At 45.6% G+C, this 63,478-nt stretch overlaps 5 protein-coding genes and 1 pseudogene across 9 annotated transcripts in view; 5 read left to right on the forward strand and 1 right to left on the reverse strand.

The window, feature by feature from the left end:
• LOC117856450 (putative ubiquitin-conjugating enzyme E2 38) overlaps positions 1-4,125 on the forward strand; it is a gene marked incomplete at its 5' end in the record, with an annotated part of 4,363 nt that extends 238 nt beyond the window's left edge. Inside the window, 8 exons of the mRNA XM_072294011.1 lie at positions 1-8; positions 1,088-1,222; positions 1,314-1,485; positions 1,747-1,919; positions 1,998-2,061; positions 2,321-2,460; positions 2,532-2,843; positions 3,058-4,125. The exon at positions 1-8 is cut by the window's left edge and continues 238 nt beyond it. Of these exons, the coding sequence (XP_072150112.1) occupies positions 1-8; positions 1,088-1,222; positions 1,314-1,485; positions 1,747-1,919; positions 1,998-2,061; positions 2,321-2,460; positions 2,532-2,843; positions 3,058-3,375 (1,322 nt within the window). The remainder of the gene's footprint in view (positions 9-1,087; positions 1,223-1,313; positions 1,486-1,746; positions 1,920-1,997; positions 2,062-2,320; positions 2,461-2,531; positions 2,844-3,057) is intronic.
• Positions 4,126-22,785: 18,660 nt separating this feature from the next.
• LOC117857970 (protein indeterminate-domain 7) lies at positions 22,786-29,860 on the forward strand. 5 transcript variants are annotated; one of them, XR_004640895.2, is made up of 5 exons: positions 22,786-24,109; positions 24,292-24,694; positions 24,926-25,947; positions 26,563-26,615; positions 29,662-29,860. XR_004640895.2 is itself a non-coding variant. In XM_034740914.2 (3 exons), exons 1-3 carry the CDS (start codon positions 23,950-23,952, stop codon positions 25,785-25,787), a joined length of 1,425 nt encoding a protein of 474 aa, XP_034596805.1. In that variant the 5' UTR covers positions 22,786-23,949; the 3' UTR covers positions 25,788-26,454. The 5 variants fall into 5 exon arrangements, 1 of the variants encoding a protein (XP_034596805.1); XR_004640892.2 differs by lacking the exon at positions 26,563-26,615 and adding an exon at positions 28,675-28,868; XR_004640891.2 differs by lacking the exon at positions 26,563-26,615.
• A 3,795-nt stretch (positions 29,861-33,655) lies between these two features.
• On the forward strand, positions 33,656-34,075 carry LOC140222726 (uncharacterized). The gene has a single exon (XM_072293650.1). It carries the CDS (start codon positions 33,656-33,658, stop codon positions 34,073-34,075), a length of 420 nt encoding a protein of 139 aa, XP_072149751.1.
• Positions 34,076-34,107: 32 nt separating this feature from the next.
• Positions 34,108-36,136, forward strand: LOC117856451 (uncharacterized). The gene has a single exon (XM_072293649.1). It carries the CDS (start codon positions 34,115-34,117, stop codon positions 35,939-35,941), a length of 1,827 nt encoding a protein of 608 aa, XP_072149750.1. The 5' UTR covers positions 34,108-34,114; the 3' UTR covers positions 35,942-36,136.
• Positions 36,137-48,581: 12,445 nt separating this feature from the next.
• On the reverse strand, positions 48,582-49,701 carry LOC140223004 (uncharacterized; annotated as a pseudogene).
• Positions 49,702-51,289: 1,588 nt separating this feature from the next.
• Positions 51,290-54,380, forward strand: LOC140222727 (uncharacterized). Its single transcript, XM_072293651.1, has one exon. The coding sequence runs from the start codon at positions 51,372-51,374 to the stop codon at positions 54,138-54,140; it is 2,769 nt and encodes a 922-aa protein (XP_072149752.1). The 5' UTR covers positions 51,290-51,371; the 3' UTR covers positions 54,141-54,380.
• The last annotated feature ends 9,098 nt before the right edge of the window (positions 54,381-63,478 follow it).

The following is a 63,478-nucleotide window of genomic DNA, read 5'->3' on the forward strand; positions in this document are numbered from 1 at the left end:
ATTCAATGGTTGTTGTCTGTTCGAGTTCTCAGTAGGGATGTTGTAATGCACGACTGAGGTGTGGTGATTAGTGCCACAATTTTTTTGGGTCGTTTATGATCATCGGATTATTATTATCCTTTGGTTTGGTGATGCCCATGTCAGTGTAGTGTGGAGGAAAGGATTTTGTTTGGAAATCGTTTAGTATTGGGTGTCTTCTTTTCTTTTTCTTTTTTTCATTTTTGGTGCTGGATTGTGACTCACTTTTGTGCTACACCCTGAAATGTTTGTTATCTAAATCATGAATGCTTCCATGGGCAATAGAAGCTGAAATTGTGTTTGGCCATGGTTGATTGCCCGATTGGATGTTGTAGTGTTAAGGATTTTGTTGTGGTGATTTGTTGCGTTGTCGGTCTTTTCTAGTCAGTGTTTGGGCAATCACTAAAAAGCTATGGTATATAGTCTCTAAACTGATAAGATACATATATGCATATATATTAAGGGATATCACTTGCTATCGGATCAGAATATACCTTAGCCTCATTAGAATCTAGGTTAATTTGCGTATGCAACTCTTTTCATAAGCAGTGACCAGCTATATTTTTGGCATTATGTTTCTCATATTTTACTTATTGCGGAATATTTTTCGTGGCTGCATGTTAACATGAGTATTTTATATACATCTTCACCTGTAGCAGCAAAATTTTCTTCATAGCTAACATAGCATGTTTTTATTACCTTCAGTCATTGGATATGGTATGCAATTATTGAATTTGCCTTCTTCTATCCATTGCGAACAATGGAATTAATTTGTTTATAGTGATTGATTTATGGAATATTTTGGGGTGCCTCATAATTTCATTTATTAGAATTCATGTGATTCTCCTACGTAGTAACAGATTCTGCGACTTTTTTGTGTGAATCCTTTCTTACAGTATGCGAATTGCAATGATTCTTAACTATGATTATGTTTCTCTTATTTTACTTTTTGGATGGTAAATGGTAATAAATTGTGTTCTATCTTCATCCAGGCTTATGTCTTGGTAGATTAATATTCATTAGTTAAGTTTGGTTTTGTTGTTAAATATGTTACATGTCCAATCTATAGGTTGTTCATTCTGAAATAATTGAACTTGATGCCGATGATAATGATCGTGATGGAGTTATAGTAATTGACGAGAAGATAGAAAATGACAAGAATAAGCAAGCTGCTCTTCATATGGATTGGCCAGAGCATCCAAAGGTGAAGTATTTTGCGGACTTTCTTTCTTTTTGATACCCTTGGTTATTATTATACTATTTTAGTGGCTGATTTTTCCTTTTATGTTGGGCAGCTTCTGAGTGGCATGTCTGCAGATTTTACTGGTCCAACTGCGATCCCTGTCACAAAGGTTGGTCCATGGGCTGGTCTGAGAGGTTATCATAATAATTTTACCAGCCCAAGTGCTATTCCTGTCACAAAGATTGGCCCTGTCACAAAGATTGGCCCATGGGATGGCCTGGGAGGTAATCATAATAATGTTGCCGGCCCAAAAACTGCTACTCCTGTCACAAACGTGGGCCCATTGGTTGGCTTGGGAGGTTATCATAATAATGTTGCCGCCTCAAGTACTATCCCTCCTACAGATTTGCTTGCTCATTATTATCATCAGTTTGTGGTGGCACTTGGAGGGGAGCACAATAAATACAATATTAATAGCACCCCTGGGATGGGAAGTGGTAGCAGCTTTAACTCTGGTGCGAATAATTACGTGGGCATTCCACCAGGTGTGGAAGCAGTTTCACCGCAGGGAACTTCTTCTGAGATGCCACATCAGCCCAGTCAAACTGAGATAGTCAATGGTGAAGTTCATGAGAAGTACATGGCATTTAAAAAATTTGATACAGTTAATGACCACGGTGATCATTTCTACTCAACAAAAGTTCGTGCTGTTAGAAAGGTAGCTATTTTTAAACTTTGGTCATGCTCTATCTTCACTTTATTTCCTCAATTCAATATTAACTTGGTTTTTAAACAGCCAACGAAGGCTTGGGTGAAGCGGATTCAACATGAATGGAAAGTCCTAGAAAATGATTTGCCAGGTAAGTGTCTACTATTTTTTTTTCATGGTACAATATTCTAAAGATATTACAGGTTTGTTAAATGCAGATTGTTTCATAATACTGGTCCTTTACCTTTTCCATACTACATGCTCAGCAGATACGAGGACTTGTTGATCTTTACCAATTCGCATGTGTGCCTAAAATGAATTTGCGTTCAGTTTAACCAGGCAATAACATGGGATGCAATTGTTTTCATGTATTTTCATGTACTTACTGGTATTTTGTGCAAATTGAACAGACACAATATATGTAAGAGCTTACGAGGATAGGATGGACCTGCTTAGAGCTGTCATTGTTGGATCAGCAGGCACTCCTTACCATGATGGGCTTTTCTTCTTTGATGTCTATTTCCCTTATCGATATCCAACTAAACCTCCGGTAAGGAATATTCTGATGCCACGTTCCATTTTTAAGAATATGCATGCCAATATATTCGACTGTTCTTTCAGGAAGTGAGTTACCGCTCTGGAGGATTGCGGCTTAACCCAAATCTCTATGAATGTGGGAAAGTCTGTCTCAGTCTCTTAAACACCTGGACTGGTACTGGATGTGAGAGGTGGATCCCATCTGATTCAACCATGCTGCAAGTCTTGGTCTCTATTCAGGCCTTGGTTTTGAATGCCAAACCTTATTTCAACGAACCTGGGTATGCTATGTATGCTAACACTCCTCAAGGCGCGAAGGCATCTATGACGTATAATGAACAAGTTTTTCTGCTATCCTGCAGAACAATGCAGTATTCTATTCACAATCCACCAAAGGTGCGAAGATATATGCTCTGTGGATATATTTATCTCTGTTTTTAAAGGAACCATGGTCTTTAATCTTCGTTTGCATTGGCGAAGAATGTTTTTGTGTAAGAAAAAACATGACTAGAAACCTATCGATAAACCATTTTTTGATTTTTTAAAAGAAAATCGAACCCTTCTCACAATCTTGATGCTTCTAAATTTGATGTATGCTCACTTGTTACAGCATTTCGAGGACTTCGTTGTTGGCCATTTCTGCAACTACGGGCGCAAAATCCTGAGAGGATGCAAGTCCTACATGGCCGGTGCCCAAGTTGGCTGCCTCGTCGGAGACGGAGTGCAGGATGTCAACGAGGGTTACAGAAGCTGCTCCACCTCCACCAACTTCAAGGCCTCGCTGAAAGTGCAATTCGCGGATCTACTGAAGGACTTCGCCAAGATAGGTGTCAGCTGCGACGAGTTCCAGAATCCTGGAGCTGCCAAAGCTGCAGCAGACATCCCATTGAACCAGAAGCTAGAAGAGCAGCAAGTGATCAAGACTTAAGAGTAGGGAGGTTGACAGATTTTGCTTCGCGACAGGAGAATTGACATATTTTGCTTCTGCTGGGACCCAAGAGTAGGCGGCATAGTTGCTGGGTTCTCTCCCCAGAAGAATATCTGGGGCACATGTCTGGACCTCTCAGTTTAGTCGTTAATTAGTTTCTGCAAATTTGCCCCCTTTTTCTTCCAGTAATTTTTAGAGACAAGTTTCACATGTGGTGTGATCTATCGTTTTTTTTGATGAAAGTGATCTATCGTTAAACAGTAGTACTTTTGACATCCGTCTGGCGTTATCCCTGTGCGATATTTTGGTGTGTGCCGGCCGGTTTTATGTGCGCGTTTCTCTTGTCGTTTACACCTTCAACGATTTTAGCAACGACAATGCTGTTTGTCAGGTTGTTTTGTTATATGCCTCTGGTTTTCTTCTTGGTGATCTCAGTCAGCCGTGTCAGGTTATGCTTGTCATGCATGCTGCTCTGTCTTCTGCAGCCAAGACATTGATGGTTAAGGTGGTGCCGGGCCGGCGTATAGCCGGCAGGGCTGGATGTCGCCGGCCAGTGGAGCTCGGCTACGAGCCGACGCGCTAGCTTGTGTGTAATAGAGTGGTTCTTCTGCCCCACCAGCCCTTCGACGCGCAGGCAACACAGCACACAGGTATTCTCTGAAATTTTGTGGAGATGGATAACGGTGAAGCCGTTCTCATCCTGGCACTTTCCGACAGCCAGGACTCGAGTCCCCCGCAGCCCGTGCTGACCACGGCATCTTTCTGCCTCACAAAGTCACAAGTCGTGCATCTTTGGTCTGCACTCTGCAGTGGAGCAATGTTACCGTGTCAAGAGGCCACTAATGGTTGACGTTTACTTGTCTTACACCTCAGGTCTTGGTCTCCCTCTGAATTCTGAACCACATAATCGTAGCTTAGACGAAGATGATGCATGGAGCAATCCACTCACCAATTCGTCGCCAGCTACAAATTCCCCCGAAGTCATCACCATCATGATCGACGGCTCGGACGTAGTACAGGAGACAAAGACTTTTTTTTGAGACAGGTACTATGCCAGCTGGGGTGAATGATACTTGCATAGTTCTTATTCCAAAGGTGCCGTATCCTGAATCTTTAATACATTTCAGGCCTATAAGTCTCTGTAATGTGATCTACAAGGTGGTCTCAAAGTGTTTGGTAAATAGGTTAATGCCTATTTTGCAGGATGTGATATCGCCAAATCAGAGTGCCTTCATCCCTAGACGGTTAATTACTGATAATGCTATTATTGTGTTTGAATGCTTACATGCTATCAACTCAAATGCAGATGAGAGGAGTAATTTTTGTGCGTACAAGTTGGATCTTTCCAAGGCGTATGATCGAATAGAATGGAGTTTTTCTGAACAATGTGTTATTGAAGCTTGGCTTTCATAGTTCGTGGGTAGACCGAGTGATGATATGTGTAACTTCGGTTCGCTACATGGTTCACTTCAATGGTGTCATGTCGACACCATTTACTCCAACTCGAGGACTACGGCAAGCTGATCCATTGTTGCCATATATTCCTCTTTGTTGCTGACGGGTTGTCAGCTCTGATCAACAGGAAGGTGAGGCAAGGAGGGCTGCAGGAGCTGAAGATCTGTAGGGGGCGTCAGGTGTCTCGCACCTTCTCTTTGCAGATGATACACTTTTTTAAGGCGACGTGACGCCAAGTGGAAGAGAGTGGAAGAGGTGAAAGAAGTACTGGGCACTTATGCTCGTTGCACGAGTCAATTAATAAACCCTGCAAAGTGTTCAATCTATTTCAATGAAAAGGAACAGCTAGCTGTGCATGATCAAGTTAAACATATTTTAGAGGTGGAGAGAACAGTTTTTGATGCCAAGTATTTGGGTCTCCCCACTCCGAATGGCAGGATGAAGGGTGAACGTTTTCAGCCCCTAAAGGAGCGGTTGAGCAAAAGGCTTAAGGATTATACAGAAAAGAATATGTCGGCGGCGGCCAAAGAAATTCTAATCAAAGCTGTTGCTCAGTCATTGCCCACCTGCATTATGAGTGTATTCAAACTTCCTCTGGGACTTTGTGATGACCTGACAAGTGTTATTAGGGAGTTCTGGTGGGGAGTGGAGAAAGGAAAAAGGAAGACAACTTGAATTTCATGGCAAGAGATGATTAAGAAGAAATGTTGTGGAGGTATCGGGTTTACGGACTTGCGCCTGTTCAACCAAGCCATGCTTGCTCGACAAGCCTGGCGTCTTGTGGAATTTCCAGACAGTCTTTGTGCCAAATTACTAAAAGCAAAATACTATCCAAGAGGAAGCTTAGTTGACACGGCATTCTGTTCAAACCCATTGACAACCTGGCAGGCTATAATGCACGGGCTCGAATTGCTAAAGAAAGGGATTAGGCCTAGTTCCTAAATTGGGAGTGGTAAAGTTTGCATTTTGCTATAAATGCGCAACTGTAGCATTTCGTTTGTATTTGTGAATTATTGTCCAAACATTGACTAATTAGGATCAAAAGATTCATCTCGCAAAGTACAACAAAACTGTGCAATTAGTTTTTGATTTCGTCTACATTTAGTACTCCATGCATGTACCGCAAGTTTGATGTGATGATGAATCTTCTTTTTGCATAGTGCCAAAGTTGGAAAAAAGGGGGAACTAAACAAGATCTTATTTGGAGAATTGGGAATGGATCTCAGGTCCGCATTTGGCGTGATCCATGGATCCCAAGAGAATACTCTTTCAGAGTGACATCCAGACAAGGTCGATGCAGACTAAGATGGGTGTCAGAGCTCCTGGATACCAATGGAAGGGGTTGGGATCTTGACAAGATTGTGGGTTTGTTCAATTGTAAGATCCGCGGAAATCACCAGCTAAAATCACCCGTTAAAATAGCTTTTAAAATCTTTTTACCGCAGAGCTTCCGGAAATCTAAAATCTTCCCGGCGATTTCGCCGTCCCGGCACCCAAGCCGCCCTCCATCATTTTACCCGTGCCCGTAAATCTCGCCGCGTGCCGTCATCAGACCGCTGCGCGTGTGCTCCGACCGCATGCCGCAATCGCCGCCGGTCTCCCCCTTTCTTTTCTCTTTTTCCCTCCCCCTTTTGTTTTTCTTTTTCCTTCCTTTCTCCTTCTTCTTTCTTCTTCCTCCTTCCTTCTTCTCTTTCCTCTTCCTTTCTTCTTCCTGGTTCCTGGCGCCACTTCCTTGGCCGCCCCCCACCCCCGGTGCATTCACTCCACCGGTGCCCCACCTCCACTGGCGCCACGCCGCTCGGCCCTCCGCGCGCCTGGGGCCCGCCGCCGGCCCCGTCGCCGCCTCCCTCGGGCCGCGCGCTCGACCCGACCCCTGGCTGCCTGCACCACCCGCTCCAGCGCCCAGCCCTGCATGCCGCCCCTCCTGCGCCAGCCGCCTCCGGCCCCGCTCCACACCGCCCGCCACTGGCCCCTACCTCCCCGCCCCGGCACGCCACCGGTGCCGTGCCGCCAAGACCACCGCCGGCCATTGCCGGACCCCTACCCGCCGGCCTCCTCGCCGGCTATAAAAGGAGGCCGCCCGGCCGCCCCTCTCCCCACACGGTGCCACACCCCGACCTCCTCCACCCGCCAACGCCTCCGGCGCCACCGCCGCCCGTGCCAAGCCGCCACCACCACCACCCGGGCGCCGCCCGAGCACCGCCGCCGCCTAGACCACCGCCGGCTGCCCCTCTCCTACCCTAAGTGCTCGAGGTAAGGGGCAAAACGGGATACTCTCCCCTTTCCCCATCTCCTCCACCCCACGGTCGCCGCCGGTGAGGCCGCCGTCGCCCCCCCCCCCCCCCACCTCCTGGCCGGCCCAGTGAAGGATAAGGGGAAATTTCCCCAAAATCCCGATCTGACCCCCACTTTTTTTCAAATTACGAGCAGGTCCTCCCACTACTCTCATAAACCTATTCGCAGAAAAGCCCCTCCACCTCCAAAAGTATTCACAAATAGGTCCCTGGTTTATTGCAAATCAGTCATAAACCTCCTTTTTAAGCCCTTAAACCATGTTTAACTCGTCATTTCATGCGCCAAACTTCCTCCAATTAATCCCAAATTTTACCACGTCATCCTCCGGAATACTTTCGCCGATCCATATCCAAATTTCCCAAAAATAATCTTTCTACCTATTTTCCGTTCACGTTTTCTGTTCGGAGCTCACGGTTAAAAACCGATTTTCTTTTTATTTATTTATGTGTCCGTTTGTGTGTGCCATAGATCGCGATTTACCCGAGGAGGAGCCCGAGGAGGAGTTTGACTGCAAGCTCGAGCCCGAGGACCAGCAGCACGAGCCGGAACTCCCGGAAGGCTTTGAAGACGGCAAGTCCAATCTCACCCTTTGCTGCATACTTAATACCTAGTTTTTCAAACACAACCTATTAGCCTATTTTATAAAATGCATATTAATTTATTTTATTGCAAGACATGGTTGGATAGCCACCCCTTGATTGTTATGAACATTCCTTGCTATCCTATGGTTGTCTCTAAATATGACCCGCTCTGTTTAGGCGATAACCACCGCTAGAATGCTTAGGAAATGGCTACCCAACTACAATCATTATTACAATGGTTTACTTGGAAAATTAGTGTGTGTGTGTTCAATTGGGAAAGTGGTTTTCCGGGTTCGAAGGAAAGGGGTGTGTAGACGAGATGGATGGGTGTTTCTTGTGTGAAATGCCAGGATGTTGTGCTCGTACCTTAGTGGTTGAGCGGTGTCGGGAGATATCCATCTTGTCATGGTTAAGGACCGAGTTGATGTGTCATCTTGCCTAATTCCACCATCGTGCAACCACTTGACCGTTGTATGGGCAACGGCTTAGCATAAATCCCACTAGCTAAACTGTTAGTCTTCAGGGGTGCTGGTGAGCAACGGGAACCCATGGAAAAGGAGTAAGATCTTGGTGACTTAGGTCCCGGTTACGGTCTCATGGATGAGCCGTGAACCCCTTGGGTGCTTCCGTGAGGACTAGCCAGTCTCAGCTAAGGTGGGTAATGGCTTTGTTAGGATCCGCACCGGCACTAAGGTGATCGTGCTGCGGTACCCTACTTGTGGGAAAACTGTACAACCTCTGCAGAGTTAAAACCTATCCGGGTAGCCGTGTCCACGGCATTGGACGAGTTACGGCTTGGTCACATAACTAGCACTTGGGCATGGTTGACACGCGTGTGTGTGTGTGTGTTGGATTTTGGAAGTGTCCGGCAGTTGTGCCGTGAGCTATGGCGGACGGGGAGTCCGATAGCGATAAAACTTGGATCCTTTATGTAGGTTCACCCCCACTCAATGTTTCGATTACTAAAGAAACAGCTTTACGAAAACTCGTTTGAAAATAAGCCCATGCATGTGTTAAAACTCTAGCTTTCCCGCATTTAAACTCTAACCTTTCCTTGTTATATCCTGTGCATATACTTGCTTGTATCCCCCTCCGTGGATGGGGTTGGACTTGTTGAGTACGTTCGTACTCACCCTTGCTTCGTTACTACAAAGGAAGACCCGGACTTCATCACCGAAGACCTTGAGTAGAGGTTGTGTCCGCACCCAACGCTGCCTGTGGTGTTGGCCTTTCCAAGATGCTGCTGCTGCCGTGTAGTCCCGAGTGCTGTCTTTTGGCAGTCGCTTGGTTAGCAGCTGTTGTTTATTTACTCCTTATTGCTGCGTGGCTTTCACGCCCACTCCCTCGGGAGTTGTACGGTAACTGAATTATCTGTCAAATAAATATGTTATCGGCCTCCTGGGACTGATATTTGTATCACATTTAGTCTCTACTTATGTGGGAACGCTTCAGGTGGTATCAGAGCCGTCGTTGGCTGTAGGACGCAACCTTAGGATCGGATTAGCCCTTTTTGACCAAAATAAAAGACTTACAAAATTTCTGCCTACCTCTGCTCTATTGCAAAACTAATTTGTGCCCCGGTTCTTTTCCAGATGGAAGAAGGGTTGTGGACCCACAGCCGTTGCACGGAAGAGCCCGAATTCCCCAAGTTGTTGCTTGTTTGCCTGAAGCGCCTTGGCATCCGAGAACCCCCGGAGTATTCTGGCAGAGAATACGAGCGCTACGGCATCCCTCAGTGTGAAGTAATCATCCACATTGGAAGGACTGCTCGCTACCCTAACATTGAGCCACTCCAAGTATCAGCTATGGGTTTCAGGCACCAAGACACTTACCCAGTAGCGGCTCGAAAGGCTCTTGGTTACCTATGTCAGATGTACGAGATGCACCTCGAGCCCACATCTATGAGGTACTTTCCGTCGGCCGAAAAGGACCATCCGGGTTGGAGAGCCCGGATGAGAGCTTTGGATGAACATGGACGGCGTGAAGAGGACACCACCGTATATCACATGGCCGCTTATCTCGTCAGCTTGGATAGACTCTATGATCAGCAGGCCGCAAAGCTGAAGCAACAAGTTCGTCATGTAGAGAGGGCAGAAATTCACATAAGGATGCTCCAAGCAATGCTGAGGGAAGCTAGAGCACAAGTGGCAGCCGCCTGAAGTGCAGAGAGTGCAGCTATGGAAGCCCTTAAGCAAGCTCAGGATCGGCATCTCCAAGAGCTTAAGGAGGCGCATCTCGGAGGGATTACCATAAGACGGATGGTCACCTCGGAAGTCGAGGGGCCTCCTTGCTCCGAAGGGAATCCTCTCGCCCTCGAGTACTACAAGTGTCACGGCCTCAAGATTCCACCGGTTGCCCCCTTCCTCGATGCTTCCAGAAGAGGCATTGAGCTTACGGTGGGAGAAGCCGCAGATCCCCCTCCCGGGTACGGAGCTCCACGCCTAGTAGCTCTTAGGGGGTGTTTGGTTCCACATGCTAAAATTTAGTCCCTATCACATCAAATGTTTAGATACTAATTAGAAGGACTAAATATAAGCTAATTATAAAATTAATTACACAAATAGAGGCTAATTCGCGGGACAAATAGAGGCTAATTCGCGAGATGAATCTATTAAACCTAATTAGTCCATGATTTGACAATATGATGCTATAGTAAATATGTGCTAATCATAAATTAATTAGGTTTAATAGATTCGTCTCACGAATTAGCCTCCATCTGTGCAATTGATTTTATAATTAGTCTATATTTAATAGTTCTAATTAGTATCTAAACATTCGATGTGACAACTTTAGTGCGTTTAGTTATCGTGAGCGGAAAGGGGATGTGCAGCTGTCATTCACCTAAACAAGTCGTGTCTTTGCTCTGCAGTTGCCCGTAGTATGAGCACCAGAACAAGCCGGAGTATAGCTGAGTGGTAAACAAACATGCCCTACTAGGAACTTTGAAGAAGCAACAAACGGGCTTAGTGGGCTACCCTTAACACGAGGCCCAGTAGGCCGAATTGCTGCTAATGGACTCTGGCCCACGCTCTGGTCGTTTGCCTTCGCGATGCCTCCCCCCTCCCTCTTCGTCGAGCCGTCGCCGCCGACGGCGAGGTCCTGCTGGTGAGGCGAGCCGCCGTCTCGGACCCCATACCAAGTTCCGACCCATCTAGTTCCTTAACCAAAGATAATCTAACCAAAGAAAATCTACTAAAACGTAATTGGCAAGGAGACCAGAGATGCTGCTTCTGCAGCATGGATGAATCAGAAGAGCATCTCTTCTTTGCTCCCTGATCGCCTTGGTTATTGGTGCCCCTGTAGACCAACTAACTTCACACAATTCTGGGAATGGAGTATGCTGTTTGCTGGGCGCTTTGGAAAGCTAGAAACTCTATGTGTTTTGACAAAAAAAACAAATAAAATCTCCTACTGAGATTATATGCTCAGCATACTGGGCACGTCTCCAAAAGCAGGAGGCCAAGATGGACCTGGAAATGGGAGCGGAAGCAATGAAGGAGGCTGCACTACATTTTCATCCACAGGAAGAAAGGGCGGAGGAAGCAGGAACCGGCGTGGTGCTGTTACAGTGAAGGACCGTGGATTCCCCCGCAGTAGGGAGCTGTGTCTTTGATAGTCTGATAGAGGAGTTAAAGGCAAACTTTGGGAGTTTGTTGGATGTCCAGCAGCTCATAAAATAGAGTCTGTTATTTTCTGGTGATATCTCTGGTGGTTTGCAGTTTGGTCTTGAGCTTGAGAGCCCTGTGTGCCGCTCAACTGGAGCTAGCGTCCGTTTACTTTGTAGTAGTCCCACATTGGATGCGTGACCTGAACCTGGATCGTTGTAATTTCGTTGCTTCTAGTAATGAAATTCGGGCAAGGTCCTTGGTGGAAAAATATAGTTCCTTAACCGTGGAGGACGCACTAGCTCCATCGCCCGTGGCGCTTCCTCCCCACTTCGCCGCCGCTGCCGTCCTCACTCGCCAGCGGTCGCACCTCGATAGCGCCTCCTTCCGCACGCTCTCCCGCCTCTTCTCCCACTTCCTCCACTTCCCACGCCGCCCGAGGCGGAGTACGCCGGCGCTAACGCTACCGGCGGGGACTCCGGCGATTCCCCACAGGTGCCTAGAGGCGCCGATTTTGATCCGATGAAGGATGTGGAGGAATAGGCGGCGGATGCGGAAGGCCCCTCGCTCCACGGAACCGTCTCGCCATCGAGGGAGCAACCGCTCGCGGTGAACCCTACCGCGAATCCGCGATCCCTTATGAGGGTCAGGCTCCACATTGCTCGCTTGAGGATGTGGACAAGGCAGTTTCTGTAGAAAGCACGTGTGGTAACACCGGCGCCGGGGGTCAGGAGTCGGGGTGAAAGCTTGCTTGGAGACGACGGAGGTTGACGAATTGGTAGAGGGAGCAGTGGGTAATGACGATGGGCAGCTGCTGCTTGCGCGAGGATGACCAACTTCACGGGGCTGATTGATGAAGTTGACACTGGCGTGATGCCAGAAGACCAATGTGGTTTCTCGTTTCTGGAGGTGAGCTGAGGAAAAGCAAGGCATCTGACGATTCGAAATAATCGGGAGGTGGGATTGAAGACAGAGAACTATGAGGCTATGACTATGAGCAGTTTAGATCGTGGCGCCGGGGCTGAGGAGTCGGGGATCGGAGCTGGACTGGTGGTGGTGGTGGACGATGCTCTGAAGCCGGTGATGGCTTGCTTGCTTGGAGACGACGGAGGTTGACGAATCGGTAGCCGGAACAGTGGGTAATGACGATGAGCAGCTGCAGCTTGACGCAATGATGACCAACTTCACGGAGCTGATTGATGATGTTGGAGCTGGCGTGATACCAGTGCAGACTTGTGTGATTTCTGGAGGTGAGCTGCAGAATAGCAAGGCATCTGAGGATTTGAATCCATTAAATCCTATGGGCAGTTTAGATCGTGAGCTGAATGACGATGGTGGTTTCGAGGAAGGAGAGATTGGCATTGAGTTTCAGGATTTGGATTCAGAAGAATCTGGTGTTCCGAGCTTGGAGGTGATGATGCTGAAGTTGAGAAATTGGGAGGTGCAGTGTTTTCCCCTTCAGTTAAAGTGATCAAATTTGAGCAGCCTGCACCCAGATGGAGCAGTCCATTGGGAAGCATAGAAATGCAAATGGCAGTCAACATCAGTACCTTGGAGGACATGAACCAGAAAGGCGAAAAATTGTGAAGCAAAATGGCCAGGCACTGCTAGATGAGAAGAATTCATCAAACGAAGCTACTATGCATGTCCAGACCCAAAAGAAGCTAGTTTGCGTGTTAATTATACCGCAACATGAGTACATATTCAGCATGAAGTCTAAGAGGCCTCTAGGATTTTGCTGGAGTTCTTGTTCGGTGCTGGCAGTTAGAGGAAAGTATGTGTGCACTATCCTGCCTTTTGATACCTCTACTTGACTAGTCAATACAATTTTTTGCTGGTTGTAGTTTATATGGATTGAATTCATGTTCATGGCCATGCGACTCTTCTGATACTCTGGTTCAGTTTGGGGTGGTTATAAAAGTTGATGATTTGTAGGGATTGTGGGGTGCTATGCCCTGACCATGTTTAGTTGATTCCTTGTGAATATTGGTTGAGTGGTGAATTTATCTGCAGCTTTGGCACAGAAATCTGACGTGATTCATTTGTTTAGATGTCATGGAAAAGTTGAACTCCAATTCACGAGGTATCGCAATTGGATTTGATGTGTCATTATTTGGTTCCTAACAAGGACTGCTTTGTGAGGCACCTCTCCTGTCAGGTGTGTTCCGTACATTTATTTCTGTTGAGCTGTCGATTGAAAGATTCTTCCTCATGAGAACATACTGTACGTGGCCCGATTTTCTTCAGCAGCTTTGCTATCAAGCTTCTGCCTTGCCCTTAGAAAGAGTTTGAGGAAAGAAAAGTGATCGCGTCAATCTTTTTCATGCCAGGGAGCCCGGATTCCTCCATGCAAGAGCTTTACGTCGGTTGCCACATGAGAATGGCAGGCAGCTACTGGGGGCTGCCAATTAGTCTTGGATCATCATCATATGATTCCAGGCACATCTGTGGCAGACTTATGGTCCTTTGCTGGCGACCAACATTAGCCTGATGCAGTGCGTGGTCTGGACTTGCATGCACACGGTGCTCCCAGGATCTCCAATCCAGCAATCCTATCCCTTGTGTTCAGACTTACTTACTTGTGAACTAGCTGGAGACCGTGGTTGCCATGGCAGATGCTGGAGGGCCCAGGTATGAGCTGCACCGTATGGCTGTTGCTTAGACTCAAATCCAGTTCGCAGGCGTGTCTTGTGCCTACTTGCTTGCTGTCGAAATCTCTGCTGATGTTGCATCTATTCAGAACTACATTCACATGGTCACTGAGAGGGCTCACATGCTGATTCATCACTGCAGCTTGCGATGCATGCAAGCAGGCATGTGAGTTGTGTCCCTCTACTCCTGCTGGGCGCTGTCACATGACCAGGTGACTGTGACACTGTTTCTCACCGGAATAGTCAAATTTGTTTTTGTGGATCGTATGAGATGATGTCCAATACCCTAGAACAAATTGCAATCAGCAGCAAATCCACATCTTGCGTTGTGTTTCCGCGTTGCTGCCTCGTGTGCATGGAAGGAATGGTTAAGAATTTTTTTTAATGAATGGGTACGAGATTGTGCCTATTTCATTAATAAAGCAGGAGTCTACATGAAGGAAACAAATTAAAGGAAACAAACAGCCAGCCGTGCGGCTAGCCATGTTTGCCGTGTAAGAAGAAAAGGACTACTCTCGCGCTAGGAGTAACGCTAGGTCTTTTGCCCCCGTCAGCATCCAAGCTGACGCCTCCTTCTTGATTTTCACCAGCAACATCGTTGTAGAGCTCTCATGTGCATTGAAGATGTGCTCATTCCGTTTTTTCCAAACCTCCCACATGATGAGTAGAGTTAGACTTCTCAGAACCTTACGCGGTGAATTTGGTGTTGTGGTTATGTGAGTCCACCATTCCAGCGTTGGATGAGGGTCGCCATGCGCTTGGCCTGAGATTAGGCTGCGCTATCCATGTCGCCATTAGATCCCAGATTTTTCTTGTGTACCTGCACTCGGCCAATATGTGGTGACTAGTCTCCATTGTTCGTTTGCAAAGGGTGCAAGTGGTACTGTGTGGCCAGCCTATCCGCGGACCAAACGCGGTCCTGTGAAATTAGCCATGCGAAAAATTTACATTTTGGTGGCGCTCACATTTTCCAGATAGATGAGATATTCGATGTTTTGGTGCAGCTTTAGGAACCGTGCTTTATACGCCAATGCTGTTGTATACATGCCCGATTTCGTTAGTTTTCAGCTGATAGTATTCCATCTCCTACTCGAAGTTCCGTGTGTCTGACCATGTTCCATAACTGGACGAACAAAGCTAGATGTGAGGTGCTGATGTTGTTGTTGATGTTGAGGTTACAGATCCAGTTGTTGTTACTGATGGCATCGCGAACTATCCTGTTCTTTTTCTTTAAGATGTTGAAGAGTAGTGGCGCGATGTCCTTTGGATGCTAACCGTGTAACCAGCCAGAATTCTAGAAGCCGGCCTTTTGCCGTTACCAAGAGTGATGACCGTGCATGCACCAGATAGTTGCTGGCAGGTGTCACTTGATTTGTTACCCAGAATAGGGATGAGGTAAGCCATGGTTTGTTACCTTGGTGGCAAAAAGTATTACTGTCACTCCTGAAAGTAACTGACTCGGCATTGCGGTTTGGGCGACTTGTGCACCTGAACGTGTCCCTGTTTCGTGTCACGGCAACGGCGACTTGTGCACTTGAACTTGTGCACCTGAACATGTGTTCTCCAGCTCCGTTTGGATTATTAAACATATACTAATTACAAAACTAATTGCACAGATGGAGTCTAATTCGCGAGATGAATCTATTAAGGCTCATGATTTGACAATGTGGTGCTACAGTAACCATTTGCTAATGATGAATTAATTAGGTTTAATAGATTCGTCTCGCGAATTAGCACAAGAGTTCTGTAATTAGTTTTATAATTAGATCATGTTTAGTCTTCTAATTAGCATCCGAACATCTGATATGACGCTGTTAAAGTTTAGCACCTAGTATCCAAGCAACACCGAGGCAGTGAAATCTTGTCTCTGTCTCTCTGAGAAAGTGAGCAGCTACTCCGTCGCTTTCCCTTCCTATTTGGTGAAGAGTTCGCATTAAGGAGCCTTTTTGTCACCTCCACCCACGACTGAGAAGCTGAGCTCAGCTGCAGCTGCCGAATTCCTGCTCTCCTCTTCACTGCCCGGCTCTACGGCACGGTACGGCACACCTGCGTCGAGCTCCAAAATAAGGCCTTGTTTAGATTCACCCAAACTCCCAATTTTGACACTATGCAAAAAGAAGATTCCCCGTCACATCAAACTTGCGGTACATGCATGAAGTACTAAATGTAGACGAAATCAAAAATTAATTGCACAGTTTTGTTATACTTTGCGAGACGAATCTTTTGAGCCTAAATAGTCAATATTTGGATAATAATTTACAAATACAAACGAAACGCTACAGTGTGCTACAGTGCTGCAACAGTAATTTTGGACACCCAAATTCAGGGCAACTAAACAAGGCCTAAAATACTTCCATATTGAACACCTGACACAGGGTCGATCATTTTTTGTGTTCTTTGTCTCTCTTCAGTCAAAAGTTGATTGAACCTGTAGGTGCATACAGCATAGATGAGAGCACATTATCTGGCTGCCTCCTATTGGACTCAGCTGCGTTTGTTCCGTAGCCGCAAAGTGAGCAGAATGTCATTGCCTACACGCCCCTTCTCCATATGAATCCTGCACAGGCATCATGCAGGCTAACAAACACAACTCCTCAGCTGGCTAACAGGTAAAATTCCTGCATTCGCTCGTCCAATGTCTAAGACCTGGGCCCCTCTAAATTCAGATTCAGCTTGAACAGCCACTTCCTGGGACACCTCTGCTCCAGTTGAATCCCTAACAGGATGGATCCTGCACTGCAGCTGTTGTGTTTTGACTGCTGAGAATCTGAGATCGAAACAGTGGTGGCCGTTGCTAGAGAATAATCCTTTGTTCAAGACTTTATGTCCCTTTCCCGGCCTTGTCAGACAGCAGCAATAACAAGTACAGTTGATACTAGACTAAATATTTAAACCCCCTAGAATCTAGAGGCTTGACTACTGTTTTTAACTACTTAATTACATGTCTATAAATCATGGTCTTGACTCATTGGACATGTGGACTCAGGTAATCATGAAGTGTTTGAGCAACCATCGGCAGCTGGTTAATCGCCATCAGCCGCGGCTTATAGATAAGGAGCAGGAAAGTTTGGGAGGCTAATTATGGGGCTTCAGACCTCCAGACCTTGGGCCTTTTCCGTGCCATCTAGCTCGTTCTGTGCTGTGCATCCCTTTCTTGATACTGTATTTGGTGAAGTGATATTGGCATCATGAGTGCGTCCTACCAAAACTCATTTTCTTTGGGGCAAAGCAGGTTGCAGGTAAGGTACCTGTCGGCCTCCTGTAGTCCTGATCCTGCACCTTCGGTCAAGATCAGGAACGGAGGCCTATCACCCAAGAACCTCCAGAACACAATGTCGACAGAGGCGACTACGGCCATCCTTGAACCCTGGATTGTGCTTTGTCCTCACTACCGGACACAGGAAAATTGCCGAGTGCCTTGTGCTCATCATATATCATTTCACAATCTACGCAAATACTTATGCTTCTTCTCACCAAGGTGTTGTATGTGAGTATCGTTTTCCCTCATGTTATGACTCATGATCTCTTTCTGTCCAATCTTGTACGAGATAGCTAACTAACTTACCATTTTTCTATCTTAGCAGTTCTGTGTTTTGTTTGGACTATGACAAAATGGGCAATTCATCGTCCAGGGGAGCATGTCTTGTGCTGTCGATCGGATTGTATCCCAGCTTTCATGTCTCATCTTGCCTGAATCCTGAGCTTCGTTCTCCCAATCGGTCGACTTCCAGCTTTCAGATTCAAAAACTGGCGTCTACAAGAGTGGGGGCACCTGTCCTTTTCATGACACAGACATGCTTATATTCGGGCTCATTATTCGCGCCTTGACCGTCTTTTTATAAAATCATACACAATTAGAATTTGAGTACATTGATGCTGACATATACAGTATGGCCCTACCTGCAAATAGAAAACACAAGTATCCATTATGAGCTTCTCTTCATGGATCCAGCTAGCATACAAAATTGTGTGCATTGTCCGCTGACATGTAATTGTGTTTTGTGTGTATGATGCCTGCACAGTTTTGGTTCTTACAATTACAAGGATGAAGTATGTTACCTTTGCTGCTGACTGCCTCTGTTGGTACACGATGCCAAATTATATGCTAATCATTGTCGTCGTCGTTCTTGTGGATCTTCTTTTTGGCCTGGTGGTGTTGGGGAAAGGCTGGATCTAATCTTTCTCTGGATCGATGCTAAAGAGCTCCGCGCGACTTTTGCTGCTGCAATCTGTCAATGATGTGCTGAAAAAAGGCAGACCAACAAGTCGCGTAGTGGACTAGTGGATAAGTGCCCTTTGCAGCCCAAAAGGACCAATGCAAAGACACGGACTGAATAGATACATGTGCATTGGTGTCATAAGTTTTGTCCAGGGTGTAACAGTTTGAGCTTTAACATATTAAGGCCAAATGATTCTTCGATGGAGTTCATGGTCAAGGCAGGTACTTCTAGTAAAGTTTGCTATAAAACCTGTAGAATTTGATTAGTTTAAAACTGAAATAAAACCAATTTTATTTGAAAGAAGTTGCAAATCAAGTGGTACCTTGGCGGAGGGACTAGCAATGCCGTTAGGCAAAGTAGCACCGCTTTGCTTAGCATATATATAAGCGTTTTTTCCCCTAGGCGTTTTACCTATTTTTCTCTAATCTCATGTTAGTTTTTTTTTCAAAATTCCTTATTTCACATTGGAAGGTAACTCAATTATCCCATACGAATCCGAAAGTGCAACCCTTTGTCCTAAAGGGAGACCTAAGAAATTCTCTATGACCTTTCCTTTTGTTCCAAAGAGTCTTAATAATACTAAACAAAAGGAGCGTGCCACATCATTTAGGGTCTTGCATATTGTCCCAAACTCCAGCATTTCTGCAACGCACATGCACGCCGCACGCCGTGATCACAACAGGGAGTGGGGAAGGAAAACCGAAGCGATAATTCTAATTTCTAGGCGCGGGAGGTGAGGTGGCACATGGCATGTCCTCCGGCTCCTTGACCCTTGTCCGGACGCGAGCAGCTGCTCCACAGCCGCGGACAGCTACCCGCTGCTCGTCTGCTCGCTGCTAATCAGCCGTGCCCATCATCTCGCGCTCAGGCTAATTACCTGATCAGCACAAACAAATCAGTGGCCAGATCCATCTCTTAGCTAATCAATCGCAGGGCCGTGATAGCTAGATCGAACGGTAGATGCAGTGCAGCCGGCGATCAATCCAATCGCCTCGCCTCGTGTTTAATTAGTGTAATCCAATCCAATCCAAGTGATCAGGAGCCTGATTTAACTGATGATTAAGTAAGTGCTCGTTAACCTTTCCGGTCTGTCTCGGCCAATCCCTGCTTCGTTTTTAGGGGTTGGAAGCAGACGGCGGCCTGATGCTCTGCTTCTTACGTGCATGCACCTACTATTTCATTTAATAATTAAGTGTATTTTTATCTCCTGCATTGGTATGTTATTGTTAATAAAATGGTTCCGACGTGACAGTGATTGGGTCGGGGAATCAAAGTATCCTATGTGAGCTCGCCATTGTTTAGTTAATTGGTTTTTTTCTTCTTCTTAAAAAAATGTGTGGTAGATTTCTCGTGCAGAGTTCGTCGTTTGTTACTTCACCGCTTGTTCGGAATGTTTTAAAGTTTCCATACATCGCCTGATGAAGATGAACCTTGTGGATGACGTGGGGGGCAAGGAAGGGTGTGTTGGACTTGGACATATTCAATTGATATAACACAAAATACAATGAAATTTAAATGACAGAAACATGTTATGCCTACCCTCTGAACTTCTTTTCTTCTATAAATAAAGGTGTTGGATTTGAATCTTGCATTGCATCCACACTACACTTTTACATGTTGGCCTACCCTCTGAATTGCTTTTCTTCTATAAATAAATGTGTTGCGTTTGCTCAAACTTTAAAGAAATAGAGAGGAACAGAAGAAAATATTTCAATTGGATTGCACATCATATTTTATAGAAGAAATACTTTGTGCACTCATAAATCACTATGCGATATGCTCTCTTCTCTATTAATTAACACAAACCTGGTAATCTTTGCCAGGTCCACAGTTTCAAAAAAAAAAACTATGCGATATGCGATATCTTTGCTGAATAACGGGAGGCAACTGATATTTATCATCCACTCAAACAATCACAATTTAGTAGTTGCTCTCTATGTTGAGAATCAGGGTCCTTTGGTGGAGCTTCACCCAGCTCTGGCTCCATCACTGTAGTGTTACTGTAGCATCAGAGGAGCTCGAGCCGGTGAAGCCAAGAATTGTGGCTTGACCAGCTTCAGCTGTTTCCTAGAGCCCCTTTAGCAAGACTCTAGCTCCGGCTTCTCCTGGAGCTCCTGTTGGAGTCTTACCAAATAGAGATGCTAAAAATAGCTCCACGCCTAGAACACTAAAGGAGCTAGAGCCGTTTTATACAAAGAAAAGTGGCTCCTCCGACTCTTCCCCATTTTTGGAGCTGGAGTCTTGACAAAGGAGACCTCATTTTAACACAAGAGAGAAGAAGATGTCATATAAACAGTATCACAATAGTGCTTTAGTCAGAGAAACCAGAACACCACGAAGCTCCATCAAAGGAGCCCTTAGGCTCTCCACAGCGTGTGCCCAGAGTGATGCTCAAAGAGGAGAAAGAGGATTAGAGCATCACTTCGCACGCTGTAGTGGGTGATGCTAATTTCGAGTGACGCTTGAAAAATAGGGAGCAGGGCACATACTTGCCGGTGCCCGTTTAAGGGGGTGTTTGTTTCCCTTTGCTTATTTTTAACACGTGTCACATCGAATGTTTAGATACTAATTAGGAGTATTAAACGTAGACTATTTACAAAACTCATTACATAAGTGGAGGCTAAACGGCGAGATGAATCTATTAAGCCTAATTAATCCATCATTAGCAAATGTTTACTGTAGCAACACATTGTCAAATCATGGACTAATTAGGCTTAATAGATTCGTCTCGTCGTTTAGCCTCCACTTATGTAATGGGTTTTGTAAATAATCTATGTTTAATACTTCTAATTAGTATCTAAATATTCGATGTGACGGGTGCTAAAAATAAGCAAGAGAAATCAAATTAGACCTAATAAAAAAACATTTCGTTGGCCTGTCCATCTGCCATGGGGCGGAATTAGAAGCAAATTAAGGAAGCTTGAGCATGAGGACAGGCAGTACTGTAAAATATTTCACGTGGGTCCCAGCGGAGGAGATAGCTTCGGTGCCTGTTTTTTTCACGCTGCAGCTCTGGTCAACCGATGCCCATTTAGGGGCGTTTGATACCCATGCTAAAGTTTAGCACATGTCACATCGGATGTTTGGATGCTAATTAGGATTATTAAATATAGACTAATTACAAAACTAATTGCACAGATGAAGTCTAATTCGCGAGACGAATCTATTAAGCCTAGTTAGTCCATGATTTGACAATGTAGTGCTACAGGAACCATTTGCTAATGATGGATTAATTAGGCTTAATAGATTCGTCTCGCGAAATAGCATAGGGGTTCTGCAATTAGTTTTATAATTAGATCATGTTTAGTCCTCCTAATTAGCATCCGAACATCCGATGTGACACTGCTAAAGTTTAGCACCTAATACCCATTTTTCTTCAGCATCACTAGCACGCTGGGGAAGGCTCCCAGGATACACCTGCTAAACTTTAGCACCTATCACATCGGATGTTTGATACTAATTAAGAGTACTAAACATAGTCTAATTACAAAACTAATTGCACAGATGGAGTCTAATTCGCGAGACGAATCTATTAAGCCTAATTAGTTCATAATTTGACAATGTGGTGCTACAGTAACCATTTGCTAATGATGGATTAATTAGTCTTAATAGATTTGTCTCGTAAATTAGACTCCATCTGTACAATTAGTTTTGTAATTAGCTCATATTTAGTTATCCTAATTAGCATCCAATCCTGCTAAAGTTTAACACCTCGATGTCCTTAAAACTGATCCACTTCTTTGCACTGGCCAAGCTAAGGCGACACAGGGCGCCGTTCAAAGCCGCGCCAGAGTTTGTAAATTTGAAAACTGGACCGAGCTTGCATTATGAGCCGGTACTGTAGGGCCAACTGCAGACCTAAACCCAGCACTGGTCCATGACAAGACATGGTTTCTATATTTTTTAATTATGGCCAAACATGATATGAGCAGGCCCCATGAGGTGAGTCATCAAGGGAAATACGTTTGCGAAAAAGGCGCATAACTTGCAGGTATGTACACTATGCATGGTTGGTACATATACAGAGAGCGACATGCATGGTGGATGCATGCACCCATGCATGGTTGGTACATGGAGCACATCATATGTAGAGGGTTGTATTGTCATGGAGGTCCTAAATGATACTCCCTCCGTTCTAAATTATAAATTATTCTAACTTATTCTAACTTTTTTGAAGAGTCAAATCATTTTATGCTTGATCAAAATTATAGAGAGAATCACAGAGGTTTATAACACCGAATAGATATACTATGAAAATATATTTAATGAAGAAACTAATACTACTTATTTGGTAACATGAATGTTAGTACTTTATTGTATAAATTTGATCAAATTTGAGATGCTTTGACTCTCAAAAAAGTTGGAATGGGAACGGAGGGAGTATTTCAAAACTAGTGTGGGGAAAAACAAGGCAGTGATAAAATCTGTGTATTTCCCTGTAGAGAGAGAGATGTATAGCTATGATGTACCAACTAGGTAGGTGACGCAAAGGGTACATAAACAAAATGGGGCTGATCGGAGAGAGAAAGAGAGAGTAGCCTGGGACTGGGAGTAGTATCTACCACATTTGTAAGGAGACAAGAGAAGAAAGATCACCATCATTGTAGCATTGCCATTTGCTACCGGGCTACCGCCGCCTGCTGGCAGTGTGGGTGGTGGAAACCAGAGAAACTGGTGGACAAGTGCACCTGTGCACGCTTGCTTGTGCAGCGTGCTCCTCATCTCTGAGCTCATACACTCACTGTCCTAGTCTCCTAGACCACCAGTGTTACCGAAAGAAAATTGTACTTACCGATTTGTGCTAACCATTCGTTCTCCGTTGTAGAATGTACATTGATTTTGATTGCTTAAAGAGAGAAAGAAAAGTCTTCTTTTTTGTTTGTATTTTTTTCACTTTATTTCCTCGAGAGGGCAAGCATGCATGGAAGGAGGGCTAAGCTGCTGAGCCTTTTTATCTCTATCTCCTCCAGTCCTCCCGGCCTTAAGTGAGCGGCAGATAAAGCTCGATCGGGTCGGTTTTGGTGCCATTGACCTCCTTCCCCTTCGCTTCTCCGCTGATACTGTTCCTCTTCCCTCCCATGTCCTCGGCGGCCGCGGCCATGGCGGCTGCTGCTGCTGCCTCCTCCTCCTCCTCCTCCTCTCTCTATAGCCTTCCCTCCCTGCGCGCTGCACGGCTATGCTCTGCCAGCTCTAGATAGATAGACAGCTGTGGCCATCTGCTGCTGCCGCTGCACAGCACAGAGGAGTGGGGAGAGAGAGAGAGAGCAAGAAGCCACGAGAGAGAGAGAGAGAGAGAGAGAGAGAGAGAGAGAGAGAGAGAGAGAGAGAGAGAGAGAGAGAGAGAGAATGATAGAAAGAATCTGCAATTGGTTTCCGATCATTGACCACCCAGTTTCAGTTTCCCCCATCGTTTTGTCCCCTGCGCCTCCTTGATTCCTGTGTTGCTTGCTGTTCCTCGTTATTCCCTGAGCTGCCTGGGAGCCTGCTCGTGCCGAGTGCCGACGAGACCTCGTCTCATCAGCAGTTTGAGCATCTCTACATACCCCCTTGTCCGACGGCTTGGTCCATCCCCCATCCTCCTCCTCCGTTCTCAATGAGTTAAATCCCTCTCAGACAGCAGATAGCACATTCCTCATCACGATTTATTGCCACTCGCTCCTTCAGTTTCAGCAGCATAGTTTCAACAAGATAGTGTTATATACACATACACGGATACACCCAATTATACAAGTACGAGGGCAAGATCAGGCAAAGGTTCAGCTCACTTATGTTCCAGCAGGAGCTCCTGCAGGATCGAGCAGAAGCCACGGATCAGGACAGCAGCATGTCCAACCTCACCTCCTCCGCCTCCGGCGGCGGGCCCACCGCGCCTCCTCCTCCGCCGGCCTCCGGCAACAAGCGCAAGCGGAGCCTCCCAGGAAACCCCGGTAGGTGGACGATGAGATGATAGATGATCTTCCTTTCCCCTTCCAATTGATTCATTCACGAGTCAATAATAATTCTTGTTGATGATAGCTTGATGGGCTAGCTCCATCCAAGAATTAAACCCACTGATCTGATCAGTCGCATCTTCTTGCATGGCTGGATGGCGGAATCGATCAAATTGCAGACCCCGACGCGGAGGTGGTGGCGCTGTCGCCGGCGACGCTGATGGCAACGAACCGGTTCGTGTGCGAGATCTGCGGCAAGGGGTTCCAGCGCGACCAGAACCTGCAGCTCCACCGGCGCGGCCACAACCTGCCGTGGAAGCTCAAGCAGCGTGGCGCCGGCAAGGATGCGCCGCGGAAGAAGGTGTACGTGTGCCCGGAGGCGTCGTGCGTGCACCACGACCCCGGCCGCGCGCTGGGCGACCTCACCGGCATCAAGAAGCACTTCTTCCGCAAGCACGGCGAGAAGAAGTGGAAGTGCGACAAGTGCTCCAAGAAGTACGCCGTGCACTCCGACTGGAAGGCGCACTCCAAGATCTGCGGCACCAGGGAGTACAAGTGCGACTGCGGCACCGTCTTCTCCAGGTCCGGCTCTTTCTTTCTTTCTCTTCAACCCCCGTCAGGCCGTCACACAAGGCAGCGTTGCATTGCAATATTGCATAGCATAGCCATGAGCCCATGACATGCGAACAAGATGAAACGGGAGGGAGGAAACTTTTGCCTTTAGCTGTCTCATTTACTTTTTGCTTCTGACCTCTGATCCGCGCTGCAGGAGGGTAAAGATTTGATTCTCTTCTTCTATTGCATCCCATGCAGGCGGGACAGCTTCATCACGCACCGCGCCTTCTGCGACGCGCTCACCGAGGAGAGCGCCAAAGCCATCGGCCTCAACGCCATGGCTCCCGCGACGGCGCACCACCACCCGCTGCTCTTCTCGCCGCCGGCGCCGCAGGTGATGCAGCACCAGGTCCAGGACCTCGCCGCGCCGCAGGAGCAACACCACCAGGAGGTCATGCAGCCGCCGCAAGCGCAGCAGCAGCACTGCAATAACTACGCCATGAAGACGGAGATGCCGCCGTGGCCGGCGATGCCCTACGACCACCCGCTGCTGCAGCCGCTCTGCAACGCCGCCGCCACGCAGAGCCAGAGCTCGGCCACGTCCGCGCTGCCGCCGCACCTGCCCGCCGCGTCGGCGCACCTGTCGGCCACGGCGCTGCTGCTGAAGGCGGCGCAGATGGGCGCCACCATCGGCGGCGCCGGCGCCGCGGGAGCGGGCGCGCACTACACACAGATGGCGGGCCCCGCAACGAGCGCGCCGGGCAGCGCCGCCTTCGGGCTCGTCCTCCCTGGCCTGAACGCGCAGCAGCCGGCGGGCGGCGTCATGGGCGGCCTCGCGAGAACCGCCTCCCACGGCCGCAGCAGCGAGGGTGGTGGCGGCGATGGCGGCGGGGGAGGTGGAGGCGACGCCATGACGAGGGACTTCCTGGGCCTTCGCGCCCTCTCACACCGCGACATCCTCGGCCTCGCCGGCTTCGACTCCTCGTGCATGGGCGCCGTCGCCGCCAACGCCAACATGAACTGCTACGAACCGCAGCAGCATACACAGGCGCATGCGCAGCAGCATCAACAGCAAAGCAGCAACGAGCCATCGCACGGCATGGGAAGCCATAGGCCATAGCTAAGCTCTCGCTAGCTAGCTACCCTTCCGGCCAGCTACTTTCTTCTTCCTCGCACCAGTCCTCATCATCCGTCACCACACCCTCTCATCTGATCGCAGCTGCTGCAGTGCAGAACCAAAGCTAGCTAGGGCGGCCGGTGCACCATGCCTTTTGAGTCGGGTAAGCTCATCTTTTGCTTCTGTTCACCATATCATCTCATGGTCTCATGGCCTTGCAACTTGATCATGCAAGCCATCAACCTTCCAAACTCTGGATGGATGATGACGGTATAGCAGCACGCAGGGAGTCTGTAGTTTATTTGGGTTTTTTTAGGTGGTTGGAGAAGAGATCGAATCAAGGGGAAACCAATATATAGCTATGTGACAGTAATAATGCATGCATGGATCCATCATCATCACCTTTGCTAATTTTCCATTGCATCCGTACTACATTTTTACATGCCTAGAACGAACATAGTAAACTTTTTTTAGATGGTTTTCTTTTTAAAATCCAATGTTTATTTGGTGACATGACTTGGGAGAGTACAGTAGATTGTGTGAATGAACTGAGTCCTTGTGTATGGACTGTAGACCACCAGACTACTTGTAGGTGCATTCTATTGTCTACAAGACAAATGTGGCCTACTTGGCCGCGATTTATTTTATTGATACTACATATGCGCGCCTAGCCTGTCTGTGTACTGTGTCGTGCAATCAGTCCACGTACTGGGCAGTGCTGGCTACTGTTCACCCGTGACATGGTTTTGTTGGTATTGGACCTATTGGTCATGGGCAGGGATTATTCCATGCTGGATGCCGGGTGGAATGATGAGAAAGAATATTGGAGGAGTAAGTGTATGTGCGTGTGGTGCTTTTCTCTCGCTTGCAACTTTAGCAAAGTGTAGCTAATATTCTAATAGTTTTGTTTCCAATCTTGTCATATGATCTGAATTTTCCTCCATCAAATTTCAGAAAACTAAGTTGTAGGTCTTACTTTGGGGGTTTGGCGCTCTGCCATTTGTGGGTGTTTTACTGCTAGTAGTTTGTTTACTAGAAGGGACCCAACCTTCCCAACAATTTTCACTAAAATTATATTACTGGGCACATGATATTTAACATATTTTGTATAAATATGCGCACATCCACCATATCTACACCCAGGATGCAATGCATGCCATATTTTATGGTGTTAGTTTCACCATGCTAGTACAACTGAGTACCAATTCTGAAAATCAAAGTTAGTTATCCTATTGTTTCCCGTTCCTTTATTAATTCTTGATTTCTAGCCACACCATACTAGTATAGCGGAAACTCTCTTATTTGAGTTATGGACACAATTTTCTGTCATTGCCAATCAGATGTAATGTTTAGAAAGAGCACATTGTAGCCACTTATTAGAGCATCTCCAGCGGTCTCCCTTTCCCCAATCCAACTACCATATTAGGAGAGTTGATAAGAAAATAGTGCTCCAGGAGTCTCCCTTTACCTTTCCATTTTCCCAATAATTATTGGAACAACCCAATAATTCACCCCAACTCTCCCTAAATAAAGGAGGAGTTGTGACTCTCCCAATACGGTAGTTGGATTGGGATAAGATTATTGGGAAACTATAAAAGCAACTCTCCCAATAACTATGAAAGTGATATTGAGATATCCCTATTAACTAGTTATTGGGAAACATTTATTGGAAGACTGCTGAAGATGCTCTTAGCTACCTAATATTATATTAGTAGTTACTCCATCCTTTTCTCTATGTAGGACGTATTAGAAATTGGAAAAAGTAGAAAATATAACTTTTGACACAATTAGTCAAATATTTTTGTTAGTCATTGTGCGCATGATAATGTCTAAAAGTTATATCACGAGATTTGTGTTTCACATATCTTTAATATGATATTGATTTGTAACAATTAATAATGTATATATTCTAAGATAAACTAATTCAAATCTTAATATGCTTTACATAAGAAAACGAGGGAGTATTAATTACCTTTCCTTGGTTATTTTAAATATCATTACTGAAAACATCTGCAGTAGGTTGATAGGTTTTAGATGCTTGTTTTTTAGGACCAATTTTGTCCATTTTACCTAGTTTTAATGACGAAAACGGATCGGAGTCATGATCATGCCATCTTTACGCTAAGACTGAGTGTAGGGATAATTATTCTGTTGTGCTAAACTGTCTACACCTCCAGCCAAAATGGTGATTTTGCAAAAAAATACCATATGGTCAAACCTCCATTTGCTATTTTAGCCTTGGATGTCCCAATGACAGGTGGAACCATGCCCCACCTCTCTTTGAGACTTCTTGTGGTACAAGAGTAAACTGAGGTTCAGTGTTATATTTACAAGAGTAAAATCTATTTAGTGGTGGAAGGGGGGGGGGTGTGGTTGCGGTGGGGGCCATGGCCTCCCCCAACAAAAAAATCTACTACCCCTTATCAATTGTCAGCCCATAGATCATGTCAGCACTCAGCAGCCCAAAAAAATTCTACTACCCCTTGTCAATTGTCAGCCCGTAGACCATATCAGCACTCAGCAGCCCAAAGATCGCAGGGCCAAGCCCAATTAACTGTCCAACAATGCACGTACACACACAGACTGGTGGTCAGGTGCCTGTTCACATACCTAATCACCTAAATCACGCGACGTTTCATTCCAATCCCACGACACGCTGACGCTGCCAAAACCTCGCCTGACGCCAGTCACCTGCCACCTGCGGTCTGCCGGAATCTTGCAGTGCCATTGCACTATTGACGACGGGCAAGCCGGTGGCCACGACGGCGTGGCTGCAATGGAGGGCAACATCATGGCTGACCCTCCTGCTTCTGATGTTCCTCCTGCAACTTAAACCATTGTAAGCGGAAATTACAACATCAAGTAGTAATATTTCTTTTTTCATTTGTAGTTTCAACTCCGACGCACATTTTCTGCAATGGAATTGGTTAAGACTAGGCTATGAAACAAAATGGAAGGTGGATTTTTAAAAGATTGCCTGCTACTCTATATTGATAGAGAGATTGCAATGAAGGTCACGACATATTCAATTATTGATGATTTCAATATAGTGAAGAATCGTGCAGTCAAATTGAAATGAATAAGGTATATTGATCATTTTTGCAAACTATTACTTTTGTGCATTGGCGTTGCATAATTAACTACTATAGTCATGACTAGCTATTGTATGCTTGTGCGCACAACGAAAAATTGGGACAAATTACCAAATACTTGAACCGGCAAAGGTTTGTCTGGTTCCCTTTAATTTTCACTCCAGGTCCGCCACTGAATCTATTGCAACCAGACAAATCTATATAGTGACCTATACCGATTTCAAACATGTAAAATACTGACGTAGATATGGTTTGTATATAATGGACCTCTCCTTCTATATCAAACTATTAAAACTTAATTTCTATCTACTAAAGCACTGTAAAGTTACTAGACTGCAAAGGTACTTCGTGAATAATTTTATCAGGAACGTGGGCATTTAAATTATCTTGGAGTTTTTTTGCATGTAGTCATTGAAAAGGTACCAAGATGTATCAAAACTATAATTTAAGTTTGGTACCAGAGGTACCAAAATTTAATACATATTGTATTGATTTTTAGCCTCTCTTTATAATCAGTGACACATTTTGATCCATTTTATTGGATGATAGAATGCTCAAATATCTAACATAAGCAGTTTCACACACGATGTGACTTCCATATGATCAATTAAATAGTTTTTTTTGCACCAGCATTCAAAATGAGATAACTCTTGACAAAACGCTTTCTATTTTACAAAGGGCCGGAGGTAGTAATAATGAAGGTGTGCAGTACGAATACTATTGTTTTTTAGTAAAACAATGAACCTGGCACAGGGGCACTAATGTGTTGCACTATGTTTGTACAGATCATGGTAGGCCGCCGAGATGACATGACAAAGAGCATGGATCACAGCATGCCACTGTAGCCCTTTTATTGCAGGGTTCTAATGCAATGCGGCCGGGTATGGTATAGTAGAACGGTAAAAATACATATCATGTGCTTATTAGAATGGTATAAGTTGTACTTTTATGAGCTCATTTTTAGTAAAATGTGTCGTTTTCCTTCGTGAAACCGAGAAATTAAAATTGTGTGTGATTATTATCAGCGCTTGGGCGGGAATAACTAGAGACCACGATTTTTAGATTGCAAAACAGTTAACAGTAGGTTTGATATAGCCTATAGGAGGATTCTAAGCATTCATGAGTGATGGGACAACTACGGTTTTGCTAGCAAAGTGGACTAATCAATCATATGTAATCTCATAAGGTACAAATTAATATTGCATATTAACAAAGCAAATTAAAAGAACACATATTAAATTTCACTAACTCACTTGATTAGGTATAGAACTTTCGTGGGAGAGACGACAGTTGCCAATCGTTGCTACTAGCCCAAATATTTTCGTAATTGCTGGACCATCAATTCTTGTTGTGTGGTAGTCTAGTAGAAGCAAAAGTATATGCAGTAACAAAAGTACTATTTAATTACTATTTATTTTAGTTTTTCTAGATGTATAGCTTTTGATATGCATATATATATATTAGAAGTGATGTATATAGAAAAGCTAAAACGAATAGTAATTTGGGATGGATGCATGCTACTGTTTTGTGCTTAGTGATAGATCATAGATGTTTTCCCTTTTGTGTGCGCGCGCGCTCCTGGCAGCGATGTTTGGGAAGACAATAATAGTCAGCTTTGGGAAGGTTTTGATTTGAGCGTCGCCAGAATTTAAGAATCCGATTACAACATTGAAAAAGATGAACCAAATGAAATTGCAGCGACCATGTGGCAAACATTTTTCCGGCATGCTCCTTGTCCGAGTGACGGAGGAATTTGGTGGCACTGTTGAGAACCGCGACCGCGATCCCCAGTGATCCTCCTCCGGCGTTCGCCGCGCCGTGCGTCGCTAGTTAGTTCCCTTCAATTCGTTCGCCACCGATGGCGCGATGCACGGGATCATTCGGATGGTCCGAATCGGCGGGCTCACTGGCTCACGTAGTCACGTGTGCCAGTGTGTGCGTGGACGTGGTGGCACACGTGAATCGGCAAACCAACGGAGCAGGCTGGCCGTGCACCGGGGGGCGGGGGGAGCAAGCAGTGACGGGGCAGAATGTGGAGGGGCCCCTGCCCGGCCCGGCTGGCAGAGTCTGAGGCACGGGACCGTGCCCGTGCTTGGCGTTGTACGACGAGTGCGTTGCATGCAGAAGCCCAGGCGGTGAGCTGTGCAGTGCGTCACAGCCTCACAGGCTGCTCCTGGCCGATTGTGCCGTCATCACGCTAGCCTGCACCCTGCACGGTTGTGCCGTTGAAGTCCATGTTCTTTATTACTTGAGTGAACGAAATGCAATGGCAAACTCAGGAACAGAAAGCAGCAACCCCGTCGTAGTTCTCAAGGTGTGGCTGAACCATCTACGATGGGGGGAGCGAAGGGAGGAAGCTTAAATAAGAGAATACGCTCTCGCATCGCTTTTTTAGAAAGCTCGACCAGCGAGAAAAAGTATTTGGCCCAAGCCAAAAAGAGATTGATCAAGTGTCAAATTAGTGAACAATGCAAATCACAATAATAGACATCAAAATCCTCATGATACGCACTAGCAAAAATTAAATTATAAACTTCGCATAAAGATAAGAAACACGTAGCTATTATGATCATCATACCTATCGGATCTATTATATTTTTAAAAAATTGCTCACATGTCATTATAAAAAAAGTCTAAAGTAAATTCCTAAATCCATATATAAATTTTGCATCTCTGCCATTATGAAAAGTAATATAAATTAGCCACCTAACTCCATCTAAATTACCCAAATATGCTACTGTCAAAGTAACTTAAAATGATATCCTAAGTTTGCAACTAAATTATCCACATCATCATTATTAAAAGTAACTTAGAGTTAATCCTTGATAAATCTAAATTATATAGATGTGTCATTATTAAAAAAGTATCCCAAAGTACACCTACATATGATTCTAACTTATCTAGTTATGTCATTGTTAATATAAAAATATTAACATAAAGTATATATGCATAATATGTGGCTATGCAGACCATGTCTATATGTATGTAGGAAGCAATGTGAATACTATTTTCCTATTAAACATATAGCTCAAACTAAGAATTTAGTTAAACACTTATCAAACATTTAGGAAGATGCCATGCATAGTAAAAAGAAACTATGAGTGTGAATAGAAAAGTGTATTCAGTAATTAATAACTAGAGTTATCACAACTGAATAAAATAAGTAGTGTCTATGTGAGTATTGTGTAAGAATATTTAATAGATGAGAGAGAGCGCAAGATAAATAATTTTGGTTATTAGCTATGACCTCTTTTTAATAAATTTCTGTTATTTATATCTTTTAGGATCATTTTAGTCTTTGCAAAGTACGTGCTGATAGGAGGACTGGTCGTCGTGGACTCCACCCGAGGCAGGTTTCACCACAAGTTGTATAGAGTAAGGGCCTGTTTGGCTCCCAGAGCTATACTGTAGCCCCTGTCATATCGATCGGATGTTTGATACTAATTAGAAGTATTAAACATAATCTAATTATGAAACTATTTGCACAGATGGAGACTAATTCGTGAGACGAATCTATTAAGCCTAATTAGTCCATGATTTGACAATGTGGTGCTACAGTAACCATTTGCTAATGATGGATTAATTAGCCTTAATAGATTCGTCTCGCGAATTAGCCCAGGACTTCTGCAATTAGTTTTATAATTAGCTCATCTTTAGTCCTCCTAATTAGCATCCGAACGTTCGATGTGACAAGGCCTAAACTTTAGCCCCTAGCATCAAACAGTCCCTAATTAATAATCAAAATTATCACAATTGGATGAAAAAGTAGCATCTACACGAGTATTGTGTAAGAATGTTTAATAGATCAACATTATCATAAGATAAATAATTTTGATTTTTAGCTATGATCTCCTTTTAATAAATTTCTGTTATTTCTCTCTCTTGAAATTATTAATCTTTGCAGAGTATGTGCTGATAAGACTAGTCGTGGCAAGCAAATAGAGAATTCCATCGCCGTGAGTTCATTCCGCTTTCATTCGTGGATTTTTTCCTCTTGGCTATTGCCAATGGATCATTATCAAGTCGACGGAAGATTCGATTGGAAGGTTTGTGGAGAGCGTGCTGTGAGTACAAATTAGTGACCGAGACCTTGCGACGATATGACCACAACGTCGTGTCATTGGCAGACTAGTACACTGAACGCAATCTGAGGTGCACAGGCAGCACGCACAGGAGTACAGGACTTCTTCAGCAAAGCTAGGCAGCCAGCCCACTCCGCTTCACGGTCTCTCTATAAACACCGCACCGCACGGGTGCTTCCGATGAAACACACCTCGCCGCCACGGTCTTCTTCCCGATCAAAATGGCGCCGCCAGCCAAGAATCACAACCACCTGGCCACCGATCACCTCTGTTTCCTCCTCGTTCTCTCCATCGCGCACTCTCCTCCGTAGTCTCTGCCACGGACAACCCACTCTGCACCATCCCCTCCCCTGCCCCGAAGCACGACAACGCCGGCAAGGACGCGCTCCCACTCATCCACTCCTTCCGGCTCAGCACCGGCTACTTCTTTGGCGGCGAAGACATCCACTTCGCTAGAGATGAGAGCGACGACGACAGCTTGCTCCATATTCCCCGCTCGTTCACCTTACTCCCGCTCCAAGTCGAACACACCACCAACTCCACCGTCATCCACGTCTCCGCCACGCTAACCCTCACCGGCGGCCGGCCCCTCCACGCCGTGGCGGCCCATCGGCGAAGAAATCAATTCTCTGGCGGCGTCCAAACCGTCTCCTTCCACCTCGACGGCTACTACTCCGCCACCTCCGCCGAGCTTTGCATGTTCGGCGCTGGCACCTACGCTGAGGACGACGGCTGGCCCCCCAAACACCTCCCCGACGCCGTGCTCCGCCTCCGCGTCCCCAGCCCGCCCAGCCTCTCGGACACCTTCGTCATCGGCCAGCTCAACGGCGCTGGCTTCGACGCCATCACCCTCGTCGCGTACGCCGAAGGCGACGGGTACAAGTACGGCCACCCCCCATCCTGCCCGCCGCTGTCTTCTACCGTGAGAGGCGCGGTCCAGGCCCTAGGCGCCGGCTTCTCGTGCGTGCATCTCAGGGAGCAGCTCGTGAGCTCGTACAAGCTGCAGCACGGCGGCGGCGGCGCGCGCGCGTCGCCGTCGAGCACCTCTCCGGCGCCGCCTCTGCGGCTGCAGGAGCCGCGCATGCACGTCGGCCAGGTGCAGTGTACCGCGGCATGAGGCGTGCACGTGTACGCGACGTTCTCCAACAGCACCAACATGTGGCTCGCGGGACACCTGCGGCCTGGCTTCATGGTGAAGGAGCCGGCGGTCGTCGCCGAAGGGCGCTGGGACTCCGCCCTGGGCACGCTCTGCCTCAGGGCGTGCCGTGTGCTGCGCTCTGGGCCGACGTCCCTGGCGGTGCAGGAGGAGGACGATTGCGACATCGGGATGGGCTTCTGGTTCCCGGCCGATTGGACGGTTCGGGACCGGAGCATCGTCGCCGGCGCGCTTTGGAACACCAGCCATGGGGCTGCCGGCGCGGTATCGGCGTCGAGCATCGACTTCGACAGCAACAGAGGCAACTTCTCAGACGTGGAGTACAGATACACGATGGTCGATGAGGCAAAGAAGCGCTATTATGCAGACGTGTTGAGAGGCCACATTAACAAGGCCAAGGGGCCTTTCCCGGCCGCAAACTTTACTTACCATGACTTCGAGTTCCGTTTCTTCATGGATAACGTTACCGGAGGCTCGGAGCTTGGAGAAGCCCACCCGGTCACGATCGGCTCGGCGATGGTCTACGGGGATCAGCTAGCCGCCGACGATTCCTTCTCCCGGCATGCAGCTGCCGACATGGAGGACGGGCTGCTGGCCGTCAGCTACGACATACACATACGCCATCTTCCTCCACATGTGAATCTGATGCGTCCTAACATGACGTCCGCAGTTGCTATTGAAGAACGCCTGGTGACGGCGGAGGGCGTCTACGACCCTAACACGGGCGTCCTGTGCATGATCGGTTGCCAGGAGCTCAGCGGCTCCACCACGGACTGCCAGATCCTGATCACCGTCCGCTTCTCCTCCCTCGACGCGAAGGCGAAGGGCCATGGAAGAGGGGTGATCAGCAGCCTGAGAGCCAGGACGGATCCTCTCTTCTTCGCCAGGATGGACATCGTCCTGTTCGGGATGTACGCCGAGAAGGTGTCCGAGTCGATCTCGCGGATGGACATGGAGAGCGTCATGCTGGTGATCTCCACGACGCTGCCGTGCGTCTTCACGGCGCTGCAGATCCTCCACGCCAAGAGGAGCCCCGAGGCGTCTGCGGCCACGTCCACCACCATGCTCGTCGTCCTGGCCCTGGGTTACGTCGCCCCTCTCGTGATCGGCTCCGAGGCTCTGTTCGTCAGCAGGGGAACCGAGTACACGCCGTTCCAGAGGAAAGTGCCGTATAAGCCGAGGCAGGCGATACTGAGGGTGCCCACGCTGATTGCGTTCGTGCTGCAGCTGCGCCTCCTTCATCTGGCCTGGTCAGCCCGGCGATCGGCCGCTGACCGGAGCAAGGCCGAGACGGCGGCGGCGGCCGAGAGGAGAGCGCTCTGGGTATGCCTGCCGCTATACCTGCTCGGCGGAGCGCTGACCGTCGCCCTTCACGTGTCGAACAGCCGCCGCGCCGCGCGGGAGGAGTCCCTCGCTGTCCGCGTCGGCCCGGAGCCGGCTACGATGTGGGAGGACCTCGCGTCGTCCGCGGGGCTGGCGCTGGACGCGTTCCTTCTTCCCCAGGTCGCCATGAACGCGTTCTCGAGCGGCGGGGCGGCGAGAGCCATCTCGCCGTGGTTCTACGCCGGCGGCACCGTGGTCCGCGGGATGCCCCGTGTCTACAACGCGATCAGGGCCCGTGGATATGCGCCGAGCATGACACCGTCGAACGTGTATGCGAGCCCTCGTGACGATCGGTTCGGCGTCGCGTGGGACGTTGCTGTTCCGTGCGGAGCGGCGTTGCTGGCCGTGCTGCTGTTCTTACAGCAGCGGCTTGGTGGCGCCTTTTTGTTCGGTTCGCGGAGGTCAGGTGGATATGAGATGGTCTCTACTCAACTGGAGCATTAGTTTGCTTGGCATAATTTTGCAGGTTAAAGGAGACCCTGTTCCCTGATGTCGGGTTTCGTTCTAGGTATAGAGAAATCTTCAAACTTTCAATTTTAGGTTTGGATATGGATTTTCCAGACGGAGTTCTATTTGTCATATGCAATTTCCAAAGGAAGTTAGAAGTTTACTTAGAGCAAGCCGATTTTTCTAATTAAACCATTGGTTTCTACTGGTAGAACAAACTTGTTGGAATTAAGTTTCCTGAATAGCTGGTTCGACCAAGTTTTATAAAAAAACCTTTTCATAAGAACTCGATCGACTAAGTTTTTAAGGAAAAAACTTAACAAACCACAACTTATACTACCAACATGTGAAAAAGAATAAAAATGCATAATCGTTAAGATAAGCGTGCGGTGGGTGCATTGGTTGGTCACAACCACTGATAGAATATAGCACCACGGTCCACGGCCCAGGAGGCCTGGCGCTTAGAAAGGAGAAAAATTAGGAAAAGAAAAAACCACACAGATAGCGGGTTAAGCATGCGAACGCACCAGCTCAGAAACGGTCTCTGAATATTCAAAACTGTGCTAGCTTCATATTAGTCATTCTTTGTGTTCCCCACGATGTAGACCACAATATATCAATATCAAGGTACTCCCTCTGTTCCAAATTATAGGTCATTTTGACTTTATTAGATTCATAGACTTTGTTATACACTTATATCCTATGTCTACTATATATCTAGATGTATAATAATATTTATGCATCTGAAAAATCCAAAATGACCTATGGAATGGAGGGAGTATTCAAGTCATCAAATGACAACTTTCTTCTTCCTATCAATTGAACGGTGACGGCCAATATGCGCTAGAGGGGATGCTTTGCGGCTTCAAAGTTGAAGGTCTCGTCGGGCGTTGTGGCTGATCTGGTTGCCTGGTCTACGTGCTTCTTCCCCGTCTCCAGCAGATCAGGAGGAAGATATGCGTCCAGGAGCTTTGCAAGAGGAACTGAGGACTGCTGTTTCAAATTCGAATTTTATCAGGGTCCTTCTTGTAATCATTCTTTCCTGGAGTGTGTGTGTTAGGGTATTTGTTGCAAATTTAACATCCTCCGGGATGTTTTCTTTACAAGCCTTGTTACATTGAATACATGGGATCCAGCCCCTTCGGAAAAAAAAAAGGAATGACGCTGCTTTGTGCGACACCCTCAGCTCCACATTGCTGACGAGCCGAGATCAGATGAATACGACATGGTCTCTATCCTCTTTAACTAGAGCATTTGTTGGTCCAATTTACTCTATTATTTTCACTAGAATCGTCCAAATATCAGATCCAAGCAGGACCTTAATTAGAAGGGGAAGAGAGATCCCGAATATGGACTTGTATTCAAAATCATCTTATCATTGCTAAATATGGCAGTTGATATCGGTTTGTCTGTACAGAAAATTTAACAATGTCACAATTACGCTTTGGACAGAATTCTGAATTTTTCCGATGCAATAATAATGAAAAATAAAGGTTGAAAATCAAACTGCCGTGGTAATTGTTGTTGGTGTAAATTGGACTTTCCCTTTTATTTTTGTCAAGTAGAAGACGGTTCACATAGTGTGTCTACTAAATGGTTGACGTTTGCCTAGATCGAAAAGTAAACATGGATATGGGGCCCATTGTGCTAGGCCTTCACACAGGTTACTCCTAGGATCTGTCTATCATCACCAGAGTGACTTGGTTCTTCAAATCACCCAAAACCTTTAGAGATATAGGATTTGAGTGATTTGTTGGTTGCCTTCACATGGGAGATTTGGGCACCCAAATCACACAAAAAAACTATATACTAGAATTTGAATTTGAGTGAAACTAAGAAGCTGCTCACCCAAAAATGAATTGTAGACATAATTCAAATCTAAAATCTGTTGTAAATCTAAATCAATCATACATATGAAATCTATCAACCATACCACACATATTCAGATATTAACCAACCAGAAGTATATTATATTTACATAGATTTAGACAGAAGAGCAAACAAAATTCAAGTCAAAAATCAACTAAAAACATACTACATGATGAAACATATTGCATGCAGCATATCAACAGACTACATGCAGCAGTATCATCGAACAACAACACTTGAAATTACCATATTTTCATAGAATCAAGATATGCAATATATATTACATATGCAAAATGAAAAAATTACATCCCTTTGCCTCAAGTAAGAATAGTAACAGAGTTATGTAATATATAAAAGATAAGTAAATATATACTGAGAAATTTAAAAAATATGGTAGATCAAGAAAAACTGCATCATGAAAGTTCACATATAGATGGATAGAAATGCAAAACTCTGGAAACAACCAATGTGACTAGGAACAATTGGACTGTTAACAATTGGGACCAACCAATGCAGATTAACAAATTAATTTGGTTAGTCGCTGAAATCCCATAGACAAATTCCTCACATGTTCCAAATTTTCAAAAAAGAAGATGCAAACTACTCAAATTACTCAGATTTCTTTTCTATGAATGCAGATTAACAAATTATTTTAGGGAGTCACTAAAATCCCCAAATACAACTTTCTCAAATGACCCAAATTTCCCGAAGTACAAATGCAAACTACTCAAATTACTCAGATTTCTTTTCTATAGAATGCACATTAACAAATTAATTTGACAAGTCACTCAAACTCTCAAAGACAGATTCATCAAATGTACCAAATTTCCCAAATGATACATTCAAAATACTCAAATAACTCAGATTTCTTTTCTATGGAAAGCAGATAACAAATTAATTTGGGGAGTCACTGAAACCCCCAAAGACAAATTTCTCAAATGTACCAAATTTTCCCAAATGAAACATGCAAAATACTTAAATAACTTAGATTTGTTTTCTATGGAATGTAGATTAACAAATCAATTTGGGGAGTCACTGAAACGCCCAAATACACATTTCACAAATGAACCAAATTACCGCAATGAAAAATGCAAATGACAGAAAAGGGTTAGTCCCAATCATTGAGAAGTGTGAATTTATAAAAAAAAAATAAGACAAGCCAATGGGACTAGTAAGAATTGGACCGGCTAGCTGTTTATGACATATATAGGAAAAAAAGGGAAATTTACACATCAATGATGCATATTGTGCATAAATAAACATGGAAGTCACTGAGAAAAGGCATGAAAAATTGTGCAGTTCATGGCAAGAATTGAAAGAAACATGATGATCCAATGAAGAAGCTGAGTCTACAGAGTTGTCAAAACAAAATGAATGTTTAGGTCAATATACAAAAGAAGAGAAATGAATGGAGACCCTACCTCGAGTTCTCCGGACTCTGTAGTTTCTCCTCCTTGAGTTCTCCAGCTTCTACCAATAGCAGAAATATCAGATGTAGAGATGAGAAAGTGGAGAGGTAATGAGGACAGCAGAGGGAAGAGTAGGTAGAAATACAGATGGAGGCAGTAAAGTGGCCAGTTAATAGAGGAGGCGGAGAGGTTCATCGGGTTTCACACTAGGGAATGCGGAAAATAGAAAGAAAAATAAAACCAAACTTGGCTGCCGAGAAGAAGAAAGACGACACATCTCCAAAACTGAAAAGTAGATCGGGGATAAAGAGGACGAGAAGTTTAGAAGGACAAGAAGCCAATGGGAGGGCAAAAAGAAAGACAGAAGAATTGAAGAGGTAAGTAGATAATTACTTGTTCTGTACATCTTGTTCGTATCTTCCTGGTAGAAAAAATTTGCTTCTCAAACTTTGATCTCAACTGTCTCAAGTACAGTTAAATGACACTATGGTCAGCTCATAGAGATTTAGAAGATAAAGTAATCATTATGAAACTATAGAGTTTGGCATGACCCCTTTACAGAAAAGGTACATATGCAAATGATAAATATATATGATATAAAACTCCTGTATGAAAATAATTCACATACATATAGATCTACAATGCCTTTTCTATTGCTTATGAATATGCAATACATATGAACTGTCAGTTAGATATACCTTTTGTAAAATATGTTAGGAACAATACAGACAAAGCAGTGGCTTGTTGGAATCAAATAGAAGAATTAATCTGAATTACCAAAGAAAAGGAAAGTCAGACATGTATCAGACAGTACATGTAGGAATTGCCTCTGGAAAATTCTGTGAAATTGCAGATCCCAAGGCAAGAAACAACATTAATTACTAAACAAGCAACAAGAGAGTTTGGAGAACATATCCAGGTGAATTATTTTTCCTAAAACTAAAATTAAGCCCAAAATAAGATAAAAGACTCATAATATGAATAGAGTAGAATGTTCGGAGCTGGACCATGTCCTGACATGTCAGGCAATACTGCGACTGGGTGGTGCCATCGGCCAATCAAATCTTGCCGCAGCTTTCGTTGTGGGCATAGACTCGCTCTTCCTTCAAAGGCTTCTTATTTTAGAAACTGAATCAATCGTTCTATTATGGATGTGAATTAATTGAACTGTTTCTTAAGTCTGACATAGCTTTGGTATTGTTTCAAAAGGGTTATTATAATTCTTCATTGATATAGTGTATGATGTTTTAACCGGAATGCTAAAGAAAACTCTCTTATTTCAAGTTCATCTTGACCTATGCATGTCCAGGTAAATTACATATGCATGTTGCAGAAATTACAACAAGTTTGACACTGTAAAAGATATAGTGCCTAGCTGTACATCAATTTAATGAACTGTGTTTATATATCTTGCTAAATTTTGAAGAGATAGGAACACAATACAAAAAGCAAAACTATATAGCTATAAATAGAATGATGTAGGGAACACCAGCAGTCAAACTTACCTAGTCTACATAGCTAGCAGCACAATGATATTTGTAAGTCACATAACAAATTGTCAAGGATTTGACAAAGCAGCCAATAATTAAAGTTGATTACCTATAAATCAAGATTATGGAACCCAAAGCAACCACACAGAGGTACAGCGAACATGAATTGCAGAAAATATAACTGATAGGCATGTATCTAGTTCCAAAATGAGAAATTTGAACCCTAACCGCCCAAAATCTACTATGGTTGAATCAAGTGTATCAAAAATCAAGTGAAACAAATGTTACAAAACACTACTTCATATCAAATTACGACCATGCCTTCACAACATGAAGTGAGAATAGTGAATCGGTTGCGTCCTAACCTCAATTACCGATTCGTGGCAAGGGAATTGAAATCCGCAAGCAAATTAAATATCAGAAGGAAGACAAAGAGTGTGAATAATCGATGAACCCCTAAGAATCGCTTCCTTGACTCCTATTAACGATGAAAGGGGAATATGAAATGTCAGGTTGCTTGGAGACCTAGCTCAAACCGAAGTGTTAGTGAAAGGTGAAATCACAATAGGATCAGATGGCCAGCAGCAACAAACAAACCATCATCAAAACCTTCACTTCCATCATCCAGTGCTACTCCAAATGGTCTCTTTGCAGCCATCTTGCACTATGTAAAAAATAGAAAACAAAATAAAATTAGTGAACATCATATATGAATGTTCGAAATGAATTGAACTAAAAAAGATACTATAGATAACGTACACATGATAAACACCACTAGTTCTGCTAATATATCACATTTACAGCTCAAAATCACCACATATTGGCACATACATTTTTACTGGCACTTACCGTTTGGAAATACCAAATTAACAATTGTATATATAACATAGGCAATGCGAAGTAACATATAGATCAAAGAAAAACACAGATTTAACTGTGTCTGAGCCTAGGTGTATACAACACATTGAATTGGTGGTGGAAATACAGAGCAGAGCAGGCTACAAATACTAGCAAAAAAGACTGTATGATGATAATCTGCAAAAGAACATAGCAGTCTGAACACTGGAAATTGCCTCACACTGCATTGGGTGCTTTCGGGATGGAAATGAAGGGACAAATTAGGGGAACGAGACCTAATCTGAATCATAAGAATGAAATCAACACATATCAATGGAGGGTGGGGGGACCAAAACCAAATCACTAAAACCCTAGCCTGTAGCCTCACCTGCTGGAGCTCTTGCTTCTGCGAAGACGAACAGGAAAGGGAAAATGGAGAGAGGGGGAGAGAGACTATAGAGAAAATTATTCAAAAATTTCTATAAAATGAATGACTACCTAAATATGCTAATCTGCGGTACAATCTATTTTCAAATTGTTCATATCCTATTAGCATTCTTAAATATGCACACCGCAATGAAGCTGATGCAGAAATTGAGAAAAGCAAATATAGGAAGGTGAAATTATGAAAACTGAAGAAAAGAAAAACTATAAGGACCAATCATCTTGTATTTTTGTACAACTAGGATATCTGGTAAGTACAAAAATTCCAAATCATGTAGGACTTACACCTAGATTCCATAGGAATTACGGTACAATAAGTGCTGGAAATTTAGAATTAATAAGTTGTAAGTACTCTAGGAATTATAAGGTTTGAATGTATTGGACAAATTTCAGTTTGTTGGAATTTGAATGATAATATGTACAAGTACCATTGGACCAAATCAAGATGATACTTTAAGCACCGAAGAAATGAAAAGGTTGAGAAAACATATTTGAAAGAAAAGACAACTTGCAGACCTATACATCCAAAGATGCTTGTTGCTCTTGTGTTAACTACTAAATACAAGATAGAAAAATAAGGATAAGAAATCCGTACCCCTTAGCTGCACTAAAATCTCACATTCAGCTTCCTATCCCTCTCAAATCGTACAACATAATTTCTCAAATTTTTTTTCAAAAAATCAAAATCCGAGCAAGAAACATATGAACCTATGAAAAATTGGTCTCACATACCTTAAAGTTAGGCTGAATCCTAGTGAGAACATTCAGCTAAATCCATAAGCAAAAGCATCAGGACTACGACATTGATTAGTTAGCACCCCTGTTAACACCATTCCCCATGGAACCCCGCAAATTCATACGCCGAGTGTAATTATAAATGTTAAGGTATATCATACAGGCAACAGATACAAATAACACTTATTCGGACTGTATAAGACATCAAGAAATGATTATTAGATCAACACTAATAGTAATGGAAAATTATAGAGCCAGAAGACTATATTACATCATTATATCCGACAAGTTACGTTACAATTGCTGCTGTAATTACCAAAAGCGCCAAGTGTATTTCTATACTAAAATAATAGGAAAATAAGTGGATTATAATCAGATCATTTTCCATAGCTGAAAAATTAATAAGCTTAATATATTGTAGGCTAAAGTTTAACCCCATTAATACAAATTTGAAACTGTACCAACTCAAACTAACTCAAAAGTTATCTATGTATTAAGATATTGTGGGACAAAGTTTAGCCCCACAAATGCAAATGTCAAAAAGTTATATTAACAAAGGATTGGACTAGCTCAAAATTAATCTATGGAATCCAAATGTGTGATATTTGATACAACATACCTGAGCAACAAATATAAAATGCCCTTTGCACCATTTGCTAGAATCAGAGGGCATGGGCTTACTTGCATCTTCGGTTGTGCTCTTCTGTTTGATGAAACAACAGAAACATTCAAGTGGTTGTTTTCAACATTTCTGCACTCAATGGGGGAAAAGGAGCCTCAGTCAATAATGGCTGATCAAGACAATGCAATGAAGTCAGCTAATGCTCAGATTTCCCACATGCAAATCATAGAATTTGTGTATTTCACATCAAGTACAAAGCTGAACTGAAACATGGAAGGCTCCTAGACAGTAAAGCTGACCTAAGAGAAGAGTTATATGACACCATAGACAACTCTTTAACAAAGGAAGAATTCAAGACACTATGGTAGCAGACAATAAACAAACATGAGATTCAACGCATTAAGTATTTCCAGGACATATATGACTCCAGGGAGAGGTGGGCACCAGTATGGTTCAAACAAGACTTTTATCCATTTGTAAGTACAACGACAAGAAGTGAAGGGATAAATGAAAGGTATAAGAGAATTGTAGGACCACAATATAGCATTACAAGCTTCTTGAAAGAGTATGAGAGGATCTAAGAAACAATCTATGATAATGAGGCATAAGCTGACCATGAGACAGGCACAAAGCAAAAATCAAGGCTATGGATAAAATTCTACATGGAACACCAAGCATGGAAGCTTACAACTTGAAAATATTTCATAAGTTTCAGTGGCAGCTTAGACATGCAACTAAACTACAAGCAGATGAAATAGAAAAGAATAGAATGTATGAAGTATACACATGTGAAGATCAACTGGTTCAAGAATGCAGGAGGAGGAGGTATATAGTCATAATTGATTTGCAGAATGAGGACTTATCTTGTATATGTGCAAAGTTCCAGAAAGATGGTATGCTATGTTGCCACATCCTGAAAGTCATGATGAAGAATGACATCAGCAAAATACCAGAGAACTATATCATTGACAGATAGAGAAAGAAGGAGACGATGATACAAAGAACAAATGAGTGCTTACCTGTAGAAGCTACAACACTAAGGTTCAATAACCTTTCACTGATGGCGGCAGAAATGAACTCAAAAGGTGCAAAATCAGATGATAAATACAATTACCTAAGCAAAGAGATAGAAAGGCTGACAAAAAGCTTAAAAAGATGCACACAAGTAAGGTTAGGGAGACTGATACAGGATCAAACCCAAATGAGATGATGTCAGGTGCAAGTAACAGGAACATCACTGGGGCTTCAATACATCTCATAGATCCGGACGTTGCAGCAACAAAGGGAAAACCAACAAAATTAAAATCAAATAAGAGGATGGTACCAAAAGCTGAGGAAATGAGGAAAAAGAAGGAGCAGAAGTACAACTGCCAAAAATGCAAAAGCTCCTGTCACAATATAGCAACATGCCCTCTCGATCTCACAATTGGAGGATTACCAATAAGAATAGCTGACCACAATCTCTATAAGAATTTATGCAAACCATATTAGCTCGTTCAAGTGCTTTTATACAGTCACTACATCCATAAAAAAGATGGAAAAGTACATGGATACTCAGATATATGACTTCAGAATATGATTTACATATTGATCTACTAAAATGTTAACTCAACTTGTTAAATATTGAATAAGCCTTACAATATAACATGCCCGATTTGTTTTATCAATATATTGTACTATATTGTACCATCTAAGGGCACAAATCAATCTAAGAGAATGACAGGTTGTATTTATAGTAAGAACTAATTTTTGAATCAGTAAGGCAAACAATTGTAAAAAACACACCCAAAAATCATAGACAACAGGCGAAATTGCTCTTAGCTCTCATTAAATCTTGATAAAGTTATAGTCATAGGTGATAATAAATTTAAAATCAGTTAGATTAAATTATAATAACAAGAAAATCCCATAAAAACCATTAGAATTGGAACTCAGCCTAGAGTTACGATCAACAGAAAACTTCTTTAAAAAATAAAGTATTTCATACAAAAAACACAATCTGATGATAAAATCAGGCAAATAACACACAACTAGCTTGCTCCTCGCTAGTGGCAAGGAATAAAGTTCCTCTAGGCTGATTTGGCCTAATGGCAAACAAGTGGATCACTCATCCTATACAGTAGTAGTAATGCATTCACAACAACATGAGCTTGACATAAAGAATAGAAAAACCGATTGTTGTAGCATGATAAGGACACTGCACAAAATTGAAACTAGTAGACTACTGGAAACTAGTAACCTACGAACTGTAGTCTAAGTTTTACTTAGAGAATAGAAAAGCCGATTTCTGTAGGGGCTAGAGTTCCTACAACTGATGGCTTGCTCCAAGGAAATGGCACAAATAAAAAACATTGATAGCCTAATTACCAAAGTACTAAATCGTATAGGTTAACTGCTAGCTGTCAGATTAATAATACCAATTTCATAACACATATTTTAGCCACTTGATATAAGTCAACTTCAAAGATAACACAAAAAAGATAAGCATAGTTCCATGATTTTACATATCTTTTCCAGCGATAGACTGTTTCTCATTTTCCCATAAAGATAAAAGTTAATGCCTAGCTAGATAAGCACACAACACAGATATGAAGCACACACAAACTAAAAGTGCTTGCTAGCTTAGTGACAAGCAAGTCATGAGAGCAGTATCCTGCACTAACTAAAGTGCTACATCTATTATCACCGAACCTCTATAACACAAGATGCCTATGTTTGCTGAACGCAAACAACACAGGGGCCGGAACAGGAAGAACGACATCCCCTGATGGGCAAAGCAAACACACGCAGATACAAGTGAATCAATAAGATTTAGATATGTGAAACAATAATAGACACCACTCCATTCATCTTGCACAACTGTTCATAATCAGAAATAAAGATCATGCCCCTTATCCCCCTCCCCCACCCCGACCCCCACCCTCAATCATATAGCCTTACCATATCATCAATTCCACATAAACATGAATAAGGAAACAACTGCCTGATCTCTAGGACCGAGAACCACCATTTCATTAGGAAATATCTCCTTCTCCCCTTCTCTTCACCCAATCAGCTATCAAAAGGTGCAAAAAGTCAAAACCCTAAGCAATGAGAACAAAACATTCGAAACCTGTTGTAACCTGATCTTATTACAATGCTAAAATATCCTAACAAAAATCCTATTGAATTGCCAGTAACACGACATGAACCAATCACTATAGACTCAAAGCCAAAAAAGATAGAGATCAAAAAATTCCATAGCATAAAGTGGCCCAGAGATTACAACTAACAGGACCAAAATCAGATCAGACAAAGGGAAAAAGGAAACACGAGATCCATGGGTGTGGAAATAGAAATCAACGGCAAAACTAACTGGAACGGATGAACCCTAGAGCTGCTTCTCCTCGGCAGCACGGGAGCTAGGCGACTGCTCCCTTCCTCCTCCGGCTCCTGTGGCTGGCAAGATGACTCCATTGCACAGTGAGGCTCATCTTAGTGACTGCGGCAGCAAGGATCGAGGCGGACATGCTGCCGGGGTCGGGGGGCGATACGGAGGCGGCGGTGCTGGGAGACTTGAGGAGCCGTGGGACAAGCAGCTGGGGAAGCCAGCTCGACATCGGTGGGAGCTCGCCTTCCAGGGTGATGTGGGCGAAGGCTTCGCCGTTGGCAACGACAGGGTGGGGACGAGGGTGTTGGACTTGGGGGCGGGCAAAGAAGTGGAGCAGCGTCGGAAATGCCGACCAGAAATATCAGTGGCTTCCAAAAAATTGCAAAACAGTAAAGCCTAGCAAATGGACCCCACAAGTCAGCGACAAGATAGGGATAAAAGAAGAACAAATGGAGGGAACAGATACAAAACATAGCAGATCTCATCTGGACGCACAAAGCAGATTGGACGGCCAGAAAAATTGAGTAAGCAAAGGCCAGATTTCACTTGCCTGAGATATAGCTTTTGCCTACTCCTATTTTCGGTCTGTCTTCATTCTGTGCTGGAATGAGGTGCCAGTGGCCTTCCTTGAATATCCCAAGCCATTCCAGCTTCATATCAGTATTTTATACTCTCCATGATGTAGACCTCTACATTTCAAGTCATCACATGTCTTCTTTTTTTTCTTTCTATGAATTGAATGCACGCGCTTAAGTGCGTAGAAATGGTATTGTCTTATCCCAATAGAATAAGTCATGCCTACCACTTACCAGAGTAATTTTACCAGCCATGGTAAAATTTCAAATTACAATTTGATACCTCTTACTACTAACCTGTCGAGGAGTGTAATCAGCAGAGTCACAGAGCTTTCTTATAGCCTTCTACACACTCTTACCTCTACTGGTGGCTAGCCAAGTTCTACCTCAGACCACATAGTACATTTGCTATTGTGCTCACCTGCGCCTCTACCTTGAATACTTGAATCCACGGTTGGCCCAACAACTTTCGTGTACTATAGCGCACACGCACACACACACACACACGTGTCCTTAGGGATAAGATCACGTGGAGTATATGGTGTGTCCTGAGATATAGAGGCGATCGACGACCACGTGAACAGAAGGGGCTATGGGAGTAGCGATGCGCATTGCTAGCTTACGTCAAGTTGTCAACAAAGGGGGCTATGGGTGTAGAGAGCCACCACTGAACTAGACATTATCAAGCCTATGTGTCAGATTACTACGCGTTGCGAGTCCACGGTCAGTCACTTCGTTCGCGTGTAACACTATACGTCTATAAGGCTCATCCGACGTACATATTTAATGAGTGTCATTTAGAACCTTTTTTCTTCTAAAGCGGCATAAGATTCAAGAAGAGAGAACAAGCGGTATAATCCTAGGCTAGGAACGATACCAGGAATGGAGCTTATACTCTAAAGCTTGGCCTTACACTACTGTAATAAGAGATTGTACCGATAGTTTTCAAGAGTTTATACCACCGGGAGAGCAGTAGACGGAACCAAAGCAATGTTAGAAATTGATACTTTCATTATCAGTTGCTTGTCATTGAACTCACAGTGTTATCTACCTAACTTTGAACATTCTGAACTCTGAAAAATAAAGTGAATGGCCATCTGAAAATATGTGATGCTTGTCACAGTAGCCACTCTGGAAATCCATGCATCTTCATTGGCTCAAGTACTGCAAAATTAAGCTATTTCACATGACTTCTCGGTGCCAAGGCAACCACAATGTATATGGCAAAGTAGTCTAAATAGATGGGCCCTACAACTGGGAGTCCATAGCTATAGAAAAGGCCACAATGGGCCCTACATCATGGGATTCTTGTCACATGCTTTCATTGTCATAGCTTCATGATATAGAACCATGTTCTGACTTGGTTGGTTGCCCAAAGGAGATGGTGCAGCATCTTTTCCTTTTCCTTTTAGCCTTGCCTTTGCTTTCTTCTGCCCCTCTGGGCGCTGCTCTTTGCTCATGGTTTCCTCCTCTGTGTCTTTGGTTGGATGAAGAAGTGTACGCTCCTGATGATGAAATCTTGGTCCTTGTTTTTGCTCGCTTGTTGGACAAGGCTACGCTATTTAGGCAGATCCTTGACCACTCTCCACATACACTCCAAGGTGAAAGGTCTGTCCTTATTTTCTTTTTTGAATATCATATGGGCTTTGTTCATGGCCATGTCATCAGATTGCCCACTGCTCCATGTACTTCTAATCTACCATATGCCCCACTGAACTTTGAGATATCTCTCTTCACATCACCCCAATGTGACTTTAGTTGCTTGACTGACCTCTGGTGTGCATTTGTTGGCGCGTTGCTATTGAACTCTTGAGCGACATCTTTCCAGTAGTATTCTCCTTTCCTGTCAGTGCCATTTATAGGATCAGTGGAATGGTGTATCCAAGAGCTAAGTAGTTGTAGGTTCTCTTCTTCAGTATAATTTATGTGTGTACGCCTCTTCGGTACTTCTTCACTGCTATTGCTTGATTCTTCAATGGAAACCGGCTCTTTCTCATGTTGTCTTGTAGGGCATGGAGAACTAGACTCAGATCGATGGGAAGAAGTATTGGTTGTAGCTCTAGCAGATTAGCTAAATTGTAGAACAGATGGTAACCTATTGATTGCAGCTCCAAATTGCATAGTTGGTGAGGGACAAAAGCTTTCTTGTAGATGAAAACCTTGAAAGCTTGGTGGACTAGGTTGCGGCCAACTGCCTTGATGTTGAACGCCTTGAAATCCTGGAGGAGAGTGAGCATATGGTGGCTGGTGGACTGATGGACCAAAAGGGTTGAAGTTGTGCATAAAATTGGGTGATGTAAAGTGAAACTGAGATTGGGGTGTAAGAGGTGAGATCTGGCCACTACTCTCAGAGTTTGGGGAGTCTTGAGCCATGTAGTTTGTAAAATTTTTGGAGGATGGATCCATCGGAAGTAGTATTCAAGCAAAATTATTTGAGTGTACTAGTACTGCAGTACTGCTTCTCTTTTGTAGGTTACGGGAGCCCAAGAAGCCAACGGCAACCTGCTTGCTTGCCAACGGTACCCTGCTAATTACCTTCTTTTGTTTATTGCTATACTGTACACATATGCTATTTTTATTGTCTTGTGACCTGCTGCACACATATGCTATTTTATTGTCTTGTGACCTGCTCATAGTACTATGGCTTTTACTATCTCTTCCTGGACCACTTCCACAATGGGATAAGAGGGCTGAATGGAATATTATATTCCTACTAGTTTTCCACAACATCGTGGTCGCTAGTTTTCCACAACATCGTGGTCGCCCTCATAGAGGCACGATAATCCGTTTGTGAAGTGATCTCCCGAAATGGATTTTTTATTCCCTGCCAATACTGGTCAGTTGTGGGGGTGTTTGGGAACAACCTATTAAAGTTTAACACCTATCACATCGGATGTTTGGATGCTAATTAGGAGTACTAAACATAAGCTAATTACAAAACTAATTGCACAGATGGAGTATAATTCGCGAGACGAATCTATTAAGCCTAATTAGTTCATGATTTGACAGGGCCTGTTTGGTTATGGATGCTTATTTATAAGTTGCTTATTTGCTTATTTGTAGTTGCTTATTTATAAGTCTAGGTGTTTGGTTTGAGTTGCTTATCTGATTGCATATGACATATTTGCCCCTACCATCCCATTTCCCACTACCCCCAACCATTACCAGCTCCTAGTACAGAGGCGGCGGCGGCGGGCGGCGGGCGGGCGCGGGCGGGAGCGGCGGCGGCGGCGGGCGCGCGCGGGAGCTGCGGCGGGCGGGAGCGGCGGCGGGCGGCGTGGAGGCGGCCGGCGGCCAGCGCAGCGGCTGCGGCGGGCGGAAGCGGCGACTCTGTTCCGGGAGAGAGGAGAGAGAAAGGGGAGAGAGGAGAGAGAATAAGGGTAGGAGGAGTAAAGTGCCCCATAAGCAACCATAAGCAACTCAAAACTTGCTTATTTGCTTATGCATAAGCAACTTATAAGCAACTCTATAAGCAAGAGTGTTTGGGTTATAAGCAACTTATTTGCTTATTTTTAAGTTGCTTATGGATAAGCAAAGGAAACCAAACAGGCCCACAATGTGGTGCTACAATAACCATTTGTTAATGATGGATTAATTAGTCTTAATAGAGTCGTCTCGCGAATTATCACAAGGTTCTGCAATTAGTTTTATAATTAGCTCATGTTTAGTCCTCCTAATTAGCATCCGAACATCCGATGTGACACTGTTAAAGTTTAGCACCTCATATCCAAACAGTCCTAACATCCGATGTGACACTGTTAAAGTTTAGCACCTCATATCCAAACAGTCCTAAGACAGTTTCAACTCTTGCGGTCAACGGGTCAAGTCAACGAAAAAGGTCTGATAAGATACCGGGAAGCTTCGTTGGGAGTGGGTGTGGGGTAGAAATTAGAGGAGCTGTCACCATCAGCAGACAAGCACAGGTCCCTCGGTCACTCCATGAGCTGAACTTTGTGCAGCACTAGAGAATCCATTACACCACGGCCCACGGAGTCCCGGACACGGTATCCTCCGAGCTATAAACAGCACACACAGGTGCTCGGGACGACACTCCCCGGCACCGTACCCGAACGAAAATGGCACCTCACAACTTAGCCGCTTGCCGCCTCTGTGTCGCCTTCCTCCTCCTGTCCACCGCCACCCTCTCCTCCGCCGCTGCCTCCTCCTTGGACGCCATCTGCACCATCCCCTCCCCTCGTCCCAAGCACCACGACGTCAGCAAGGACGACGCCTTCGTACTCCTCAACTTGTTCCAGCTCAACGCCGGCTACTTCTTCGGCGGCGAAGACATCCACTTTGCTAAAGATGACAGCAACTCATCGTCGTCCTTTGTGACCCGCTCGTTCTCCTTCTTCCCTCACAGCGTCGATCCCACCAGCGACAGCGACCTCCTCCACGTCGCCGCCACCTTAGACCTTTCCGGCGGCCGCGCCCGCAGCATCCTGACATCCCATCGACGACGGCATCGCTACGTGGGCGACCACTCCATCAAGTTCTACCTCGACGGCTACTACTCCTCCGCCACCGATGAGCTTTGCATGACTGGCCAAGGCACCTATCCTTCGGATGACGGCACCATCCAACGCCTCGAAGGTGTCGTCCTCAAGCTCCGGATGCCAGGGCTGTCCAATCTCTCGGACCCCTTCGTCACCGGCCGCCTCAAGGGCGCCAGCTTCGAGACCATCTCCCTCGTCGCGTACGCCGAGGGCGCGTACCACTACGGCGAGAGCGCCTCCTGCCCCACGTTGCATCCATCTTCTACTTCCACGGCGAGGGGCGCGCTCCAGGCGCTTGGCGCCAGCTTCTCGTGCGCGCACCTCAAAGAGCACCTCGCGACCTCTTACAAGCTGCAGTACAGCGGCGGTGGCGCACACGCGCCGGGCTCCTCGCCGCCGATGGGGCTGCAGGCGCCGCGCCTGCACGTCGGCCAGGTTCAGTGCACAAAGGACGGCGAGGTGCGCGCGTACGCGGCGTTCTACAACGGCACGAACAAGTGGAGGCAGCTGCAGCCACACCCGCCCTTCATGGTCGGCGATGAAGTGCTCGTCGCTGAAGGGCGCTGGGATTCAGAGCGGAGCTTGCTCTGCCTCACGGCGTGCCATGTGGTGTACTCAGAGTCAGAGATGTCAGTATCAGTGAAGGAGTGCGGCATCGCCATGAGCTTCTGGTTCCCGGGCGCCTGGACTATTCGGGAACGGAGTGTCCTTGCCGGCATGATTTGGGACTCGAACCAAGCCCCTGGCGGCTTCGGCGGCCCCGGTGAGATACGGGTGTCCAGCATCGATTCAACAAACCATAGAAGCAACTTCTTAGACGTGAGGTACGACTACACGATGGTTGAGGAGGCGAGGAAGCTTTATCTCAACGACCCTGTGTTGAGCGACGCCAGGAAGAAGGTGAAGGGGTCGTTCGTGGCCCCTAATTACACTGATCATGACTTCGCGTTCCATTTCCAAGAGGCAAAAGACTCGGTGGGGAGTGGGCGCGCCTACCCTGTTACGATCGGCTCGGCGATGGTCTACGGTGATGAGCTCGCCGCCGACGATTCCTTCTCCCGGCATGCCGTGGTCGACACGAAGCAGGAGCTGGTGAACGTCAGCTACGACATACGCCACCACGTCCCTCCGGCGGACTGGGTGCGTCCCAAGAACAACTCGTACATGGTCAGCCTCGAAGAGCGCCGAATCACAGCGGAGGGCGTCTTTGATCCCAAGACGGGCGTCATGTGCATGATGGCCTGCCGAGAGCACGACAGCTCGATGACGGACTGCCAGATACTGATCATCGTTCATTTCGCCTCCCTGGACCGGAAGGACCAGGGCCATGGAAAGGGCGCGATCAGCAGCCTGAGGAACAAGACGACGGACCCTCTCTTCTTCGAGAAGATCGAGATCGTCTTGTACGGGATGTACTCTGAGCAGGTGTCCGAGTCCATCTCCAGGATGGACCTGGAGAGCGTCATGCTGGTGATCTCCACGACGCTGTCATGCGTCATCACCATCCTGCAGATCTTCCACGTCAAGAAAAGACCCGAGGCAGCCGCGGCGACGTCGATCACCATGCTCGTCATCCTGGCCCTGGGCTACGTCGCCCCTCTGGTGATCAGTTCCGAGGCTCTGTTCCTGAGCAGGAGGAGCCTGTACATGCCGTTCCCATTCGACAGCTACGTGCCGTACGAGCTGAGCCAGGCGATGATGCGGGCGCCCACTCTGATCGCCCTGCTGCTGCAGCTGCGCCTCATCCAGCTGGCCTGGTCCGCACGGAAGACGGCGACGGACGCCGGCAGGGCCAGAGCCGAGGCGTCGTGGGCCGGCGAGAGGCGAGCGCTCTGGCTTTGCGTGCCGCTGTACCTGATCGGCGGCGCACTGACCTTCATCGCCCACGCGGTGAACGCCCGCCGCGCCGCGCGGGAGGGCTCCCTCACCGTCCGCCTCGGCCCGGTGCCGGCGACGCTGTGGGAGGACCTCGTGTCGTCCGCGGGGCTGGTGCTGGACGCGTTCCTGCTCCCGCAGGTCGCCACGAACGCGTTCGCCTCGGTCGCCGGCGCGGCCGGGGTCCGGGCGCTCTCGCCGTGGTTCTACGTCGGCGGCACCGTGGTTCGGGCGATGCCCCACGTGTACGACGTGATCAGGGCCCGGGGGTACGTGCCAAACCTGAGGCCGTCCTACGTCTACGCGAGCCCCCGCTACGACCGGTTCGGCGTCGGGTGGGACGTCGCCGTGCCGTGCGGGGCGACGCTGCTGGCCGTGCTGGTGTTCCTGCAGCAGCGGGTTCGTCTGGCGGCGGCGCCTCTGTTCCCTTCGCGGAGGAGGTTGGGTGAATACGAGATGGTCTCTAATCTTTAGCTGGAGTCTTTGCTTGGCACGTCCGGAAAGGTCAGGAGGGACGGCCGGGGCCAGGAATCATTACCACGACGGCACGCGAGTTTATCTGTGGCGCCCGTATCTTGTCAAGAATCTTCGCTGGCCAGTGCGTAAGAGTCTACTTATATTTTATTTTTCTCGAATGGCAGCTCCATAAGAATTTTAATGGTTGACGTTTACTTTGAAAAGATAGTTGTGGATATATTACTTGGATTTTTCGTACGTGCATGTGCTAGTCCCTCTCAGGTTTGTCATATTTTCGTCCCACGCTTACTTTTCCGGTCTTCCATGCACCCCGCTAGATGTCTTCGCAGCATACATCACATCTACGATCTATCATGCTTCTTGTTCATAGTCGAGCAGACCACAAGCCATAGATAATGATGTTTTTTTTTGTCCCTAAAGCTGCTAGGACACTTGGTTAAACCAATAGGGTAGCCCATACAAATATCGTGGCTAGATTTATGATCCAAGAAACTGTAAATTAATTTACAATCGACCAATACATAAATTCTGAATTTTCCTGATAAATTTATCAGACATAGTTACATATGACTTTTCATGAGGATGCTTTGTACATCATCATCCTTGGTGATCCATTGTTGTTAGTGTCCATCAATATCTTTTACTTTAATTTGTACTCTCTCCTTACAGCATCACCAGCCCCCACCCCCCCTACTTTTCATATTATTTTTTTCTGTTTCTAATAAATTAGTTATTTTACCCTCCCTACTAATTTTAGTTTTTAAAGAAAAATTAGGTATTTATTCATATCTATTTTACATAGATTCTTTAATTTTCTAGCCATATGAAAATTAAACTGCTAACTTTACTTAATTTTATTTATTGTCCGCTTGGCTTACTCTGGATCTTTAGTTTGCTTAATTTTATAATTTTAATTCATTATTATCTATACCTTTGTGGAAAAAAACTGAAATTGGTTGGAAAAGAATAGGGAATATGCCCCAGGACACATTATAGTCTCTGTCGTAGATCATCTTCTTATGGGAAACAAAGATTTATTTATCTGCTTCTCTCTTCGGGCATTCCATTCCATCTAACAGGCATGCACTGGTGCCATGTGTACCTATGAAGCTGAGAGCTTTATCTTTTGCCAGGTGCTTAACCTGCATCTTCTTGTTTCTTAAACTCTTAAATATGCTCTACTTACTTTTCTCAAACCGCCGCCATGATGGAAATCCAGTGGATATCCTAAAATCCTCCCTTATCACACCTCGACACTAAGATGGAAAACCAGATTAATCACTGCAGGAGTGTCGTCTCGGGATGCTTTATCTCAACTTTGTCGAGGCAACACTTACAATATAATCATTGATGAGAGCTTTTCACGGTTATTACCAAGGAAAACAAGAGTAGAAAGAACAAAATTTTTCAGACAAGAGACCAGCACAAAATTAAAAAGCACATTGACATTTGTTTAGATCTAACAATCTTTTGAAAGAAATGAGAAATTTGTTTCGGAGGTTACTTTTTTTTCAGGCCAAACTGTGAGGGAGTTCCCATAGCACTTCGATTTTATATTAAGGTTAGGGGGTTAGGGTCTCATACTAATATTTACAAGGAGTAAGAGAGGGAGGGGTGAGGGGGAACGCCATTGATATAATTGGAGTCTACTGTCTTCTTGGAGTCGAAGGAGCTGGAGAAGACACTGAATCTTTGAACCGCACAGTCCAAAGCTGCGTCAAGGATTGCAGCATTACGTATTTTCCATATTTCCCACGACGCTATGATAAAATGTCCATGAAGAATACTTTCGCAGATACATACCGTGCAGTTTTAATCCTCTCATGAATATCCAGTGAAGTGTCCCATTGATCTGCAACTTGGACCAGCAATCTCTTGCAAACTGATAGCTAAAGAATAAATGATCCCTACCTTCTTCAGCGGTGGCATCACACAGGACACAATTGAACCCTGTTTATATATTAAAATGCCTCCTGCGCATGATGTCTCTCGTATTTAACCGATCCACAATCAATAGTCATGCAAAGAACTTCAGTCTAGGTGTACACTTTGAGAGCCACAGCCAAGTGATGGTTCGTTCTGCCTCAGATCCTGAAAAAACACAACTATAGAACTTGCTGGAGGTATATGTGATTTTGGAGGTTACTTGTTTTTGTTAGATCCTTTTTTGAGCGGTTTTCGTGTTAGAGGTGAAAGCAGGAGCGTGATGAAGAACGTTGTCACCACTATGGATGGCAACGGTCATATTGCCTGCCGGCAAAGGGTTTACAGACCCTCGTCCGTGAGGCAAATCCTGTACCCGTGTCCGCGCCCGCCGTCCATCACGTGCAAGAAGTTGTGCCCACGCCCGTCACCCGTGGGCACATTCTACCCACAGGCACACCTGTGCCCGTCAGGCAACCAGCGTCGGACGACGAGGGAACCGAGCGTCAGGCGGCAACGAGAGAGCTAGGGGGCGGGCGACGAGGAGCGTCAGAGCGGCCTCGTGGGAGGACTGAGGGAGCGGGAGTCAAGGTCTCAGGAAGGTAGCGGCGGCCGCCTGGTGTGCAGGGTGCAGCTAGATCGCTAGGAGGAATGAAGGAGGGAATCCTAGAAATCGCTTATATAGTTGTACAGAGTCCACACGTCAGGCACTATGTAGTGGGTTCGTGAGTACAGGTAAGATATTTTTATATCCGCTAATTTTTTGCCTGCGGGCACAAACCCAAACCCGCACCCTGGCCCGTGACCATAAAATAGAACCCGTATCCTCATCCTATAAGATTTTTTCTCGCGGGCACACAGGTAATTTGTACCTGTTGCTATCCCTAATCACCACACAAGGCGCTTGCCGGCCGTGCCCGAGCCCGACTGCCCGTTATCAATGATTGGCAGGAGAGGGTTGTAATGTAAACAAAGTTGGCCCACCCAAAATGCTCGGGGAGCTGTTTCAACGCGTTCTCTACGGAAGAAAAAGTAGCAAACCGTGGCTGGCCAGCTCGCGCAGCCTTCGTCGTTGCCAGCTGCCCCACGGCCACGGGCAGCACAGATTAATTTGAAAATGGCAACAAGGGCAGCTCTAACTTTTTGACCCCGAGTGAGAGTAGCGAACCCCAGGAGGGGATTTCCCCGTCCGATGCCATGCATCACCCTCTTCCAATGCAACTGTGTCAACAAATAATTAAGCCTCTCACTTGCAATGGAGCGTTTATAATGGTTTCGTACCATCTCCTTGTTAAACAGCCGTGCCATTGGATAGGAGTAACCGAGTAAGTAGCAATGGCCTGGAAAAATATCACGTGGGCATATAACCGAACCATAGCATCTCATTCTTCACTCCCAGCTCCCATATAGGAACTCGGAAGCAGCCGGATGAGCATATCCAGTAGAGTACCTAAAATTGGATTGCTATACCTAAAAACTGCCACGTTACCTAAAAATCAACAAAAATCAGCTCCAAATGACCTATATGGTTTGCTATACCTAAAATTTCTAGGCTATAACTTAAATTTCTCTCTCCTATATGCAAATATACATATCCAAAGAGTGGATTGCTATTTCCTCTTTTCTCACACGGGAGAAGCCAACTGTTCTAACGGAGACTTCCATGCCGTCTTCTTGCCTCCGCTCCAGCGCCGCCGCCATCATCCTCGCTTCCAACCACACTCCAGAGCAGCCAAACGGCCCATGTGCACTGCCCGACCGAGTGCCGACCGCCCCAGGCAGCCCCAGCCGTGCGCCGACCGGCTGGACGCCGTGAAGGGCGGGCGCCACCGCACGCGGGCAAACGAGCTCTGCTGCAGGGGCTTGAGCTCCACCGCACGTAGGGGAAAGGGAACGGAGCTCCCCATGGCGGCGGCCATGGCGGAGGCGCATGCGGCGACCCCAGGGCGGAGATCGACAACGAGTTCGAGCTCGATGACTGGTGGCAATGGCGGCCAGAAAAATTTTAATCCACGGCGGGATGAGGCATGAGGATGCACGAGAAGAGGTCGAAGGCGGAGCTAGGGATGTGGTGGAGCGATGCATAGCAGTGATTTGATTTTGGTGGAGGCTGGTGGCGGGATTTGGCCGGCGCGCTCCGCCGCACGCGAGCGGGGAGGGAGCTCCATGGCGGGGTCCTCGTCCATGACGACGAGGGGAGAGAGTAGAGGGTGGCTAGAGGGCGAGGGAGGGAGCAGAGAGTGGGCGAGTGTCACAACCCTGAGGCCACCGGCGGTGAGGACCGGGAGATGTGAGGAAGATAACAAACTCTCACCGGATAAATTCTCCCATGGCCGACGACGAGATCGCTGTGATGTGAGATGGAATCGCCGCCGCCGCCGCTGCCACCGAGGACGAACAAGCAAGGGAATAAGCTTCTATTTGATTTCTTGGTTCCCTTCTCTCTAGCAGCTTTTGGCTTTTATGACTTCCCTCACATTATCTTACACGTGGGCCCTGCTGTTCATAGACCGAGTCCACGGGTGTTACACTTCCACGGCCTCGAAAAGTTACTTGTCCACAAGCAACCGCATAGCCCACTCTTTGCTTAGTCTTTACTGCCCAACTTCTCTGAAGAACTCAGCAGGTCATCAGTCATAACTAGATTCATTTAAGCTGCAGCCTCAGCTCATTCTCTCACCTTGTCTGTGCAAGCAAAGCAGTCATGACTCATTACTAAACTTATCTAAGCTGATTTATGAATGCCCGGATCCCAAATCCTTCCGTTTAGCTCACATCTGCCTTGGGAGCCTATTGATGAGGTACAAACACCTGCTACTTTTCCACCATGCTTCCGCTTTGATATTGCCTCAAGCACTGTTTGGTTGACTCTACTCCATGGACTGAAACCATTTTGCTTCCATGAAGATATTTTGTCAAAAACTGAATAATCAGTTTTCATGTGATAGTTTCCTTTGTTGAAAGTATTATGACGCAATGGTGGCATTTCAGAAATCACTTAACGAGCACTCCCTTTTTCTGCCATGCACCCTGCAGAGGACAACACCATACCAAAACCAGCTCCATGATCTTTCAGATGCAAATTGCCATTGGCGTTGAGGCTATTTCACTGTGTAATTTTTCACAATCCACCACGCTGAGCTCACTTTGTCCTGAACTAAAACTACCATACCTCCATGCTGTCATTTTCTCAAGCACATGTCTATTGACATTACTGCACTGACTGAAACCTCCCAACGACGATAAGTTGCCAAGCAGTGAGTGAGCAGTATCAATTCCACACTTCTCAAAGCTGCAGACACTTGCTCCTTTCATTTCTTTACAATTGACCAAGTTCTCAATGCCAAGGTTCAGCTCCTAGATAGCAAGCACATCAAATATGTCATTTGCTACGACCACGTCATGCTGTACAAACAATGGTAAATCACTAACTTCAGCGAGGAAATCATTGTCTCCATGTCCCTACTTAACATCAGCGAACTGCTCTAAAAGATTGATGTGCATGTCAAGGTTGTGTGGCATATCCTCATCCCAAATGATGCTCCCAACATCATCGAACTCAATTATTGACTTTGCCTTCTCGCTGTCCAAAGTGCTCTCTACCTGAAACAAGAATTTATCCTTACCTGATCTAGCGATGTGGATGCTAGGGTGAACTGCGTGCCATGCACTGCTGTGTGGTGTCAATGGATTCGATGCGGATGTGAAGCCGATTCAGGCCCTTCTGTAGCCGTGACCACCGCGCCTTCCGGTTCACGTCCGCATCAAACATCGACATGTTGGTTAATGTAGTCGGAGCAGCCCGGTTCGCCGCTACAACCACACGCTGCAGAACCCCAAGATCTATTGCCGCCACAACACCGCCGATATGCTGCCGCAGATGCAGAGCAATGATCAGAGTACCCACACCGAGAAAAAGCTAGCTCTGATACCAATTGTCACAACCCCAAAGCCACCAGCAGTGAGGATCGAGACGTGAGGAAGATAACAAGCTCTCACCGGATAAATTCTCCCGTGACCACCGACGAGATCAACGTGACGTGCGATGGAATTACCGCCGCCACCGCTACCACCGAGGACGAACAATCTATTTGATTTCTTCGTTCCCTTCTCTCTAGCAGCTGTTGGCTTTTATGACTTCCCTCACATTATCTTACACGTGGGCCCTGTTGTTCATAGATCGAGTCCACGGGTGTTACAGCGAGGAGAGGGAGCAGAGGGCGGGTGAGCGGCGGTGGGTCGATGCGGCTGATGGGGGCACCAGCGTGGGGTGTGGGGAAGAAGAGGTGAGGAGAGAGGATGTGTTGTTTTGCAGATTGACCCTTGAAAAAATGATTCATTTTGCAGATTAGTCCTCAAATGGAATATAGGTATGCTGCTCAAGATAAGCTCAAAATTTTTCCCAAAACCTTCTCTCCCCTATACCTAAAACAAGTTTTAGGTATCAAATATACATATGCTACTGGAGTTGCTCTTGAGCAGCTCTCTTTACTTGCTTCGGTTCATTGAGGAAGCAGCATAGCTCGGGCGATCGCCAATCACCGTGGACCAGACCCAGCTGGAATTTCCACTAGTAGCACATATAAGATCATGAAAAGGACAGGGCCCCTATGTTCTCCGATCCATCGTGTTCGGCAGGGGCGAACCTAGGGCTCGGGGACCCTGGTCGCCTGCCCGGGCTCCTGTGCCATAATCGCAAGAGGTTAGCTGTTAAACCTCATAATTGCAAGAGGTTAGTTGTTAAACCTTCTGTCTCTGTGGTCTATCAAATACGGGAAAGAAGAGATGTCTCCTATTTTGCCCGAATGTAAGACCTGTTTGTTTGAACTTCCTGGCAGCTTCTCAGCGTGAAAAGTCATAAGCTCAGCAAACTTCTTGCGCAACTTTTGAAAAGACAGAAACTTAGAAAAGCTGAGTTAGCCATATTTGTTTGAGCTTCCTGGTAGCTTCTTAGCGTGAAAAGTCAGAAGTTTAAATAAACAGCAAACTTCTTGTGCAGCTTCAAAAAACCAGAAGCTCAGAAAAGCTGAGTTTATATGGAAAGATCAGTTTTTCAAGCTTTTCATAACTTTTTGAGTCTAGAAAGTTAAACACATCTTCTAAATGCTAGCCAACAGCAGCAGCAGTTTTTTTTTCTAGAAAAGCTCAAAAGGTTAAATAAATAGGTCCGCCACTGGTGTTCAGTGAGGCTGTCAATAATCCACCATGTGGTTGAAGCACGCACTGACGTAACAGTACACTGAATAACTGTAGAGGTGGTCTCTCGTCCCTTGCATTGGTTTTCCCCGTGATGACCGGCCTAACGCGCATCGTGGATGCACGGAACCACGGAGCTAGTGTCGCTTTCGAAAGTCCAAACGAAAGTTCTAATCAACGCCCTAATAATCAACCATGAATCGGTCGGTCGTCGGCGTAGACGACGGTGGCGACGTCCCTATCTTCCCTCACCTCCACGCCCACGGCAGTCTCCACCTCCACCGCTACTTAAACGCCAGCGCCACACTAACGAGAGCACACCACACAGTTCTCCCGGCTCAAACGCGCACACCCTCCTGCTCCGGTCAACCTCCGTCTTCCCCCGGCACCGGTGTCGTGCCCCCAACAACACCATACTGTTAGTTCCTCCCGGCCCCAGCTCCCGACCGTCACCTTGTTCGGCCGGCGCGGCATGGACAGCCAGCAGGTGTCCGGGTCGTCGATCTGGAGGAGGATGGACATGCAGAGCATCGCCAGGGCGTGGCCGGCCACCACGACGCTGTTCTGCGTCCTCGTCGTCCTCCAGATACTCCGCAACAGGATGAAGCACGAGGCGCCGCCGCCTGCCATGTCGAAGACCACGTTTGTCGCTCTGTCCCTGGGGTGCGTCGCGTTGGATCTGATCCTGTCGCACTGGGTGCTTTTTCTCGTCACGTTCGTTTACATGTTTAGCTAGCTAGTGTGCCCTGATGAGGCGTACGTGCACGAGTTCACGTACGTCATCGACGCCGTTCTTTCTGTAATCCCTCGGTCATATAATAAGAAGATGAACATCAGAAAAGCTGCAACGTTGCCACGCAGCACAAAAACATCTATCCTCTTGTAGTCTTGTGCGCTCTCTGTTTGTGTGCACTCCGCTTTTTAGCCAGGTGATCGCGTCTGTTCTGTGCGTGTGTCATCATGCATGTTCGCGTCGCTTTCGGCACCTCGCCACAACACGTCCTCCTCCCCTCTCGTGCGCAACTTCGATGCCCCCTGCTCGCGCACGTACGATAAGGAGCAAGCGGTCCGTGCAGCTCTCCGGCAAGGGTGCGCTAGTTTGAACTGAACGAGAACGGGACCTAACGCTAACGCCTCGGCACGACAAGGGATCGGATGATATGCCATCAATGGGACTCCCATCATCGTCCCGCCTTATGCAAAACATTTCGAAACTAATTGACAGTGGTTCTGCAAAATCAGTGTGGGTGTAGACCTTTCGACGTACTGTATGTGCTCTGCAGCTGCGTCATGAAGATGCACGTGAGCTCCGGCAACTTGTGATGTCGATTTTTCATTTTTACTAAATTTTCTCCGCTATAACCTTCTCTTTTTGGAAAGTTATAATTTTTCACACACAATATTTTCTTACAACTTCTCCAAATAGCTTTTTAAAAAAAATTCTTTAGAGAACTTTTTTATAAAAAACTTCTCAAGCAAACTTTTTGGGGATAACTTTTCATGAAGGGCTCATCAAACAAGTTCTCTAGATAGCTTTGCCAAACATGTTTTCTCGAATACTTCTCCAAGCAAGTTTTCCATAAAATTTCTTAGAAAAAAAATCTACAACAAGTTTTTTTGAGAACTTCAAATAAAATTTGTGGTAAATTTTTCTGGAAAAGAAAGGTATAAACAATAGAAAATGTTTTTGAAAAGCAAAAGAAGATTAGGTACCGTAGTAACTAGTAATTTTTGCTTATAGGATGAGCGTAGAAGGAAAGATAAGAATGAAAAAGGAACGATTGGGCAATGTAGTAAGTTTTGCTTATAGGATGAGCATGTGGGCATCGCGTGCTAGAGAGTGCCTGACATGCATGCACTAATTAAGACATTGGTTGTAAGTCATGCGGTAATTGTACCTGCAGAATTGGAAGTAGAAAGTGTTGGATTTTTTTTCTGGAGACTCAAAACCGAGTGGTTGGGGCACCCAAATGCTTGGTTGTTGCCTTGACAACCCAAAGAAATTAATACCTAACTAGACTTAAAATCAGGAGCAGACCCATGTTGAGGTTAATTTTTTTGATGCTGCCGTAACTTGCAAATTTACACTATGTTAAATTTTTCATAATCTAGTTGCTCTTAAGGTGCGCCCTCCCTCAAGAATTGTCCTAGGTCCATCAAAATACATGTATTTTTTGGATTTGTACTGATCAAAAAAATAATTTTCTAACTTTAAT

Source organism: Setaria viridis, chromosome 5 (assembly GCF_005286985.2).
Source record: "Setaria viridis chromosome 5, Setaria_viridis_v4.0, whole genome shotgun sequence".
In the NCBI taxonomy this organism is placed as follows: domain Eukaryota; kingdom Viridiplantae; phylum Streptophyta; class Magnoliopsida; order Poales; family Poaceae; genus Setaria; species Setaria viridis.

Bases quoted from the DNA above. Each gene is read 5' to 3' on its own strand.
- LOC140222727 (XM_072293651.1), top strand. From the start codon at position 51,372: ATGGCACCTCACAACTTAGCCGCTTGCCGCCTCTGTGTCGCCTTCCTC.
- LOC140222726 (XM_072293650.1), top strand. From the start codon at position 33,656: ATGTTCGGCGCTGGCACCTACGCTGAGGACGACGGCTGGCCCCCCAAA.
- LOC117857970 (XM_034740914.2), top strand. From the start codon at position 23,950: ATGTTCCAGCAGGAGCTCCTGCAGGATCGAGCAGAAGCCACGGATCAG. The intron at 24,110-24,291 runs GTAGGTGGACGA...ATCAAATTGCAG, and splicing joins GAGCCTCCCAGGAAACCCCG to ACCCCGACGCGGAGGTGGTG. The intron at 24,695-24,925 runs GTCCGGCTCTTT...CATCCCATGCAG, and splicing joins TGCGGCACCGTCTTCTCCAG to GCGGGACAGCTTCATCACGC.
- LOC117856451 (XM_072293649.1), top strand. From the start codon at position 34,115: ATGTGGCTCGCGGGACACCTGCGGCCTGGCTTCATGGTGAAGGAGCCG.